The sequence below is a fragment of the Aegilops tauschii genome, chromosome 7, assembly GCF_002575655.3.
Source record: "Aegilops tauschii subsp. strangulata cultivar AL8/78 chromosome 7, Aet v6.0, whole genome shotgun sequence".
In the NCBI taxonomy this organism is placed as follows: domain Eukaryota; kingdom Viridiplantae; phylum Streptophyta; class Magnoliopsida; order Poales; family Poaceae; genus Aegilops; species Aegilops tauschii.
In genome coordinates this window covers 264905627-264977715 of record NC_053041.3, presented here as the reverse complement: position 1 = coordinate 264977715, position 72089 = coordinate 264905627, and the positions used below count along the sequence as shown (strand labels likewise).

At 43.1% G+C, this 72089-nt stretch overlaps 2 protein-coding genes across 2 annotated transcripts; one reads left to right on the top strand and one right to left on the bottom strand.

Moving 5' to 3' along the window:
• Positions 1-41551: 41551 nt before the first annotated feature.
• Positions 41552-42742, top strand: LOC109776000 (uncharacterized). The gene is made up of 4 exons (XM_020334697.1): positions 41552-41639; positions 41712-42172; positions 42275-42521; positions 42591-42742. Exons 1-4 carry the CDS (start codon positions 41552-41554, stop codon positions 42740-42742), a joined length of 948 nt encoding a protein of 315 aa, XP_020190286.1.
• Positions 42743-51152: 8410 nt separating this feature from the next.
• On the bottom strand, positions 51153-53522 carry LOC109776001 (uncharacterized). Its single transcript, XM_040395856.1, has 3 exons — positions 53133-53522; positions 51209-52926; positions 51153-51159 (listed from the first exon to the last, which is right to left on the bottom strand). The coding sequence occupies exons 1-3, from the start codon at positions 53520-53522 to the stop codon at positions 51153-51155; spliced, it is 2115 nt and encodes a 704-aa protein (XP_040251790.1).
• Between the last annotated feature and the right edge of the window lie 18567 nt (positions 53523-72089).

Here is a 72089-nt window from a genome sequence, read left to right as displayed (position 1 = left end):
GATTAGTGATGGCTCTTGCTTCCCTACGCACCTCCACTCCCTCAAGCTTCCCTTCTTCCTCGGCTTTAGAGGAAAAGGCACTACAAAAAAACACTCCCGCGATGATAAGTCTTTGTCACAGCAGGTCATGTTTTCTGTCATGCATGTACATCTATGACGATTTTATGACAGAATCAAGATAGTCATACATGTGTTGTCGTAGAAGTGTTCCGTGACAATACTGAAATTATCATCACTGAAAATAAAAAAATTCCGTTTTGTTGTGGGCAGATGAGCAGGGATCATATGGTGCGAAAGCCGAAATGGCCAAGAGTCTCTGAATGGCATTAGTGGCCGCAGATTCACCGAATTCAAGGTAATAAATCCCACTGATAAGAAATACATAGGCCTTACGCCCACTTACCACTTCAATGAGTGTCCAGTTCCATGACGATAAATGCCGCGTCATGGAAGTGTTTTTGTCAAGGGTAACCGACACGTGGAATCCACCGTAATGGGTCGCCATTAAGCTATCGGGTTCGATTTTGGATCCGATAACCTGCTAACAGCCTGGACCAATGGCGATTTTCCACGTGTAAATTTCTCATTCGCCGGAGGATCCACGTGTCAGCTCAGTGTTGGGACAGATGCCATCCCTAGAATGGATGGAATGCGCCTATGATACGTCGACACGTGGCAGGCCCAATAATGTCCCATTTAAGGTAAAAAGGGCAGCCCAGCCAAAGGCCCACAATATTTTACCAAACACTAGTGGGTCGGCCCGTTAACAGCCTGCCATGTTTTAGGTCAAATTACGGCCCATATCAGATCTAGCCCGTTCACAGCCTTTCGTGTTTTGGGCTAAATTACGGCCCATATCAGATCAGGCCCGTTAATAGGCCATTGTGCTTTTGGGCCCATTCTAAGCCGGGTTTGTATTTTGGCTTGTTAAAGGCTCGTTTAACAGTTTGGCCCGATAATTTTTTTGGCCTGTTAGCGGCCCTTGGGTCGTTGTCGGCCCGGTTTCACTTTAGGCCATTTAACGACCCGTGCTGCAACTGGGCTATTTCTTGTCCTAAGTGACTTTCGGCCTCTTAATGGCCCGTAGTCTTCATGGATAAATTTCAGCCCAACATGCCTATCGGCCTGTTAATGGCCCGTGACACAGTTGGGCCTAATTACGACCCGCTTTGAATCAGAGATATAATTCCGTCCATTTTACATTAGCAAATTCAGAGATATAATTTAAAATAGTATTAACATAATATGGCATTGTCCGTATCATCGGCAAAATCAATTAAGACGAAGCAGGAAATGAGATGATGCAGACGTGGGCAGCTTCACCACACCACAAGATTAGAGATCTAGAACACATGCATACATACAGGGCTAGAGAAAATAAACAGATTTGTTTTGATTAATGTGGATGGTATCAATAAGGGACATGTTTTTACAACTACAACTTGAAACTGGTAGTTGTTGCAAACATCCAATCGGATGCAAACACCAAAGTAAACAACAGTGGAGGAAATGATGCCTATCCAAGTCTATACTAGAACAAAGTTTGAAGGCTTGAGAAGGATGGACTTACGTTACATGTTAACACGGGCTACACAAAGCCCTTCTCCATGTAGATGGATAATTCAAGAAATTCCCTAAAGAAACTTCTTCATAGGCGTTGCCTTTATTCTACATTTTGTAAAGAGTAAATATAGATCTAATAATTTTGGAAGAAACAGAGGATAATGAAGCTTTTCAAAAGTTTAGCACTAAATATGGACTTGACTCAGAGATAGTGGCTTATTTTTGTGAATCATTTGCTACTCATGTTGATCTCACTAAGGAGAAGTGGTTTAAATATCACCCACCTATCAAGGAAGAAATTAAAGAACCGGTAATAGCCAAAGATGAAACTATTATTTATAATGTTGATCCAGTTGTACCTACTGCTTATATTGAAAACCCACCTTTTCCTGTTAGGATAAAGGAACATGCTAAGGTTTCAACCGTGGTCAATCAAAGCAATATTAGAGCACCTAAACCTGCTGAACAAATCAAAGTACAACCTGGTGTTGCTATGGTTAAAGATCTCTTGGTAGAAAATATTGATGGGCATGTTATTTACTTCTATGACGAAGCTGCTAGAATTGCTAAACCAGATGAAAAAGATAAACATAGACCTGTTGTTGGCATGCCTGTTGTCTCAGTCAAAATAGGAGATCACTGTTATCACGGTTTATGTGATTTAGGTGCTTACGTAAGTGCTATTCCTTTAACCTTATATCAAGAAATTATGAATGACATAGCACCCGCTGAAATATAAGACATAGATGTTACTATTAAGCTTGCTAATAGAGACACCATCACACCACTTGGGATCGTTAGAGATGTTGAAGTCTTGTGTTGGAAAATAAAATATCCTACTGGTTTTCTAGTTCTTGGTTCCCCACAAGATGACTTTTGTTCCATTATCTTTGGTAGACCTTTCTTGAACACCGTAAATGCTAAAATAGATTGGGAGAAACAAACAGTCAGTGTTAGTTTTGATGATGAATCTCATGAGTTTAATTTTTCTAAGTTCAGTAGAAAACATCATAAGAAAGAATTGCCTAGTAAGGATGAAATAATTGGTCTTGCTTCTATTGCCGTGCCTCCTATTGATCCACTAGAACAATATTTGCTAGACCATGAAAATGATATGCATATGCATGTAAGGAATGAAATAGATAAAATCTTCTTTGAACAACGACCTCTGCTTAAACACAATTTGCCTATTGAAACTCTAGGAGGTCCACCTCCACCTAAAGGTGATCCCATGTTTGAATTAAAACAATTGCCAGACACTTTGAAATATGCTTATCTTGATGAGAAAAAGATATATCATGTTATTATTAGTGCTAACCTTTCAGAACATGAAGAACAAAGATTATTGAAAATTCTGAAGAAGCACAGAGCAGCTATTGGATATACTCTTGATGACCTTAAGGGCATTAGTCCCACTCTCTGTCAGCACAAGATTAATATGGAACCTGATGCTAAACCCGTTGTTGATCATCAACGATGTTTGAATCCTAAGATGAAAGAAGTGGTAAGAACTGAAATATTAAAGCTTCTGGAAGCAGGTATAATCTATCCCATAGCTGATAGTAGATGGGTAAGTCCCGTTCATTGTGTCCCTAAGAAGGGAGGTATTATTGTTGTTCCTAATGATAAGAATGAACTCATTCCACAAATAATTTTTACTGGCTATAGAATGGTAATTGATTTTAGAAAATTAAATAAAGCAACTATAAAAGATCATTACCCTTTGCCTTTTATTTATCAAATGCTAGAAAGATTATCTAAGCACACACCTTTTTTTCTCGATGGATATTTTGTTTTTTCTCAAATACCTGTTTCACAACCTGATCAAGAGAAAACCACATTTACTTGCCCTTTCAGAACTTATGCTTATAGACGTATGCCTTTTGGTTTATGCAGTGCACCTGCTACCTTTCAACGATGTATGACTGCTATATTCTCTGATTTTTGTGAAAAGATTGTTGAGGTTTTCATGGATGACTTTTCTGTTTACGGAACTTCTTTTGATGATTGCTTAAGCAACCTTGATTGAGTTTCGAAGAGATGTGAGCAACCAACCTTGTATTGAATTTGGAGAAGTGCCACTTTATGGTTAATGAAGGTATTGTCTTGGGGCATAAAATTTCTGAACGAGGTATTGAGGTGGATAAAGCTAAAGTTGATGCAATTGAGAAAGTGCCATGTCCTAGAGATATTAAAGGTATTCGAAGTTGTCTCGGTCATGCTGGTTTCTATAGGAGATTTATTAAAGACTTCTCTAAAATTTCTGGGCCTCTTATAAATCTTTTACAAAAGGATGTTCCATTTGTTTTTTATGATGATTGTGTAGAAGCCTTTGAAACACTTAAGAAAACCTTAATTTCCGCACCTATTGTTCTACCACCTGATTGGAACTTGCCTTTTGAAATTATGTGTGATGCTAGTGATTACGATGTTGATGTTGTTTTAGGACAAAGAGTTGATAAGAAATTAAATTTCATTCATTATGCTAGCAAAACTCTAGACAGTGCCCAAAGAAATTATGCTAATACTGAAAAAGAATTTTTAGCGGTTGTGTTTGCTTGTGATAAATTCAAATCTTACATTGTTGATTCTAAAGTTACTGTTCACACCGATCATGCTGCTATTAAATATCTTATGAAAAAGACAGATGCTAAACCTAGAGTCATTAGGTGGGTTCTCTTGCTAGAAGAATTCGATTTACATATTACTGATAGGAAAGGAGCTGAGAACCCTGTAACTGATAACTTATCTAGGTTAGAGAATATTCTTGATGACCTACAACCTATTAATGATAGCTTTCCTGATGAGCAGTTAGCTGCAATAAATGCTTCCCATAACACTCCTTGGTATGCTGACTATGCTAATTATATTGTTGCTAAATGTATACCACCTAGCTTCACATACCAACAAAAGAAAAATTTCTTCTATGATTTAAGACATTACTTTTGGGATGTCCCACATCTTTATAAAGGAGTAGATGGTATTATTAGACGTTGTGCACCTGAGCATGATCAGGGACAAATCCTACGGAAATGTCACTCTGAAGCTTATGGAGGGCATCATGCGGGAGGTAGTACTGCTCACAAGGTATTGCAATCTGGTTTTTATTGGCCTACTCTCTTCAAGGATGCCCGTAAGTTTGTTTTATCTTGTGATGAATGCCAAATAATTGGTAATATTGGTAAGCGTCAATAAATGCCTATGAATTATTCACTTGCTTTTGAGCCATTTGATATTAGGGGTTTTGATTATATCGGACATTTTCCTTCCTCTAATGGGTATACACATATTTTGGTTGATGTTGATTATGTTACTAAGTGGGTAGAAGCTATTCCAACTAGTAGTGCTGATCACAACACTTCCATTAAAATGCTTAAGAAATTATTTTCCCAAGGTTTGGAGTCCCTAGATATTTAATGACTGATGGTGGTTCACACTTTATTCATGGTGCTTTCCGTAAAATACTTGCTAAGTATGATGTTAACAATAGAATTGCATCACCCTATCATCCTCAATCTAGTGGTCAAGTTGAACTTAGCAATAGAGAAATAAAGCTAATATTACAAAAAAACAGTTAATAGGTCCCGAAAGAATTGGTCTAAGAAATTGGATGATGCACTTTGGGCCTATAGAGCAGCATATAAAAATCCTATTGGTAAGTTTCCCTATTAAATGGTTTATGGAAAAGCTTGTCATTTGCCTCTTGAGTTAGAACATAAAGCATATCGGGCAATTAAAGAACTGAACTATGATTTCAAACTTGCTGGTGAAAAGAGGTTATTTGATATTAGCTCACTAGATGAATGGAGAACCCAAGCCTATGAAAATGCCAAGCTATTTAAAGAAAAAGTTAAAAGATGGCATGACAAAAGAATCCAAAAGCGAGAATTTAAAGTTGGAGAATATGTTCTTTTGTACAACTCTTGTTTCAGATTCTTTGCAGGAAAGCTTCTCTCTAAATGGGAAGGACCATATATCATCGAAGAGGTTTATCATTCAGGAGCCATCAAAATAAATAAATCTGAAGGTACTAACCCGAAGGTTGTCAACGGGCAAAGAATAAAACATTATATCTCAGGTACGCCCATTAATGTTGAAAGCAATATTATCCAAACTATGACACCGGAAGAACACATAAAAGAAACCTTCCGGAACACTCCAGAATAACCGAAAAAGAGGAGGTACGTGATACGGTAAGTAAACGGACTCCGAAAAATCTGTAAAAATATTTTCTGTCGGTTTTGGAATATATTAAAAATTAGGAAAATAAGAAACAACCATGAAGGTAACCCTGGTGGGCACAAGACACCAGGGCGCGCCTGGCCTGGCTTGCCAGGCGCGCCCAGGTGGGTTGTGCCCACCTCGGGTACCTTCCGGACTCCGTTTTCCCCGTTTACTTGTTTCCCAAGATAAAAAAATCTTTATATACCCCCAAACGCATTGAACACTGTATCACGGAGATCTATTCTTGTTTCTTGCTATTTTTCTGTCAGAGTTTTCAAGTCAGGCATCATGTCTTCTCCCTCCTCCAACAACATAAAAGAAGATGCTTGGTTGATGAAGATGGAACTAAAGAGAGAAGAACCAACGGAAGCCTCCAAGGAGGACAAGAGCAAGGAAACTGTCGGAGATCAAGTGCCTGCGGTAGAGCAGGCCTTGCCTGCTGAGGAGGAAGAAGATATCCTTAAACCTTACTATGATCATCTTACCCCCACTGAGATCGAAGCTTTTCGGATCATTGAAACGGTTCGTGTGCGAATAAATTTTATTGGAAATTGCAATTCATGGAAGAATTAATAAGGGAAGAGAAGATTCACATGCAAATACACTACCTTGGACATCTATTATAATTGTGAGCCCCCATCAATATATTATATGCCCAAATTGTTGACGTTGGACAAGGAAGACAACGTAATGATTTATGCTTGTTCATATTCACACAGAAGTTATATTGTCATAGATCCTTTAACATGTGATGCTTGCTCAATATCTTTGCTAGCCAAAAATTCCGCACTAAGTAGAGATACTACTTGTGCATCCAAAACCCTTAAAACCATATCTTGTTTTGAGAGTCCACCATACCTACCTATGGGTTGAGTAAGATCCTTCAAGTAAGTTGTCATCGGTGCAAAAAGGCAATAAAAATTGCTTCTAAATGTGTTAGATCATTTTGTGTAAGAGAAAATTGAGCGTTGTACGAACTTGTAATGGCAAAATAGTAAAGGCGACAAACTACATAATAAAGGTGGCTATCACAAGGGGCAATATAATGTGACGTTTTTTTGCACTAAGAGATTGAGAATACAACCAAAAAGCGCATGGCAACCTCTGCTTCCCTCTGCGAAGGGCCTATCTTTTACTTTTGTGTATTTACTTTTATGCAAGAGTCAAAGTATTCTTCCCTATTCCTTTTTATTTTCTCTTTTGCAAGCATCATGTGGTGAGGAAAGATCTAGGCACATATATCCAGTTGAATATGGGTGTGCATGAGGTATTATTGTTAACATCACCCTTGAGGTGAATACGTTGGGAGGTGAAACTATAAGCCCCTATCTTTCTATGTGTCCGGTTGAAACTTTTTGCTCATGTGTATGCGGTAAGTGTTAGCAATCATAGAAAACTATATGATGGTTGAGTATGTGGACTTGCCAAAAAGGCTCCGATACGTGACCCTTCCTGAAAAGATGATGGATTGTAGTTGCAGAGTTGACTGAGAACATAGTTTGTTGGTCTTCAATAGAGTTTATGCTTTATACTTCGATGTTGTGATGAATTGTTACTTGTTCATGAGAAGTTTATGATAAAAGTTATGTAATAGAAGTTCTATAATAAAGTTTGTTGCCATTATAATAATATACATGATGCTTCTATGTCCGTATTTTGTTTTTATCGACACCTCTCTCTCTAAGCATATGGACATGTTTTTCGATTTCGGTTTTCGCTTGAGGACAAGCGAGGTCTAAGCTTGGGGGAGTTGATACGTCCATTTTGCATCATGTTTTCCTACTGTTATTTATAATGTTTTTATGCATAATAAGGCTTTATGGAGTAATTCTAATGCCTTTTTATCTCATAATATGCAAGGTTCACACAAAGAGGGAGAACCGACAGCTGGAATTCTGGACCTGAAAAGGCTACGCCAGACTTACCTATTCTACACATCTCCAAATGAGCTTAGACTTCACGGAGATTTCTATGCAATAATTAAGAATTATTGGAGCAAATAACTACCAGAGGGTGCCCACCAGGTGGGCACAACCCACCTAGGCGTGCCCTTGTGGGTTGTGCCCTCCTCGGCCCACCTCCAGTGCCCATCTTCTGGTATATAAGTCATTTGGACCTAGAAAAAATGAGGAGAGGACTTTCGGGACGAAGCGCCGCCGTCTCGAGGCGGAACTTGGGCAGGAGCACTTTTGCCCTCCGGCGGAGCGATTCCGCCGGGGGAACTTCCCTCCCGGAGGGGGAAATCATCGTCATCATCATCACCAACAACTCTCCCATCTTTGGGAGGGCAATCTCTATCAACATCTTCAACAACACCATCTCCTCTCAAACCCTAGTTCATCTCTTGTGTTCAATCTTTGTACCGGAACCTTAGATTGGTACTTGTGGGTGACTAGTAGTGTTGCTTACATCTTGTAGTTGATTACTATATGGTTTATTTGGTGGAAGATTATATGTTCAGATCCATTATGCTATTTAATACCCCTTTGATCTTGAGCATGATTATCATTTGTGAGTAGTTACTTTTGTCCTTGAGGTCACGGGAGAAATCTTGTTGCAAGCAATCATGTGAACTTGATATGTGTTCGATATTTTGATAATATGTATGTTGTGATTCCCTTAGTGGTGTCATGTGAACATCGACTACATGGCACTTCAACTTATTAGGGTCTAAGGGAATGCATTGTGGAGTAGTTATTAGATGATGGGTTGCTAGAGTGACAGAAGCTTAAACCCTAGTTTATGCGCTACTTCATAAGGGACTGATTTTGATCCAAAAGTTTAATGCTATGGTTAGATTTTATCTTAATACTTTTCTCGTAGTTGCGGATGCTTGCGAGGGGGTTAATCATAAGTAGGAGGTTTGTTCAAGTAATAATAGCACCTAAGCACTGGTCCACCCACATATAAAATTATCAAAGTAGCGAATGCGAATCAAACCAATATGATGAAAGTGACTAGATGAAATTCCCGTGTACCCTCAAGAACACTTTTCTTATTATAAGAGACCGTTTTGGCCCGTACTTTGCCACAAAAGGATTGGGCGACCTTGCTACACTTCATTTACCATTACCGTTACTTGCTCATTACAGAAAGTGCAACTAATCCCTGGGTGGTTTTGGTAATTCTTAACAACATATAGCTCATTGAACTAATACTCTTTCAAGATGATCATTTAAGTAAGTTCAATGATTGTCATGCATGGACTAGAGATAGGGGTGGGCAAAAAAACCGAGGACCGAACACCGGAGCCGAAATAACCTAGACCGAAGCCGAAAAACCCGAGGACCGAACCAGCATTTAATCTCAGTGTTAGAATGGAGACATGCATTTTATCTGGTGCTGGTACAAAAGGAAAAGAACAAGGCTTCACATTTCCATTAGTTGTGGACAACAGTAGCACATTTGATCAGTTAAGGGCAACAATTGGTGCCAAATATCCTTGGGGATTATATGATGCTGTGGAGATAAGGTATTGGGATGCATCCAAAGTTGCTTGGGTTCCTATTCAGTCTGATAGTGAGTTAGGTGTCATGTTTGCTACCAATGCACAAACCATGTCATGCAATATGGAAATCAATGTTATTCATAGGCCTAGATCACAGAAAAATTCCAATCCCACTGGTTCAAGGCCCTCTAGTACTAAAGCATCTAGAAAACTGACTAAAACAAGGGCAACAAGAAGCAGCTGCAAGCCACCTACAACTCCTAGTGCAAATGTTCAGTCAGAGCATTCTTGCAGTAAAACCCAAGCTAAACCTAGCACAGCTGTTGATCCTGTTGTGGAGGAAGCAGAGCCTGATGCAGTACCTTTGTCTGATGAAGAGGATGAGAAACTTTACCCAGGATATACTGAGCACAACATGGAGGAAGATAAAGCAAATGAGTCCTACATTCCTGCTGAACTTTTAGATACAGATGAAGATGAGAAGCTAGAGGAAAAGGACAATGCAGAATTTGGAACTGAAGATGAGGACATACCTGTAATGATGTATGACAGAGAAAATCCCTCTATTGAGGAGGGGGTAGTTTTTCCTTCTCCAGTTGAGTGTAGAAATGCAGTTGCAACTTTCTCAATTAAGAGTGAAACAGAGTTCATTATTTTGAAAAGTGACCCAACAAGGTTTACTATCAAATGTGCCTCTGAGAGATGTAAGTGGAGACTACATGCCTCTTTAATGAGGAGAAGCACATTATTTCAGGTACTTATGCATTTTCTTCTTTCTGTAGTTTCTATAGTAATTGTGAAACAATTCTGTTGCATTTACTAACTGTTTGTTCTTCTTCTTTTTAGATTAAGGTCAACCCTTACCCTCACAATTGTCCAAGTGTTAATAGATCTCAGAGATTGAGGGCTGCAAAGAGAAGATGGATAGCAGATGCTTGTATGCAGTGGCTTAGAAATAATCCAGGCATGGGCCCAAAGGAAATTCAGCAGAGGTTGACTGAGAAATATGGAGTGGAGGTGCCATACAGTAGGTGTTATTTTGGTAAAGAGCTGGCACTAGACAAGATGTTTGGGAAGTACAGTGAGAGTTTCAGTCTTATTTATTCATTCAAAGCTGAAGTTGAGAGAACATCACCAGGCAGTGTAGTTGAAATCGACAAGCACACTGTGGAGTACACAGTGAGAGGAAAGAAAATGTACAAGGAGTGCTTCAGAAGAGTTTTTGTGTGTTTCAAGGCATGTCAAAAAGGTTTCTTGGAGGGGTGCAGGCCTTATCTTGCTGTGGATGCAACTGCACTGAATGGTAGGTATAGGGGTCAGCTTGTTTCTGCTTGTGCCCTTGATGCTCACAACTGGTTATTCCCTGTTGCCTATGGTGTCATAGAAGCAGAGTCAACTGAGAGCTGGACTTGGTTTTTTCAACAACTGAAGAAACTCATAGGGCATCCAGATGGTTTAGTCATACATACTGATGCTTGCAAAGGATTGGAGACAGCTGTTGATGATGTATTTGCTGGAGTAGAGCACAAGGAGTGCATGAGACATTTGGCTCAGAACTTCAGCAAGAAGTTCAAAGGCAAGTTCTATGATGACAATTTGTGGCCATGCTCACTTACATACAGCATAAAGAAGCACAACTACCATCTAAATCAGTTGCACAGCAGGCCCAAAGTTAAAGAATATTTAGAGGAGCACCACACAAAAATATGGGCTAGGGCACTCTTCAATGATACTTGCAAAGTGGACTATGTGAACAACAACCTAGCTGAAGCTTTCAACTCAAGGATCAAGAAATACAAGGTGCTTCACATAGTAGATTTGTGTGACAAGATCAGGCAGTATATTATGCAGAAATTTGATATCAGGAACAGGATTGCCATTGACCATTTTGAAGGCCACTTGATTGTTCCATCTGTAATGAAGGCCTTAATGGCAAAAACTAAAGGTTTAGAGATGACTTTGATTAGGAGAAGCCCAAAAGAGGCTGAAGTTACTGCTACTGAGAAAGAAAAAAGAGAATGGAGGTACCCAGTTGACTTGGAGAACTGGACTTGTAGTTGCAGACAGTGGCAAATAACTGGTAAGCCATGCATCCATGCTCTCTTCTTTATCACTGCTCTAAGAGGTGAAGCTAGTGCAATAGATCAGTATGTGCACAACTTTTACTCTGTTGAGAAATTCAGAGCTACATATGCTGATAACCTTCCAGCTTTGGTGTAACACACCGCATGTAACTTGCCATATTTGTAACTCCGACTCTTGCCATTTCCGGCTATGTGATATGTTTTTCCCTCCGTTGTTGGGTTTTGTCTTTCGTTTTGTTTTTTGTCATGTCATGCATTTTCATATCATATCATCATGTGCATTGCATTCGCATACGTGTTCGTCTCATGCATCCGAGCATTTTTCCCGTTGTCCGTTTTCCAATCCGGCGCTCCTATCTCCTCCGGTGCACCCCTCTAGTTTTCTTTCGTGTGCATGTGTCAAACTTTCTCGGAATGGACCGAGGCTTGTCAAGCGGCTTTATTATACCACCCGGAGACTACCGGTCAAGTTTCGTTCCATTCGGAGGTCGTTTGATACTCCAACGGTTAACCGGGCCTCCGCAATGTCCATTTGAGTGTCCAGCAAAAACCCCCTCCAAAACCAGCCCAAAACCCACCAAACTCTCTTCCATGCTCTAGGTCGTTCGATCACGATCGTGTGGGCGAAAACCGCACCTCATTTGGAGCCTCCTAGCTCCCTCTACCTATTTATATGTGGGCATCCCGAAAACGAAATCGCAGTCTCCCGTAACCCTAAATCGCCTCCCCGCGGGCGGACGTGTCCAGCCGCCGCCGGACAAAACGCGCCGCCGCTCCCGGCCAGTGGCATCGCGCCACGTCACCCCCGCCGCCGTCTCCACCGCGCCAGGCCCGCCGGGCCCGGATCGGGCCCGCGGGGCCCATCTCCGCCGCCGCGCGCCCGCGAGCGCGCCCTCGCCTCACCGCCGCCGCCCATAGCTCGCCGTGGCTCGCCGCCTCGCGCCGGCGCGCCCCCGCCCGCCGCCGGTCTTCCTCACCGCCGCCGCCGCCCTCGGGTGCTCCGCCACCGGCCGGCGCCGCCGCTCCCTTGCGCCCCCTCGTCCTCTCCCGTCGCCGGCCTCCTCCCTTCTCCTCCCGCCGGCAAGCCGCGCCGCCGCCTCGGCCGCGCCCGAGCCCGAGACGACGCCGGCCCCGATCCCATCTGGGTCAACGGAGGTTGACTCCCGAAACCCTAGTTTTTTTCGCCAAGTCCTCATTTATTCTCAGCAACTTGCTATGTTCCCGATGCCGTAACTTTGTGTATATAGCTCCGATTCGCGCGTATAATATGTCAAATTGTTCGCCTCGTGATGCTCTTCATTTTGTTAAATTGCATCATTTTCATTAGAGGTCATCTTGATGCCCAAATCTTCGTTGGAAGAGGGCTAGTTGCTGTTATTCTCTGGTTCTTATCAGAACTTGGAGATTTGTCTTTTTTGTATCATTTATTCTGTGCATCTTTTGAGCATGAGCTCTACATGTGTTTTGAAGTATGCCATGCCATCTTTCCAGTGGTATAGTCCATGTATTTTTGTGATCTATGTGGTGACTAGTACAAGCATGCAAATTAGGCCCCGTAATATTTCTGATTTCAGGGACTTAGTGATTTCTCTAAGTCCTTGTCTGCTGTAATTTTGTTGCCATGTAAACTTGATGCTACAGAGAGATCCATGCATGTTTTGGAGATGTTCAGTAAGGATGTTTTGTAGATATAGTTGTAATTGATCCATTCCTGCAATTGTTTGCAATTTTAGAGTACCATAGCATGACCCAATCTTGCTCTACTTTTGCTATAAAATATTTCTGGCAGATTCTTAACATGATATGCATTTTTGCCAAGATTATTGTAGTTTATCCATACATGATATGCAATTGTTCTTGCCATGGATAGCTTCATAAACATGCCATCTTGCTGTAGGTATGCTTGGTTTGTCATGCATTTCTCTGTAGTGAGTGCATCAAGCTCTCAAAGAGGCCTACATATTAATATTTCTGCCATGCTCTGTTTTCTGCTAAGTCTGAAACCTGATAACGAAACTTGCTATGTTTACATGCTTGCCATCATATCTTATGGTCCTTTTTGGCTTATGTTCAGTAAGGGACTTTTGTCATGTGTTTTAGTAGAACACTACCATGCCTTGTTTTGCTACGTTAAGTTCCTGTAGCATGTTGATTTCGTGCTCTGAACATTGCTACCTGATGCTGATTTCTGCCATGTCCAGTTTTTCACCAAGTCTGTGAACCTGTAATCTTTTGCACTTTTGCCATGCTTGTTTGAGCTTGATATGTTGTGAACTAGCCGTAGCTCAGTGTTCATCTTTTGTCAAGCATCTCCTGTAGATTACCGTCATATGCTTTGTTGCTATGTTGGGGTGCTGTAGCATTGTTACTTGTTGTATTTTAAATGCTATCTTGCTGTTTATCGCAGATTAGTGTCATTCTTGTTTTGCTTGCCATTTGCAAACCGTGCATCCGATTCCGGTGATCTTTATATCGATTTCGACCGAAATCATCTCATCTTTCCAGTGGCATGCTTGGTTTGCCAAGTTACTGCCATGTTCATCATTTTCCTTCCGGAGCACGCATATGCACCGCATATCATATCTTGCATATCACACATGTTTTGCATCATGTTGCTTGCGCATTTCTCGTTGTTGATTGTGGTTCCGTTTGTTTGTGTTCTTGTTTTGGGTATAGCCGGGAGACGAGTTCGTGAACGAGGAACCTGTCGAGTACGCTTACGAGGATCAAGCTTTCGACAACTCTGAGAACCTTGCAGGCAAGATGACCACCCCTCGAAATCACTTCTATCTTTGCTATGCTAGTTGTTCGCTCTATTGTCATGCCCGCTACCTATCACTTGCTATATCATGTCTCCTATTTCAGCCATGTCAGCCCCTAACCATCCTTTCCTAGCAAACCGTTGTTTGGCTATGTTACCGCTTTTGCTCAGCCCCTCTTATAGCGTTGCTAGCTGCAGGTGAAGTTGAAGTTTGTTCCATGTCGGAACATGGATATGTTGGGATATCACATTATCTCTTATTTATTTAATGCATCTATATATTTTGGTTAAGGGTGGAAGGCTCGGCCTTATGCCTGGTGTTTTGTTCCACTCTTGCCGCCCTAGTTACTGTTTAACCGGGATTATGTTCCTTGAGTTTGCATTCCTTACGCGGTCGGGTGATTTATGGGACCCCCTTGACAGTTCGCCTTGAATAAAACTCCTCCAGCAAGGCCCAACCTTGGTTTTACCATTTGCGACCTATACCTTTTTCCCCCGGGTTTTCTAGAGCCCGAGGGTCATCTTTATTTTAAACCCCCGGGCCAGTGCTCCTCTGAGTATTGGTCCAAACTGTCAGTCGCCGGTGGCCACCAGGGGCAACTCTGGTCTGGCCTATCGGAAGTTTGGACAATCCGGTGTGCCCTGAGAACGAGATATGTGCAGCTCCTATCGGGATTTGTCGGCACATTCGGGAGGCTTTGCTGGTCTTGTTTTACCATTGTCGAGATGTCTTGTAATCCGGGATTCCGAGACTGACCGGGTCTTTCCGGGAGAAGGTTTATCCTTCGTTGACCGTGAGAGCTTATGATGGGCTAAGTTGGGACACCCCTGCAGGGTATTATCTTTCGAAAGCCGTGCCCGCGGTTATGAGGCAGATGGGATTTTGTTAATGTCCGGTTGTAGATAACTTGTCACTTGACCCAATTAAAATACACCAAGTGCGTGTGTAGCCGTGATGGTCTCTTCTCGGCGGAGTCCGGGAAGTGAACACGGTCTGTGTTATGTATGACGTAAGTAGGTGTTCAGGACCTCTTCTTGGTCATTGCTAGATGACGCCCGTTCCATTGCTTCTCTTCTCGCTCTCATTTGCGCAAGTTAGCCACCATATATGCTTTTGCCGCTGCAGCTCCACCTCTTTGCACCTCTTTGTCCTATAAGCTGAAATAGTCTTGATCTCGCGGGTGTGAGATTGCTGAGTCCCCGTGACTCACAGATACTTCCAACACCAGTTGCAGGTGCCGACGATGCCAGTGCAGATGATGGTGTCGATCTCAAGTGGGAGTTCGACGAGGAACGTGGTCGTTACTATGTGTCTTTTCCTGATGATCAGTAGTGGAGCCCAGTTGGGACGATCGGGAATCTAGCATTTGGGGTTGTCTTATTTTCATCTGGATTTTGACCGTACTCGGTCTATATGATTGTATTTTGGATGATGTATGAATGATATTTATGTATTGTGTGAAGTGGCGATTGTAAGCCAACTCTTTATCCCATTCTTGTTCATTACATGGGATTGTGTGAAGATGACCCTTCTTGCGACAAAACCACTATGCGGTTATGCCTCTAAGTCGTGCCTCGACACGTGTGAGATATAGCCGCATCGTGGGCGTTACAAGTTGGTAATCAGAGCCATCCCCGACTTAGGAGCCCCCTGCTTGATCGAATCGCTGACGTTGTTGAGTCTAGAACAAAAGTTTTGAGTCTTAGGATTATATATATCGGAGAGTAGGATTCTTTTACTCCTGAGTCCCTTCGTCGCTCTGGTGAGGTCTCCTGACGTAGAAGTTTTGACTATTCTCTCCTCAAATTTCACTAAAAAATTTTTTAGGATCACGCGGGTATCTTGGAATCGTTCCGATCGATTTGTGACGAGAACATTGTTCTTGGTGCCTCCTGTCATTTAGGGGTTGTGGCAGTGTCCCGGGGAGTTGAGCTCCGAGGTGTTGTCGTCACAATTTTATCGTTGCAGTTCTGGAATACCTGAGTTTCGCCGACATCGAAATCTCTTTTATGCAGTTGTTGATGAGATCACCTCGACGCCACCCAGTACTGGGGCGGGAGTTCGGGAGTATTGCCATAACTTGTATAACGGATGTTTTTCGAAGGTTGAGGTAAACAATTTCCGAAGGTTTCTTGGTTATGTGTTGACGGATGGATACAGCTGGATCTAGGGATTGCTAGTTTGGGTGATATATATTTGTGTCCCCTGTATCCCCTACACCAGATTGCATAACCAGAAAGTTTCGGGAGTTCATAAGTGGGAATTCTAGTAGCCTTAGGATATCTTTCCGACAGATGCATGATATGAGATTGGGGTTCGACGTCTAGTGGTCCGCCTGTATACGGTTGATTTTACAGTGGTCTCGTTGTGTCTTAAAGAGTCCATGGCTTTGCCGACTCGGGGACGCTTCGTATGTCATGTGCACAGCCTTGTACATGATGGTGCTGTACGATTGAGCCCGTGTGGGCCCCACCACGAAAACTTCGGACGAAATATCTATCATATGTTTGTTCCGGCTTATTTTGCAAGCCAATACTTTGTTTTATTTTGTTTTGTGGTATTCGAGTTGCTTCGAATTCATATGTTCATTCCATATCTTTTCAAATGGCTTCTCAACTTATGGAAGTGTGATGACTTACTACGGAATTCATTCGTTCATCTTTGTTCGAATGTTTATTGTGAAGACTATATGTTGCAATTTCTGTTCGTTGATTCTACTTATCTTTTGTCTATCAAGATGCTAACGGATGTCACCCTCTTCAGGATGGCTCCGCCAACGCGTCAGAATCCGGATCGCAATGAAGGGAGTCAAGCGAACCCTCCGCCACCACCTCCACCTCCGGAGGCATGGCAATCAATCATGGCAGCCACCAACGCCAATGCTCAGATGATTCTGCAACTCTTGCAAGAACGTACTCAAGGGCAAGGCAATCAAGGCAATCAAGGTCAAGGCAACAATCAGTTTCACTTTGCCACTCTCAACCAGTTTCTCGCAAATCAGCCCAAGTCTTTCAGCTATTGTGCCGAGGCCACGGATGCCGATGATTGGCTCGTGGACATCAACAAGCATTTTGAATGTAGCAATGTCAGGCCTGAGGACTTTGTCAAGTTCGCTTCTTTCCAGCTCAAGGACCAAGCTGCTAATTGGTTTCAACAATACAAAGATTCCAGAGGAGGTCGTGTGATTACTTGGACTGACTTCTGTCGGGACTTCAAAGCGCACCACATTCCACAAAGTGTTGTTGAGAGCAAGCGTGAGGAGTTCCGCAATCTCAAGCAAGGAAACATGTCTGTGTATCAATACAACATTCAGTTTCAGAAACTTGCTCGCTTCGCTAAACAAGACGTTCCTGATGAGAAGAGCATGATCTATCACTTCAGAGGTGGCCTTAAAGAGGATCTGCAGTTAGCTCTCGTTCTTGTTGAGCCTACGCAGTTTGATCAATTCTACAATATGGCACTGAAGCAAGAGGCTGCTCAGCTCAAGTGTGAGGCTTCTAAGAAGAGAGTCAGGGACGCAGTTCAGTCTTCTTCTTCCTCACTTGTGACAGCTAAGCAACAGAAGTTCTGGTTGCCTCCTCCTCCTCCGTTTCGTCAGCCTTACCAGCAGAAGAACAAAGGTGGCCATGGTTCTTCAAACTCTTCCAACTCTGGCTATCAGAACAAGTCTCAGAATCAAGCTCCCAAGTCCAATGCTCCTTATCACCGTCCACTCTCAGAGGTGACTTGCAACAAATGTCAGCAGAAAGGTCACTATGCTAACAAGTGCTTCAACCAGAGGCGTCTTCCTCCTCCTCCTCCTGTCAGATCTTCCAGCAATGCAGTGGTCAAGCATAATCCAAAGTTTGCAAAGGTGAACATGTTGAATGCAGCTCAAGCGGAGGAATCTACTGATGTGATAATGGGTAATCTTCCTGTTAATGATATTCCTGCAAAAGTTCTTTTTGATACTGGTGCATCTCTTTCTTTCATTTCAAGACCTTTTGCATCCAAGCATGAATTGCATTTCCAAGGATTGCCTAGGCCGTTAGCAGTTGTCTCTCCAGGCAAATGCATGAATGCAAGTTCCATGGTTCCGAATGTTACCATCAAGATGGGCGATTATGCATTTCAGTCTTCTCCAATTGTTCTTGGTGACTCGGATATTGATCTTATTCTCGGGATGGACTGGCTTTCTAAGCACAAGGCTCAACTTGATTGTGCTGCCAGAGAAATTCAATTGACACACTCGTCTGAGGATGTGATTGTTTTTGCCGCTCGTAATGAAACCATTCGGTTTTTCTCTCTCAATGAGAAGGGCGAATTGGATGCCATCTCTCAAATTCCAGTCGTTTGCGAGTATCAAGATGTCTTTCCAGAAGAGCTTCCGGGTATGCCTCCGCACCGGCCAGTTGAGTTCGTTATCGAACTAGAGCCTGGTACTGTACCCGTTTGCAAGCGTCCATACAAGCTTGGACCTAACGAGCTGAAGGAATTGAAGAAGCAGCTCGATGAACAAGAACGTCTGGGTTTGATCAGACCGAGTTCTTCTCCATGGGGTTGTGGTGTTCTTTTTGTCAACAAGAAGGATGGCACGGACCGACTTTGTGTCGACTACCGTCCATTGAACAAGAAGACAATCAAGAACAAGTATCCACTTCCCAACATCAATGAGCTATTTGAGCAACTCAAAGGCGCTAAAGTATTCTCGAAGCTTGACCTTCATATGGGTTATCATCAGATTCGCATTCGTGAAGAAGATATTCCCAAGACAGCATTCAGAACGAGCTTTGGTTCTTATGAATATACTGTCGTGTCTTTCGGCCTTGTCAATGCTCCTCCGGTGTTCTCTCGGATGATGAATTTCATCTTCAACCCCTATACCAATGAATTTGTTCTGGTGTATCTCGACGATATCTTGGTCTTCTCCAAGAATAAGCAGGATCATGCCAAACATTTGCGATTGGTGCTCGACAAGCTCAGAGAGTATCAATTCTATGCGAAGTTCTCCAAATGTGAGTTTTGGCTCGATGAAGTTCTTTTCCTTGGTCACATCATCTCTGCCAAAGGCATCGCTGTTAACCCCGAGAAGGTGTCCGCAGTTCTGGATTGGGAACCTCCTCAAAATGTCAAGCAGCTCCGCAGTTTTCTGGGTCTTGCAAGCTATTGCCGAAGATTCGTTGAGAATTTTTCCAAGATTGCAAAGCCTCTTTCCAACCTCCTACAGAAGCATGTGAAATATGTCTGGTCTCCTGAGTGTGAAGTTGCTTTCAACACTCTCAAACAGAAACTAGTCACAGCTCCTGTCTTGACTCCTCCTGATGAATCCAAGCCGTATGAAGTCTTCTGTGATGCTTCTCTCCAAGGTCTCGGTGCTGTGTTAATGCAAGAGAAGAAAGTTGCGGCTTATACCTCTCGGCAGTTGAAGCCCAACGAGAAGAACTACCCCACTCACGATCTTGAGTTGGCGGCAGTTGTCCATGCATTGATTACGTGGAGACATCTCTTGTTGGGAAGACAAGTGGACATTTTCACTGATCACAAGAGTCTCAAGTATATCTTCACGCAGCCCAATCTCAACCTCAGGCAGACTCGATGGGTCGAAATGATTCAAGAGTACAATCCGAGTATCGAATATACTCCAGGCAAGGCTAATGTCATTGCAGATGCGTTAAGCAGGAAAGCTTATTGCAACAGCTTATTTCTCAAGCCTTTCCAACCGGATCTTTGTGAAGCTTTCCGCAAGCTGAATCTCCAAGTTGTTCCTCAAGGCGTTCTTGCCAACCTCATAGTATCTCCTACTTTGGAAGATCAAATTCGTGAGGCACAACTACTTGATGCCATGGTGAAGAAGGTGAAACGTGGTATCGACAAGGGTCTTTCCAAATACAAGTGCTATCGCATTGATGACAGAGACACTTTGTTCTTCGAGGACCGGTTTGTGGTTCCGAAAGGTGATCTAAGGAAAGTCATAATGAACGAGGCGCACAATTCTCTCCTTTCCATTCATCCTGGAAGTACGAAGATGTATCATGACCTCAAGCAGTCGTATTGGTGGACTCGAATGAAGCGAGAAATTGCGCAATTCGTGAATGAATGTGATGTCTGCCGAAGAGTGAAAGCAGAACACCAACGACCAGCTGGTCTCCTCCAACCTCTTGCTATTCCGGAATGGAAGTTTGATCATATCGAAATGGACTTCGTGACTGGATTTCCAAAGTCCAAGCGCGGAAATGACGCTATCTTTGTTGTCATCGACAAGCTCTCTAAAGTGGCTCATTTCCTTCCTATCAAAGAATCCATCACAGCAGCTCAGCTGGCAGAGCTCTACACCTCCAGAATTGTCTCCTTGCACGGCATACCACAATTTATTTCTTCAGATCGTGGAAGCATCTTCACCTCTAAGTTCTGGGACTCCTTCCAGAAGGCCATGGGCACAAACATTCGCTTCAGCACAGCTTTCCACCCTCAAACTAGTGGCCAAGTCGAGCGAGTCAATCAAATTCTTGAAGATATGCTCAGGGCTTGTGTCATTTCCTTTGGCATGAAATGGGAAGATTGTCTTCCTTATGCTGAATTCTCCTACAACAACAGCTTCCAAGCGAGTTCGGGCAAAGCCCCATTCGAGATTCTCTATGGCAGAAAGTGCCGTACTCCTCTCAATTGGTCAGAGACTGGTGAACGCCAACTTCTTGGCAATGACTTAATCGCTGAAGCTGAAGAAATGTGTAAAGTCATCCGTGATAATCTCAAAGCCGCGCAATCGCGCCAGAAGAGCTATTATGATAGTAAGCATCGTGATTTGGCTTTCGAGATCGGAGACCATGTCTACCTCCGCGTCTCTCCAATGAAAGGCACTCGTCGCTTCGGTATCAAAGGGAAGCTTGCCCCTAGATACGTGGGTCCTTTCAAGATCATTGGCAAAAGAGGCGACCTTGCCTATCAACTTGAGCTTCCTTCCAACTTCGCGAACGTGCACGATGTGTTCCACGTGTCACAGCTCCGCAAGTGCTTCAAGACGCCTGAGCGCACTATCGACTTCGAAGAGATTGACCTCCAAGAAGATTTGTCTTATCATGAGCACCCAGTTGCTATTCTTGAAGAAACTGAGCGCAAGACTCGCAACAAGTCAATCAAATTCCTCAAAGTGAAGTGGTCGCACCATTCCGACCGGGAAGCCACCTGGGAACGCGAGGACCATCTCCGTTCCGAATATCCGGAGTTCTTTCAGTCCTAGATCTCGGGACGAGATCCTCTCGTAGTGGTGGAGTGTTGTAACACACCGCATGTAACTTGCCATATTTGTAACTCCGACTCTTGCCATTTCCGGCTATGTGATATGTTTTTCCCTCCGTTGTTGGGTTTTGTCTTTCGTTTTGTTTTTTGTCATGTCATGCATTTTCATATCATATCATCATGTGCATTGCATTTGCATACGTGTTCGTCTCATGCATCCGAGCATTTTTCCCGTTGTCCGTTTTCCAATCCGGCGCTCCTATCTCCTCCGGTGCACCCCTCTAGTTTTCTTTCGTGTGCGTGTGTCAAACTTTCTCGGAATGGACCAAGGCTTGTCAAGCGGCTTTATTATACCACCCGGAGACTACCGGTCAAGTTTCGTTCCATTCGGAGGTCGTTTGGTACTCCAACGGTTAACCGGGCCTCCGCAATGTCCATTTGAGTGTCCAGAAAAAACCCCCTCCAAAACCAGCCCAAAACCCACCAAACTCTCTTCCATGCTCTAGGTCGTTCGATCACGATCGTGTGGGCGAAAACCGCACCTCATTTGGAGCCTCCTAGCTCCCTCTACCTATTTATATGTGGGCATCCCGAAAACGAAATCGCAGTCTCCCGTAACCCTAAATCGCCTCTCCGCGGGCGGACGTGTCCAGCCGCCGCCGGACAAAACGCGCCGCCGCTCCCGGCCAGTGGCATCGCGCCACGTCACCCCCGCCGCCGTCTCCACCGCGCCAGGCCCGCCGGGCCCGGATCGGGCCCGCGGGGCCCATCTCCGCCGCCGCGCGCCCGCGAGCGCGCCCTCGCCTCACCGCCGCCGCCCATAGCTCGCCGTGGCTCGCCGCCTCGCGCCGGCGCGCCCCCGCCCGCCGCCGGTCTTCCTCACCGCCGCCGCCGCCCTCGGGTGCTCCGCCACCGGCCGGCGCCGCCGCTCCCCTGCGCCCCCTCGTCCTCTCCCGTCGCCGGCCTCCTCCCTTCTCCTCCCGCCGGCAAGCCGCGCCGCCGCCTCGGCCGCGCCCGAGCCCGAGACGACGCCGGCCCCGATCCCATCTGGGTCAACGGAGGTTGACTCCCGAAACCCTAGTTTTTTTCGCCAAGTCCTCATTTATTCTCAGCAACTTGCTATGTTCCCGATGCCGTAACTTTGTGTATATAGCTCCGATTCGCGCGTATAATATGTCAAATTGTTCGCCTCGTGATGCTCTTCATTTTGTTAAATTGCATCATTTTCATTAGAGGTCATCTTGATGCCCAAATCTTCGTTGGAAGAGGGCTAGTTGCTGTTATTCTCTGGTTCTTATCAGAACTTGGAGATTTGTCTTTTTTGTATCATTTATTCTGTGCATCTTTTGAGCATGAGCTCTACATGTGTTTTGAAGTATGCCATGCCATCTTTCCAGTGGTATAGTCCATGTATTTTTGTGATCTATGTGGTGACTAGTACAAGCATGCAAATTAGGCCCCGTAATATTTCTGATTTCAGGGACTTAGTGATTTCTCTAAGTCCTTGTCTGCTGTAATTTTGTTGCCATGTAAACTTGATGCTACAGAGAGATCCATGCATGTTTTGGAGATGTTCAGTAAGGATGTTTTGTAGATATAGTTGTAATTGATCCATTCCTGCAATTGTTTGCAATTTTAGAGTACCATAGCATGACCCAATCTTGCTCTACTTTTGCTATAAAATATTTCTGGCAGATTCTTAACATGATATGCATTTTTGCCAAGATTATTGTAGTTTATCCATACATGATATGCAATTGTTCTTGCCATGGATAGCTTCATAAACATGCCATCTTGCTGTAGGTATGCTTGGTTTGTCATGCATTTCTCTGTAGTGAGTGCATCAAGCTCTCAAAGAGGCCTACATATTAATATTTCTGCCATGCTCTGTTTTCTGCTAAGTCTGAAACCTGATAACGAAACTTGCTATGTTTACATGCTTGCCATCATATCTTATGGTCCTTTTTGGCTTATGTTCAGTAAGGGACTTTTGTCATGTGTTTTAGTAGAACACTACCATGCCTTGTTTTGCTACGTTAAGTTCCTGTAGCATGTTGATTTCGTGCTCTGAACATTGCTACCTGATGCTGATTTCTGCCATGTCCAGTTTTTCACCAAGTCTGTGAACCTGTAATCTTTTGCACTTTTTCCATGCTTGTTTGAGCTTGATATGTTGTGAACTAGCCGTAGCTCAGTGTTCATCTTTTGTCAAGCATCTCCTGTAGATTACCGTCATATGCTTTGTTGCTATGTTGGGGTGCTGTAGCATTGTTACTTGTTGTATTTTAAATGCTATCTTGCTGTTTATCGCAGATTAGTGTCATTCTTGTTTTGCTTGCCATTTGCAAACCGTGCATCCGATTCCGGTGATCTTTATATCGATTTCGACCGAAATCATCTCATCTTTCCAGTGGCATGCTTGGTTTGCCAAGTTACTGCCATGTTCATCATTTTCCTTCCGGAGCACGCATATGCACCGCATATCATATCTTGCATATCACACATGTTTTGCATCATGTTGCTTGCGCATTTCTCGTTGTTGATTGTGGTTCCGTTTGTTTGTGTTCTTGTTTTGGGTATAGCCGGGAGACGAGTTCGTGAACGAGGAACCTGTCGAGTACGCTTACGAGGATCAAGCTTTCGACAACTCTGAGAACCTTGCAGGCAAGATGACCACCCCTCGAAATCACTTCTATCTTTGCTATGCTAGTTGTTCGCTCTATTGTCATGCCCGCTACCTATCACTTGCTATATCATGTCTCCTATTTCAGCCATGTCAGCCCCTAACCATCCTTTCCTAGCAAACCGTTGTTTGGCTATGTTACCGCTTTTGCTCAGCCCCTCTTATAGCGTTGCTAGCTGCAGGTGAAGTTGAAGTTTGTTCCATGTCGGAACATGGATATGTTGGGATATCACATTATCTCTTATTTATTTAATGCATCTATATATTTTGGTTAAGGGTGGAAGGCTCGGCCTTATGCCTGGTGTTTTGTTCCACTCTTGCCGCCCTAGTTACTGTTTAACCGGGATTATGTTCCTTGAGTTTGCATTCCTTACGCGGTCGGGTGATTTATGGGACCCCCTTGACAGTTCGCCTTGAATAAAACTCCTCCAGCAAGGCCCAACCTTGGTTTTACCATTTGCGACCTATACCTTTTTCCCCCGGGTTTTCTAGAGCCCGAGGGTCATCTTTATTTTAAACCCCCGGGCCAGTGCTCCTCTGAGTATTGGTCCAAACTGTCAGTCGCCGGTGGCCACCAGGGGCAACTCTGGTCTGGCCTATCGGAAGTTTGGACAATCCGGTGTGCCCTGAGAACGAGATATGTGCAGCTCCTATCGGGATTTGTCGGCACATTCGGGAGGCTTTGCTGGTCTTGTTTTACCATTGTCGAGATGTCTTGTAATCCGGGATTCCGAGACTGACCGGGTCTTTCCGGGAGAAGGTTTATCCTTCGTTGACCGTGAGAGCTTATGATGGGCTAAGTTGGGACACCCCTGCAGGGTATTATCTTTCAAAAGCCGTGCCCGCGGTTATGAGGCAGATGGGATTTTGTTAATGTCCGGTTGTAGATAACTTGTCACTTGACCCAATTAAAATACACCAAGTGCGTGTGTAGCCGTGATGGTCTCTTCTCGGCGGAGTCCGGGAAGTGAACACGGTCTGTGTTATGTATGACGTAAGTAGGTGTTCAGGACCTCTTCTTGGTCATTGCTAGATGACGCCCGTTCCATTGCTTCTCTTCTCGCTCTCATTTGCGCAAGTTAGCCACCATATATGCTTTTGCCGCTGCAGCTCCACCTCTTTGCACCTCTTTGTCCTATAAGCTGAAATAGTCTTGATCTCGCGGGTGTGAGATTGCTGAGTCCCCGTGACTCACAGATACTTCCAACACCAGTTGCAGGTGCCGACGATGCCAGTGCAGATGATGGCGTCGATCTCAAGTGGGAGTTCGACGAGGAACGTGGTCGTTACTATGTGTCTTTTCCTGATGATCAGTAGTGGAGCCCAGTTGGGACGATCGGGAATCTAGCATTTGGGGTTGTCTTATTTTCATCTGGATTTTGACCGTACTCGGTCTATATGATTGTATTTTGGATGATGTATGAATGATATTTATGTATTGTGTGAAGTGGCGATTGTAAGCCAACTCTTTATCCCATTCTTGTTCATTACATGGGATTGTGTGAAGATGACCCTTCTTGCGACAAAACCACTATGCGGTTATGCCTCTAAGTCGTGCCTCGACACGTGTGAGATATAGCCGCATCGTGGGCGTTACATTTGGAAGGAAAACAACAGTGGGAAATTGTGAATCCAGGATTTAAACTCTGTGCTCCAGTTCAAAACAGAGCACCAGGCAGGCCTAGGAAAAGTAGGATAAGGTCTAGCAGTGAAGGAAAGGGACTTGGTCCCAGGAAGTACAAGTGTGACAGGTGTGCTAGGCCACCATGCAAACAAGTGCAAAAATTCAGTTGATGCAGCATTTGGTGAAGATGAACATTGGGGAGCAGAGAATGCAGAAGAGCCAGCAGTGAAAGAGCTAGCAGATCCACTAGAAGTAGTTGATGGAACAGATGGAGAGGAAGGATATCCACCAGCAGATCCACTAGAAGTAGTTGATGGAACAGATGGAGAGGAAGTACATCCACCAGCAGATCCACTCCAAGAGACAGCTAGAGAGCCAACACCATCATCTACAAATGCTAGTGTAGTCAGGTACATCTGTGTTTGTGTGTATGTTTGTTTATGTTTGTTATCATGCACAAAGGATGAAATGTAATATGTTTGCACTTGTGACAGCCCCAGGAAGAATTACAAGAGGGCAGCAGCTAGAGGAGCTTCTCCAGTTAAGAAGCAGACAACAACACCTCAAGTTCCTGTTGTACTAGCCCCCAACCCAGCAAAGAACACCAAAAGCAGAAGTAGGCTAGCCCCAAATCCAGCTGAGAACACCAGGAGCAAGAAACTGAAGTTCTAGTTCTTGTTGTGCCCCAATATCATTCTGTGTGTCCTATTGAACTGCTTGGTGATGAAGTATTGTGTGTCCTGTTGAACTACTAGGTGATGACCTTGTTTGAAGTTGTTGAACTACTGTGTGTTTTAAGTTGTTGAACTACTGTGTGTTTTAAGTTGTTGAACTACTGTGTGTTTGAAGTTGATGAAGTACTGTGTGTTTTAAGTTGTTGAACTACTGTGTGTTTGAAGCTGATGAAGTTGTTTCAAGTTGTGGAATTTGATGCTTGTTCCCTTAATGATATGTGATGCTTGTTCCCTTAATGATAATTCATGTAACAATATGAACCAAATTGTCGTTGTCGACAACAATTTGGTCATGTACACAAGTAATGCAACAAAATGAACCAAATTGTCGTCATCGACGACAATTTGGTCATGTACCTAAGTCATCTAACAGAATGAACCAAATTGTCATCGTCGACGACAATTTGGTCATGTACCTAAGTCATCTAACAATATGAACCAAATTGCTTTCATCATCCAACAACAAACTGCATTACATTAAGTTTGGTACATTAATACAAGGGATCCCTTACAACAAACATACTTGATTCACTCACTGCCTTGAACATGCAACAAGTACAACACATACAATAATTCCAGCAAACAACACTACCCAAACATTGAGCATCTCATCTCTCTCCTTCAGTTTCTTCTTCAAAGCACGGTTCTTCTTTGTCAGCTCCATATTTTCCCTCTGCAATTTGTGAGACTTGATCCAGCTGCGTTCAACCTCTGCATGTAGATCTTCAAATGCAAGAGCCACACGTAGTGGAGGAGGAAGGTCAACCCAAACCACCCACTTGCACTCATCTGGTAACTAGTTACATCAGAAAAGAACAATAGATTTAGAAATTTCACATTAGCAGCAACCAAATCGGAAACAAATTGGCAATATTAGTTGATTACATCAAGTGAGCATCCTAAAAAACGCCGGCCAGTGCTAGCCCCTCCCCAAGCCACCCGACGAGCAGGAACTAGCCCATGACCAGGGCATCGATGCTTCGACCTCGATTCCAAGCCGCAAAATGATTCGTCTGGGTGATGGTACTCTGAGACAAACTCCACAATCCCAATCCCATCGATCTAAATTGAAAAAGAGCAAAAAAACCAAATGAGAGAAACCCTAGAATGATATTGGGGTCGAATCCTAATGGAGTGCTTCACTTACCTCTGCTTCCAAACCAACCGCGGTCGATGAGCTCGAGGACCCGAAGCTCGTCGTCCGCATCTTCTCCTCCCTTCAGTCCTCTCCCGCGCCTCTGGATCTGTTCTTCACCAACGCCTCTATCTGATTCCCCAAGTGAGCTCGAGGAGGACGAAGCGGTAAGGGGGCAATGGCCACAGGGGAAAAATTGTCCAAAACGGAGCGCCGTATACGGTCAAACGGCGCTGACCAAGCGGAACCGTGACGGAAGGGCAAAAATGAAAGAATCCCAAAGTGGCTTGGACAGAACAGGTGAGTTTCTGAAACTAGGGGTAAAACAGACGAGTGGGACACAACTAGGGGCACAAAATTAATTATCCCAAATTCAAAAACGGAATTACTTCGGTGCATTTGGTCATGACCAGGTTGACCGAATTCCCGAACTGACCAAAGTATTGTACGAAGCCCATCATAACAAAGCCCAATAGCCCAATCCATATGCAGCTTTTCTAGCCTTTTTCTCAACCCAAGCAACGCAACGCCACACGCCCACACCTTATCCCCAAACGAGCTTTAATCTTCACGCAGCACCGCCGCATCCATTTGCTTGCTCTGCCCATGGCTCCCACTCGACGGCGGCGACTGGCGGCAGCGGCCATGTTCCCACACAGCGGCAGCCGAAGATGCACATGCCTCCCACTTGGCGCGGGGCGGCCGTGGGCCATGGCTCCCACGAGACGGCGGCGCGGCGCCCCTGGCTCCCACGAGACGACGGCGGCCGTGCGCATGGCTCCCATACGACGGCGGCGCGTCGCCCCTGGCTCCCAAGCGATGGCGGCCGACGACGTCATGGCTTCAACCATCACAGCCAGCGGTTATACCTAAGGATTCCAACCACAATGTCCGGTTGTTGCTCGCTCTTTTTCTGACTCCCGATTTATTTTTCTTTTCTGATGGATTGAATCCCGATTTGTGCTTCATAACCAATGCTTATCCTGATTTCAGTGCTCTTCGGTTATAACCGAATACTGAACCGAATTGTCAATGCACCGTAGTCTCGGTTACTGCTTTTTTTAAGGACCGAACGGTTAGTAAATCTAGGAAACCGAATTTAAGGACAAACCGAAGCACCGAACCATTCGGTTCGGTCTAACCGAATGCCCAGTCCTAACTAGAGACGTGGACCCCTCAAAATGCTAAGGACACATACTGGCAAAAGCTCAAGACTCTACATTTTCCTTTTAGTGATCCAAGATCACATTGAGTCTATAGGAAAAGCCAATACTACTAAAAGGGGATGAGGTGTTTCTTAATGGCTTGCTTGCTCAAAATGTTTAGTGATATGCTCCAAAAGCCCTCAACCACTTTCTCAATTCCATATATGTCCTAAACCTAAAGTCAAACTCGGCCCCATCGATTTGATCTATCCGGCGCCACCGAGTTCTTTTGACATAGCCATAGCCAGAAACCCTAATCAATTCGGGCTCACCGATAGGGATCTCTGTTTCCCTTCGTAATGTTTCGGTCTAACCGAAATGAGCGATAGCTCCCACCGAATTCGCAATGCAAACTCTCTGCTTCCTTTTCGTAACGTTTCGGTCTCACCAAAATGAGCGATCGGTCCCACCGAGTTTGCCTGACCAACTCTCTGTTTGCCTATTACTGAAATCGGTCTTACCAAGTTCATGTGATCGGTCTCATCGAGATCAAGTTATGCCCTAACCCTAGCGCATCGGTCCCACCGAGTTGATCATGTCGGTCCCATCGAAAAGCCTAACATTCACATTTTGAACTGAATCGGTCTAACTGAGTTTCACTATTCAGTCCCACCGAGTTTGGTAAATTGTGTGTAACGGTTAGATTTTGTGTGGAGGCAATATATACCCCTCCCCCTTCCTCCATTCGTGGGGAGAGCTATCAGAACTTGCCTACACTTCTAGCATTCATTTTCTGAGAGAGAACCACCTACTCATGTGTTGAGACCAAGATATTCCAATCCAACCACAAGAATCTTGATCTCTAGCCTTCCCCAAGTTGCTTTCCACTCAAATCATCTTTCCATCATATCCAAATCTGTGAGAGAGAGTTGAGTGTTGGGGAGACTATCATTTGAAGCACAAGAGCAAGGAGTTCATCATCAACACACCATCTATTACCTTTTGGAGAGTGGTGTCTCCTAGATTGGTTAGGTGTTACTTGGGAGCCTCCGTCAAGATTGTGGAGTTGAACCAAGGAGTTTGTACGGGCAAGGAGATCGCCTACTTCGTGAAGATCTACCCTAGTGAGGCAAGTCCTTCATGGGCGATGGCCATGGTGGCATAGACAAGGTTGCTTCTTCGTGGACCCTTCGTGGGTGGAGCCCTCTATGGACTCGCGCAACTGTTACCCTTCATGGGTTGAAGTCTCCATCAATGTGGATGTACGATAGCGCCACCTATCGGAACCACGCCAAAAATCTCTGTGTCTACATTGCGTTTGCTCCCTCCAAACTCCCCCCTTTACCTTCATATGCAATGATTTACATTCCGCTGCTATACTCTTATAATTGCATGTGTAAGTTGATTGCCTGACTTGTGATAAGTTGCTAAAATCTGCCAAGACTTAAAATTGGGAAAAGGCTAGATTTTTATTTGGTCAAGTAGTCTAATCACCCCCATCTAGACATACTTTCGATCCTACAAGTGGTATCAGAGCTTTGGTCTCCATTTTCCTTGATTTCCACAGCTTTGGTGATCATAGCCTCGGTTTCACAACCTAGGAGAGTATGGCGTCTAGCGAGGGAAATTACCACCGTAGATGTCCTTACTTTGATGGTACTAATTTTGCTAGTTGGAAGCATAAGATGAAAATGCATATTCTTGGACATAACCCTGCTGTTTGGGCTATTGTGTGTATTGGCTTGCAAGGTGAATTCTTCGATGGGAGAGAACCTAATCGTGAAGCTACCGCGAAAGAATAGAAGATGTTGCATGATACGTCTCCAACGTATCTATAATTAATGAAGTATTCATGCTATTATATTATCCTTCTATGATGCTTTATATGCATTTATATGCTATTTTATATGATTTTTGGGACTAACCTATTAACCTAGAGCCCAGTGCCAGTTTTTATTTTTTCCTTGTTTTTCAGTTTTACAGAAAAGGAATACCAAACGGAGTCCAATTGACGTGCCAATTTTTGATGATTTTTTATGGACCAAAAGAAGCCCCCGGAGTAAAAGAGTCGGGCCAGGAGAGTCCCGGGCTGCCCACGAGGGTGGGGGCGCGCCCACCCCCTGGGCGTGGGCCCCTGCCTCGTGGACAACCCAGAGACCCCCCTGACGTGAGACCTACGCCAAAAAATCCTATAAATACTGAAACCTCCAGGGAACAGAATAGATCGGGAGTTCCGCCGCCGCAAGCCTCTGTAGCCACCAAAAACCAATCGAGACCCTGTTCTGGCACCCTGCCGGAGGGGGGATCCCTCACCGGTGGCCATCTTCATCATCCCGACGCTCTCCATGACGAGGAGGGAGTAGTTCACCCTCGGGGCTGAGGGTATGTACCAGTAGCTATGTGTTTGATCTCTCTCTCTCTCGTGTTCTTGAGGTGATACGATCTTGATGTATCGCGAGCTTTGCTATTATAGTTGGATCTTATGATGTTTCTCCCCCTCTACTCTCTTGTAATGGATTGAGTTTTCCATTTGAAGTTATCTTATCGGATTGGGTCTTTAAGGATTTGAGAACACTTGATGTATGTCTTGCATGTGCTTATCTGTGGTGACAATGGGATATCACGTGATCCACTTGATGTATGTTTTGGTGATAAACTCGCGGGTTCCGTGACCTCGTGAACTTATGCATAGGGGTTGGCACACGTTTTCGTCTAGACTCTCCGGTAGAAACTTTGGGGCACTCTTTGAAGTTCTTTGTGTTGGTTTGAATAGATGAATCTGAGATTGTGGTGATGCATATCGTATAATCATACCCACGGATACTTGTGGTGACATTGGAGTATCTAGGTGACATTAGGGTTTTGGTTGATATGTGTCTTAAGGTGTTATTCTAGTATGAACTCTTGAATAGATCGATCCGAAAGAATAACTTTGAGGTGGTTTCGTACCCTACCATAATCTCTTCGTTTGTTCTCCGCTATTAGTGACTTTGGAGTGACTCTTTGTTGCATGTTGAGGGATAGTTATATGATCCAATTATGTTATTATTGTTGAGAGAACTTGCACTAGTGAAAGTATGAGCCCTAGGCCTTGTTTCCTAGCATTGCAATATCGTTTGTGCTCACTTTTATCATTAGTTACCTTGCTGTTTTTATATTTTCATATTACAAAAACCTATATCTACCATCCATATTGCACTTGTATCACCATCTCTTCGCGAACTAGTGCACCTATACAATTCACCATTGTATTGGGTGTGTTGGGGACATAAGAGACTCTTTGTTATTTGGTTGCAGGGTTTCTTGAGAGAGACCATCTTCATCCTACGCCTCCCACAGATTGATAAACCTTAGGTCATCCACTTGAGGGAAATTTGCTAATGTCCTACAAACCTCTGCACTTGGAGGCCCAACAACGTCTACAAGAAGAAGGTTGTGAAGTAGACATCAAGCTCTTTTCTGGCGCCGTTGCCGGGGAGGTTAGTGCTTGAAGGTATATCTTTAGATCTTGCAATCGAATCTTTTAGTTTCTTGTTTTGTCACTAGTTTAGTCTATAAAATAAAACTACAAAAAAATGGAATTAAGGTTGCCTCATATGCTTCATCTTTTTAATGTCTTTCGTGAAAATAAGGATTCCGATAATTGTGCCAAAGTGTTAGAAGAAGAATGTATTAAAATGTTTGGCACTAAATCCTTGGATGATGAGCATGATTGCAATGTTGTTAGTATGAATTCTTTGAATACCCATGATGCTAATGATATACAAAGCCACAAGCTTGGGGAAGCTATGTTTGATGAAGATGATATTTTTTGTCCCCCAAGTTTTGATGAGAAAATTTATTATGATGAAAACATGCCTCCTATTTATGTTGATTATATTGATGAAAGTGGATTTGGAGAGGTCATGACTTTATTTAGTGATGAATCCACTATTTTGGAAGAGGTTCCAATTGATTATGAGAATAAAGTTGATATCTATGATGATTATTGTGATGACTTGTATGCTATAAAGAATAAAGATAACCATGAAACTTGTCATCATGATTTTAATTTGCAATTGGATTATGCTTCACATGATATTTATTATTTTGTTGAGTTTGCTCCCACTATTATTGATGATAATACATTTGCTTATGTGGAGAGTAGTAAAATTTCTATGCAAGTAGATCATGAAAAGAATGCTTTATGTGCTGGTTATATGGTTGAATTCATTCATGATGCTACTGAAAATTATTATGAGAGAGGATCATATGCTTCTACATATTGCAATAATATCAAGTTTCCTCTCTATGTGCTTAAAGTTTTGAAGTTATGCTTGTTTTGCCTTCCTATGCTAGTTGATTATTGTTCCCATTTGTTTGCTCACAAAATCCCTATGCATAGGAAGTGGGTTAGACTTAAATGTGCTATTCATATTCTTCATGATGCTCTCTTTATGTTTCAATTCTTATCTTTTAGGTGAGCATCATTGAAATCATCATGCCTAGCTAGGGGCGTTAAACGTTAGCGCTTGTTGGGAGGCAACCCAATTTTATTTTTGTTCCATGATTTTTGTTCTTGTTTAGTAATAAATAAATCATCTAGCCTCTGGTTAGATGTGGTTTTATGTTTTAATTAGTGTTTGTGCCAAGTAAGACCTATAGGATCTTCTTGGATGATAATTATTTGATCTTGCTGAAAAAGACAGAAACTTTCTGCTCACGAAAACAATTGTTAAAAATCACCAGAAAGTGATAAAATACTTATTCCAATTGCATTAGATCAATAATCAAATTATCTAGGTCTTCCTATTTTTTCAGATTTTTCTGAGTTCCATAAGTTTGCGTTTGATGCAGATTACTACAGACTGTTCTGTTTTGACAGATTCTGTTTTCTATGTGTTGTTTGCTTATTTTGATGAATCTATGAGTAGTATCGAAGGGTATGAACCATAGATAAGTTGGAATACAGTAGATATTACACCAATATGAATTTAGAATGAGTTCACAACAGTACCTAAGTGGTGATTTATTTTCTTATACTAACGGAGCTTACGAGTTTTCTGTTGAGTTTTGCGTTGTGAAGTTTTCAAGTTTTGGGTAAAGATTCGATGGACTATGGAATAAGGAGTGGCAAGAGACTAAGCTTGGGGATGCCCAAGGCACCCCAAGGTAATATTCAAGGACAACCAAGAGCCTAAGCTTGGGGATGCCCCGGATGGCATCCCCTCTTTCGTCTTCGTTCATCGGTAACTTTACTTGGAGCTATATTTTTATTCACCACATGATATGTGTTTTGCTTGGAGTGTCATTTTATTTTGTTAGTATTTTCTTGCTGTTATTTAGAATAATGTTTTGCATCTCTATTTTCAATAAAAACGTCAAGGATAGCCTTTACCATGCTTATTCTGAAAGTATACATGTTGCTGTTTCAAAACAGAAAGTTTATCGCAGTTGCAAAAATTCCCTAGAAAAGCCAGAATATGATAAAATGTTGAAACTTTTTGCATGATAAGCTCTGATAAATTTTCTACAGTTTGGTAGAATTGCATAATGTTTGGAGTTAGGGAACTATTGATACTCTTGCATTCTTTACAGACTGTACTGTTTTGGCAGATTGTTGTTGTGTTTGCATTGCTTGCATATGTTTGCTTGTTTAATGATTCTATTTGAGGATAGGAGTATTAAATATGCAGAGACATTTAGTATGCAATGTTGAATAATAATTTTAGTGATTTGTTACAATAGAAAATGATAAGGTTTTTGCATTGGTTTATACTAACTTATCTCACGAGTTCTTGTTGAGTTTGGTGTGGATGAAGCTTTCGAGATTTAGGAAACCCTGATATGAGAGGAATTAAGGAGACACAAAAGATCAAGCTTGGGGATGCCCAAGGCATCCCAAGATAATATTTCAAGAAGTCTCAAGCGTCTAAGCTTGGGGATGCCCTGGTTGGCATCCCACCTTTCTTTTTCGACAACTATCGGTTAGTATCGGTTGATCCTAAGTTTTTGCTTCTTCACGTGATGTTTGCTATTCATAGAATGTAATTTTATTTTGTTTTGCTTGCTGTTTGAGTAAAATATCAAGTTCTAAAATTCTTAAATGAGAGAGAGTCTTCACATAGCTACATAATTATTTAACTACTCATTGATCTCCACTTATATCTTTTTGGAGTAGTTTGTCATTTACTCGTGTACTTCACTTATGTCCTGTGAGTAAATAGTTGAATGAGCGAATATCATAAATCTGAAATTATATATGTTTCATATGCTTATCCCATGGGGAGTAACGACTTCACATATAAGTGGAGGTGGTAAATTTATTGAAGGTCAGCAAACATTGTATTGGTCACTTGAACAATTCATGAAAGAATATTGAGGGAAGAGAGATTTCACATATAAATATACTATCTTGGACATCTTTTATGATTGTGAGAACTCATTAAAATATGACATGCTAAAAGGTTGATGTTGGACAAGGAAGACAACGTAATGGGTTATGTTTTCTTATATCCGAAATAAAGTATATTGTCATGTATCATTCAACATGCTGAGCTTGCCTTTCCCCCTCATGCTAGCCAAATTCTTTGCACCAAGTAGATATACTACTTGTGCTTCCGAATATCCCTTAAACTAGTTTTGCCATGAGAGTCCACCATAACTACCTATGGATTGAGTAAGATCCTTCAAGTAAGTTGTCATCGGTGCATGCAACAAAAATTGCTCTCTAAATATGTATGATCTATTAGTGTGGAGAAAATAAGCTTTATACGATCTTGTGATGTGGAAGCAATAAAAGCAACGGACTGCATAATAAAGGTCTGTATCACAAGTGGCAATATAAAGTGATGTTCTTTCGCATTAAGATTTTGTGCATCCAACTATAAAAGCGCATGACAACCTCTGCTTCCCTCTTCGAAGGGCCTATCTTTTATTCTTGTCTTATACCTTATGCAAGAGTCATGGTGATCTTCACCTTTTCTTTTTACATTTTATCCTTTGGCAAGCACATTGTGTTGGAAAGATCCTGATATATATATCCGATTGGATGTAAGGCATCATGAACTATTATTGTTGACATTACCCTTGAGGTAAAAGGTTGGGAGGTGAATCTATAAGCCCCTATCTTTCTCTGTGTCTGATTAAAACTTTGAACCCATAAATATCGCGTGAGTGTTAGCAATTGTGAAAGACTAAATGATAGTTGAGTATGTGAAGTTTGCTGAATCAAAGCTCTGACATAGACCCTTCCTGAAAATAAGATGAATTGTAATTGTTTGATGACTAATATCACGGTTTGTTAGTTTTCAAGAAAGTTTATGATCTATACTTTAACATGTGAATAGTTTGTTACTTGATCATGAGAAGTTTTATGAGTTGAGCTACTGTTATGATATATAATGATGCTAGAAAAGGTGATTGAAATTATCATTGATCAAACTTGTGCACCCGCTAGCATTCACACTTCATAAATTATCTCTTTTATCATTTACCTACTCGAGGACGAGCAGGAATTAAGCTTGGGATGCTGATACGTCTCCAACGTATCCATAATTAATGAAGTACTCATGCTATTTATTATCCTTCTACGATGTTTTATATGCATTTATATGCTATTTTATATGATTTTTGGGACTAACCTATTAACCTAGAGCCCAGTGCCAGTTTCTGTTTTTTCCTTGTTTTTCAGTTTTACAGAAAAGGAATACCAAAAAGTCCAATTGACGTGCCAATTTTTGACGATTTTTTATGGACCAAAAGAAGCCCCCGGAGTAAAAGAGTTGGGCCAGGAGAGTCCCGGGCTGCCCACGAGGGTGGGGGGCGCACCCACCCCCCTGGGCGCGGGCCCCTGCCTCGTGGACAACCCGGAGACCCTCCTGACGTGAGACATATGCCAAAAAATCCTATAAATACTGAAACCTTCAGGGAACAGAATAGATCGGGAGTTTCGCCGCCGCAAGCCTCTGTAGCCACCAAAAACCAATCAGGACCCTGTTCCGGCACCCTGCCGGAGGGGGGATCCCTCACCGGTGGCCATCTTCATCATCCCGGCGCTCTCCATGACGAGGAGGGAGTAGTTCACCCTCGGGGCTGAGGGTATGTACCAGTAGCTATGTGTTTGATCTCTCTCTCTCTCTCTCTCTCTCTCTCTCTCTCTCTCGTGTTCTTGAGGTGATACGATCTTGATGTATCGCGAGCTTTGCTATTATAGTTGGATCTTATGATGTTTCTCCCCCTCTACTCTCTTGTAATGGATTGAGTTTTCCCTTTGAAGTTATCTTATCGGATTGAGTCTTTAAGGATTTGAGAACACTTGCTGTATGTCTTGCATGTGCTTATCTGTGGTGACAATGGGCTATCACGTGATCCACTTGATGTATGTTTTGGTGATCAACTTGCGGGTTCCGTGACCTCGTGAACTTATGCATAGGGGTTGGCACACGTTTTCGTCTTGACTCTCCAGTAGAAACTTTGGGGCACTCTTTGAAGTTCTTTGTGTTGGTTTGAATAGATGAATCTGAGATTGTGGTGATGCATATCGTATAATCATACCCACGGATACTTGTGGTGACATTGGAGTATCTAGGTGACATTAGGGTTTTGGTTGATATGTGTCTTAAGGTGTTATTCTAGTATGAACTCTTGAATAGATCGATCCGAAAGAATAACTTTGAGGTGGTTTCGTACCCTACCATAATCTCTTCGTTTGTTCTCCGCTATTAGTGACTTTGGAGTGACTCTTTGTTGCATGTTGAGGGATAGTTATATGATCCAATTATGTTATTATTGTTGAGAGAACATGCACTAGTGAAAGTATGAGCCCTAGGCCTTGTTTCCTAGCATTGCAATATCGTTTGTGCTCACTTTTATCATTAGTTACCTTGCTGTTTTTATATTTTCATATTACAAAAACCTATATCTACCATCCATATTGCACTTGTATCACCATCTCTTCGCGAACTAGTGCACCTATACAATTTACCATTGTATTGGGTGTGTTGGGGACACAAGAGACTCTTTGTTATTTGGTTGCAGGGTTGCTTGAGAGAGACCATCTTCATCCTACGCCTCCCACGGATTGATAAACCTTAGGTCATCCACTTGAGGGAAATTTGCTACTATCCTACAAACCTCTGCACTTGGAGGCCCAATAACGTCTACAAGAAGAAGGTTGTGAAGTAGACATCATTGCAATACAATGCTCAAGCTTGCGATATCCTCTTCAACGGATTGTGCCCCGAAGAATTCAACAAAATCAGCCGTCTTGAGAATGCAAAGGAAATTTGGAATACTTTGATTGATATGCACGAAGTTACCGACTCCGTCAAGGAATCCAAATTGGATGTGCTTCAAAGTCAGCTTGACAAGTTCAAAATGAAGGAAGGTGAAGGTGTCGCTGAAATGTACTCTAGGCTTGCTCTTATCACAAATGAGATTAACGGCTTAGGGAGTGAAGAGATGATCGACAGATTCATCATCAAGAAGATCCTAAGATCCTTGGATGGAAAATATGATACCGTGTGTACTTTGATCCAAATGATGCCCAATTACAAAGATCTCAAGCCAACCGAAGTCATTGGAAGAATTGTTGCTCATGAGATGTCACTCAAGGATAAAGAAGAGCTTCACAACAAGTCTAGTGGTGCTTACAAAGCCTCATGTGATGCTCCTACATCATCAAGTGAGAAACAAGCCTTCAATGAAGAATTGAGCCTAATGGTGAAGAACTTCAACAAGTTCTACAAGAGTAGAAGCAAAGAAAGAAGTTCCAAGTCAAGGTCCTACAATGACAAAAGATCTTCTAGTCGTGAGCGTAATTGCTACAATTGTGGAAGACCCAGACACTATTCCAATGAGTGTACGGCTCCCTACAAAAGAAGATAAGAATCACCTAAAAGGAGAAGCAAGGATCACCTAAAAGGAGAAGCAAAAGAAAAGAATCACCTCCAAGGGAGAGAAGGAGTAGAGATGATCATTATGAACGAAGAACCTCTCGCAAAAGCAAGGATTCGGAAAGGAAGGACAAGTCATCAAGGAGCTATACAAAACGAAGACATCAAGCTCATGTTGGTGAATGGGTATCCAGCTCCGACTCCGATCACCACTCCAAGAGAAGTCATCACTCCAACTCCGAATATACTCAAGATGAAGGTGTTGCCGGTCTAGCACTTGTGTCAACCAACTCCTATGACATTTTTGATTCAAAAATGAAGGAATTGGAAGATGCTTCATGGCTAAAGGCCCAAAGGTATCACACCCCGAGTATGTTGATTTCAATAGTGATGAATATGATTTGCTAGGTGATGATGATTTACTTGTTGATAACTCTAGTGATGAAAACTATGATGAACTTGCTATTAATCATGCTAATCAAGATAAAACGAATGACGATGATAAGAAGGAGATTGAGCGTCTAACTAAAGAACTAAACACCCTTAAGTTAGCTCATGAAACTACCTTAGAATATCATCGAGAACTTTTAAAGACTCATGAGAAGCTACACTTTGAAAAGCTCAACCTAGAGCAAGAGCATGGGTTCTTAAAAGCAATGAATGATGATCTTCGTAAGAAAAGTTCTTCTTACATTGCCAAGCGTTTACTCTTGTCTACTTACATGCCACAAGTAAAATCTAGTAACAAGAACAAGAAAGATTCTTCATCTAGTAGTAACAATAATCATGCTAAATCCAATATTGTTGCTTCTAGTAGTTATCTTGATTCCACTAATGATTCTCTTAGCCAAGTTACACTTGAGCAATAAAATAGCTTATTGAAGGGAATTATAGAGAAAGGTGTTTACAAGAGCCTTGCCGGAAGTAAGAAATTTGAGGAAATTGTACGCAAGCAAGGAAGGCACCGGAAGAATCAAGGTGTTGGTTTTGAACAAAAGTTCAATGCCAATGGAGTTGAGTGGGAAGAAGATCAATACCCCAAGAAGAAGTTTGTTCCTCAACAAGAGAAGTATGATCCTACTTCCTTCAAGGGTACACAAGCTCAAGATGATCTTCCACCACAAGACCACAAGCAAAAAGGCAAGGACAAGCTTCAAGAGGAGATTGATGCATTTGAAGAAGCTCCCAAGGCCTTGGTCAAGTGGGTTCCCAAGACTACATCAAGTTCTACTTCATCAAGTACGACTACAACTCCAAGGATTCCCATCAAGTTGATGTGGATCCCTAAGAAGAAGAACTAGAGAGTTCTTGAGGGTGACCCCGCCAACACACTTCACTCATATATATTTTGGCAAGGACAAGTGCAAACAACTTCCACATCTTGCACTAGTTCAAGGAGTCACAAACCCTCTTGTTGGTAAGACAAGGGGCACGGTAATCTAATGCTTTCATGGACATCATCTTGTGTGTACTTTACTCTATGTCTATGGATATCCTTGTTTGTTCCTTGTGGGACTAACCCATGTAGGTATTGAATGTGCAACCCACTCCAATGGATTGCTCCAAATGATCTACATCAACATTGAGCATCCACATCTTCAACATCTACATGAAGTCATCATCGGCAAAACCCAAGGTTAGTTCATCCCTCTTAGGGGGGGTATCACATCTAGGGGGAGCTTTACTCTAAGAATTGAGCTAAAGCAACTCTAATGGTGTGAACACAACAATGCTTTATGTAAAAGCGGTAACCCCACTTGTGCTTAAACAATGAGTATGATCTACGATCAAATGTTCTCATTTGACTCCTCACTCAATATACTCATATATAGATGACCTAGTCATCGCCAATTGCTTGATAAATGCTAGAGTGTTTGTGCATGCTTTGGCACATATTTCATTTGCCATCTTATTGTGTGAGCATGTTGATTGCATATGTTTCTTATTCAAGGACATCCATTTGTTGCTTTGATTGTTTGGCTCTTTTTCTTTTGCCAAATGGATGGACAAGAATGCCTAAGAACTTCCTCTAGCTATCTATGTTTTTCTCTTCTCAAACTCTATTCATGCTACATCACAAAGTTTGATCAAGTCAGATTCGAACCCTCTGGGTGAGGAGCACTCAGAGTCACCGATTCGTCATAGACTTAAACTTCCAAAACCTCTCTGTGTATTTCGGTCTAACCGATTCATTCCTTTCGGTCATACCGAGTTCACCGAATTGATCTAGGTTTTCAATCTCGGTGCAACCGATTAGAACAGGTCGGTGACACCGAGTTGCAGTAACCGCTTGTGATTCTGCATCTCGGTGCCACCGAGTCATTCCACTCGGTCACACCGACAGGGTCAGGATATAAATACCCATGGGTCAAATTTTGGAAATTTCTCTGAAACCCTTCGCCTGCGCATATCCTGCTCTGCCGACTCAGGTCTCCGGATCGTCCCCTCATCGCCAGTGACCTCCTGCCACTGGTCTCCGTCACCGACAACAGGAATCTTCACCGCCATTGCCGCCGTAGTGAGCTCATCGCCAAGTTAGGGTATGAGTTCGATCCTTTGTGCTTTCTCACTCCGATTCTTAGCACAAAGTCAATGTCATGGTTCTTACTACGTTTGAGATACTTCTATCCAGCAAAAACTTCCTTTAGATTAGTTTTGATTCGAAAAATTAGGGTTAGGTTTCCGCTGAACTCATCTCGGACCGACCAAGTTGTAGAAATCAGTCTGACCGATTTGGCTTAGGCCATTGCACTTGCAACTTTCGATCTGACCGAAACTTGCAAATCTGTGTGACCGAGTTCAACTCTCAGTGAAACCCTAGCAATCTCGGAGTCACCAAACCGTGTCTCGATCTGATCGATCTCACTAGTTCAGACTCTAACATTGCTTCGGTGTCACCGAGTTTAACAAATCGGTAGCTCCGAAATGCTTTCTGTGGAAAACTAAAACTAAGTTTTTGACTCAATTGTTTTGCAAAATCTCTGCACTTTGTGATGCTCATCCACTCTACCTCAACTACATCTATTCACAGGGTCAGCTTTCAGTTTGCAGTGTCAGACATGTCAGATCAAAGTGATAGCCAGAACAATTCTGATGAACAAGTTAACCTGAGTGAGGGCACCAGTCCCTCTGGCAGCTATGATGAGGGTAGCAGAAGCACCCCAAGCAACTTGCCCAAGGTAGCAACAAGGACAAGGTGAAAGAGAAACTCTGATTCAGAGGATGAAGACTATGTTGCTGCTGAGGAAGAAGTTAGCTCCAAGAAGGAAGTTGTCAAGAAGGAATTTGGCACAACAGCTTCAACCAAGCCTGGTCTGAACAAGAAGGCTCCTGCCAAGAGAGTGCCCATGTCCAAAGCCAGAGCCTCAACTCTTGAAGCCTCCAAATCAACTGTTGGAGAGGTTGCTGGTGAGGGCAAGAAAAAGAAGGAAAGGAAGAGAGGGAGATGGTGCAAGCGAGTTGATCCCATGGCAGAATTTGAGAGGCACTCATCTGATGAAGAAGAAGAAGAGGAGGATGCACCAGCACCTAAAGCTCAGAAGCTGACGGGGGATGCCATCAAGTCTGGGGCTGATCCTTTAAAGCCCAAGACTGCCCCCAAAGCTACTGCTCAAGCCACCAAGTCTGCAACAAAGAGAAACACCAGAAACATTCCTGCTGCAGAAAAGAACAAGGCCCCAGTGCCTGAAATAGAAGAAGAAGAGGAAGCCCAAGTGCTTAGAAAGTTGAAGCCCAAGATCCCAGATCATGATGATACACATCTAGTGGCTGAAAACATGAAGATAAGAAAGGATGCAGGTCTCAGACTGTGGAGACAGCCAGATCCCTATGCTGCCAGAAGGAGAACTGCTGTAGACTACAAGTTCCACACTAAGAAACAGCAGGACTTCTATGAGACTGTGCTCCTAGATAAGAAGCCCATAGTTAGTGATATGAAATGGGTTGATTGGGAATATATTGATGAAAATGAAGATCACTTTCCTGGAGTTCATGAGAGCTTCAGAATGAATGGAGTTGATGCCTTTGTGGGTCAGAAATTGACCAAGTGGAATGATGAGCTTATCATGCAATTTTACTCCACAGCTCACTTCTATCCAGATGGAAGGATTGCCTGGATGACTGAAGGTACAAGGTACCAGTCTACTATTGCTGAGTGGGCCAAGCTAATCAATGCCCCTGAAGAGCATGAGGATGATACATATGTGTATGCAAAGCCTAGGAAAGGACACAACTCCATGGCACATATGTAGAAAGAGATTCCAGATGCAGCCTTGGAACATCACAAGTTTGGTTTGTCTATTATCTCCTGTCAGGACTGCCCACAATCAACACTATGAGGCACACATTGTTGCCCAAGTCTGGTGATGACAGGATGATAAGGGGACATTCCATCAATTTGCTGCATATGTTTGATGTGCCAGAAAAGTTCAAGGTGACGACACTAATTGTAGAGACAATCAAGAGGACAATTGCTGATCAGAAGAGATCATGTGGGTATGCTCCACACATCCAGATTCTCATCAACTCCAAGATGGGCACAGGCACATACCTGTTGGATAAAGAGCACCTTCCCTTGAGGCCTGACTTTGAGGACAACACAATTGTCATGGATGCTACAGAACCTACATCAGTAGAGGCTCAAGAGAAGAGAGCAAAGGCAAAAGCAGAGAAGCACAGGTACGCGTCGGTGTTATACGAACGGTTTTTAACCCCTTTCCGCGACGACATTTGGGACTGTCGCCAAGTGAGTGTGTGCGATAGGGTGTCCTTCCCACACGACCCAGAAACCGTCAGGGATATGGAGCAGTGATCCAGAGGCCTTCCAAAATGTAATCGTGTGCGATGCAGCACACACTAAATTCTTTCGCACGTGTGGTATCGGTGATTAAGCGTTTCTAATGACGTAGTGAAACCATACGGTATGTCATAACGAACTGTTTGGAAAACAGTATGTAAGGCACACGGGCCAACATATGAACTGTGTGCGATTTGTGCCCCATCGCACACGAGTTTTCTGCGTAACCCGTCTGCCATGCTAGACTCCATCGCACACGGTTGCCAACAATTACCGTCTGCGATAATGTTCTATCACAAACGGTCCAGGAGCCCCTTCGCACAAATACAAGTGCTGCAGACCATTTGTGATTTGTTGGGTATCACCGACGGTTGCCGCAAGAGTGACGTGTGCTTTTCGTTTGGGATCCCACACGTTTCCTGAAAAAATTACGACCTGGATTGTATTTTGCATTGGGCACGGTTTACTCCCAGTTCTCGTGTGCGATAAAGCGATATCACAAACGGTTCCGGAGACCGTACGCACACGTAGTAGCGCTGCAAATCATTTGTGATCTGCCGTGTATCACCGACGGTTCCGCTATGATTGACGTATGCTTTCTGATGTGGATCGCACACACTCATTTAGTTGAACCGTGTGCGGAGCAATTGCCAGGTTAAAACAAAAATATTCCATTTTGAATCAGCACGCAAAAAGCAAATTCGCCACAATATTCAATTGAACAAATAAACAAAAATATCCCATTTTGAATCAGCACGCAAAAAGCAAATTTGCCATAATATTCAATTGAACAAATAGTGTCCACAGGAAGAACATTCGTCAAATTTCGCAACAATTGCAATTGAACATATGGTAGCTAAATTCCAATGATTTGTCCACACATATATGCATTACATGTAGCGACCCGACCCGAATGGATCGAAGTCTCTGTGCTTAAGTGTCATCCCTGGATCGGTATGCTGACACACACAGTACTCGAGGATTTATAACAAAGATAAATCACATATATAAAGTAACGTAAATACTATTACCTCAGTCCATATAGCGGAAGTAACAACAAGGTTGTGGAGTCCCAACAACACCAACGGCAAAGTTGAGTGTAGACATCGTAACCCTAACATATCACTTACTCGTCGTAAGAATCCTGCAACATGAGACGTTGCAGCCCTGTAGGTCAGTACATTGAATGTACTGGCAAATTCACACCATAGGATAATGATGAATAATATCTACCACTACATGCATATTTGGCTGGTGGAGGCTTCTAAGTTTAATTTTGCATAAAGCTAATTTTTTCCTACAACAAAGGAATACATTTTATTTTACTACCAAGTTAAATTACACATATTGAGAAGGTAACCCCAACTCAATTCCAAAATTACCAAGTAATAATAACCCAACAATTTCATTAAATAGAGTGATGAGATCAAACCAATAATTCAAGTACCAGATATTCAAGATGTCCATAACCGGGGACACGGCTAATCATGATTAGTTTGTACACTCTGCAGTGGCTTGCGCACTTTTCCCCACAAGACTCGATCTCCTCCGTTGGATTTCTCGCACTACATGATGTTTGAGAAACGGATGATCAATACACAATCTTTATGAAGAGGTCCCCTTAACCGATAGATAGGCCGGTACACCTACAATTCCCCTACATCTGCTAGCCCATCATGGAAAGGATTCCCACAACTTACTCAACTATGCCAGAGCCCATAATGGCATGTGGCTACACACGGAAGTTTCTAGCATTAATGATCTTATGATCCCTTTGAGCCTGGGTGGCATTCCATAGGATGATCACACGGGTACCCCGGGATCTCCTAGGACAACACTGGATTCCCCAGGTGCCCGGGCAAGCCACTGGTATCCCCAGAGTGCCCCAACCATTCCACCCAGATGTGTATTAAAGTAGCGACCTTAGGTTTCCCTTAGTTATTATCTCTCACAACTTGCATGATTCTCACATACCAATCCACGTCTATGAGCATGGCTAAGCAATATGAGCATAACGTATATCCCCGGGGTGAATCAAAAAGGTAATAGGTTCCTGCCTCATCAACTACATAGCAATAACCACATGTTCCCAATCCTACTCATGCAATATTTGAGGATGTATGTAATGCAAGTAAAAATGGGTATAGGAAGAATATGATCAAAGTGTGAACTTGCCTTGTACTGTTGATGAAGATGCTTCACACTCATAATTCCTGATAGTTCCACTTGTCACACTCCGTTCAATCTATCGTGAGCAAGCAATTATAACCATACATAAGCAATCACTCAAAGACCCAAAAGAAAATGCAAAGGAAGATTGCGAAAACTCCAAAAGAACCAAATCACATTATTTTGCAAGATCATATCCTAATTTCGATGAAAGTGTGGTGATGGCTCAAGATGTTAGATTACACCTAGGGATTCAATTTGAAAAAGGAATCAATTAAAAATGCGCTACAATTTACAAGATATGATCAAATGAATGTTCGATTAGTTTGAAAGGTTCAAAAGTTGAAACTAATGATGCTGTAGGGAGTCAATAGGAACATGTAGGAAGAAGAATTACTAGATTGGAAATAATGGATCAAAAGATACAAGTAATTCGACATAGCATTAAATCTGCTTAGAATTTTGTGTGATAACTCTTTGTGGACTATGATCAAAATTATATGTTGAAAAGATAACACTAATTATATGAACGGAAAGATTTCTTGGATACAAATCCAACGCAATTGGATTCATCGCAAACGAAGTTACAGATAAAAAGATATGATCAAAAGAAGTTTGAATTTGAATATGAACAAATATTCGAAATTTGAAATTTTCAAAAAGTTGATGGGATAGGTTCACTGGATAGGTGGAATCAAGACAAAACTGTAGGCGTCGGTTTGATCTAATTTGGATGAACGAGTAAAAAGTTATGGCTATTTGAAAAATCAGGGTCAAACTGTTTTATGGAAGAAAAATAGCTATTGCTAAAAGATTTCTACACCTAAAGTATAAATACAGAGACTAATTGATAATCTAATTATTCTATCGTACTAGTCTAGAAATAATAAGCTATGGGGGTATCTAAAAAATGGGATTTTTACATCTGTGCCCCTAGTTCCTTAGCCATACTCAGTCATCCCCACGCTCTTAACTTTTGCTCACTTTTCCCCACTCCCTTGCCCGAAACCCTCAGAACTAGTCACAAACGGTGGATGCCGTCGGGTCAGTGCTTTGACCGTTAACTCTGACGAGTGGGGCCACGCTGACTGTGTCGCCCGTTGGACCTGATGAGTGGGGTCGCGGCAGACGGTGCCGCGGTTAGCCCGTTGCGCCGTGGTTAGACTTGGGCCGTGCGCGCGCTGCAACGACAGAAGCCTGTTATGCATGCACGACATGTCCAGCTAGCCTGCATGCATGCACGTAGCTAGCCTACCTGCATGCGCCACCGCCCGCCGCCACGATGCGCTGACCGGCCTCTTTTTCATGCGAGCCGCCACGGACGCTGACCGGCCTCATTTTCACGCGAGCCACCACGGACGTAGGGACGGTTGCTGCCGCTGGTTCGTATCATCTCCCACGCGTGTCTCCTCGATGTAGAGCATTGTTTCACCCTTTTCGATCCACTCGCATCTATTCAACGTGGCAATTAAAGTGGCATATCGATCGACGCGGCTCGTTTGAACGTAGCAAATCCAAAGCGCGGCCGGTGCCACTCCCCTTCCCTTACCCTTTCCCTATTTAAACCACCACCCCTCCACCTATTCTCCACACATCCATTTGCGCCGCCCCCTTCTCTTCTTCACCCAAACCAAGAGCACTCTCAAAGCGAGGCAAGGATGCAGTACAATGGCCCCACCTTCGAGCTCCCACCGACCGTGCCGGAGAGAGGGTATCCGGCCGACGTCGTCATGGAGAGGACGCTCCGCGTGTGGGCGTTCTCACGCTGGAGGGGTGCAAGGGGGTTTGCCGAGTGGTTCCTCCATGCGGGCTTCGCCCACCTCCCGGCGGGCTCGCCGGTGATGTTCCGACTGGAGGAAGTGCGTCCAAACTCTAGGACTCCGCCGATAGGGCTCGCCATCACCTTCACCTACAGATTTGATGCGTACTACCTCCTCGGCAAGGTGTTTTGGTGTGGATGCGAATTCATCGCATTCACAACCCACAACATCTTCAAAAACTTCGACTGCATCTTCCCCACCCGCGATGGTATGCACAGCCTCCCCTACTACATCAGCCAGGACGGCATGGAGAGGGAGCGGTGAAGAGAAGGCGCCGTGAAGATGGTGGTGAAGTCCCGGTCTCGATCGTGAGCTTGTCTTGCCCTAGGGTGTTAGGGCTTTTTATCTTTTATATATTTCTATCTTAATTATGTCGTTGATTGTACCGTGAACTTTTAATCTTTGTCGTGTTATCCCCTAAGAACTTTGTTATGCTTGCTACCCTTATTTGATATGTCGTTGGTTATCAGTGTTTCTGCTTGCTATTTCTATCTTATTTGACATGAGATAAATCGCTAGATGGATATGGTGCCGTACACGAGCCCTTCTGCTAAATCAATCAATGATTGAGTATTCCTCAATGAAAACCGGCAAGTTTTCGCCCATTTAGAGTAGGGTCAAGTTTTCGCACGTGCGGATAATGGAGTAGTTGAAGTGTCAAAAAGGAAACTAAAGCTAGAAAAATGAGCCATGTTGATGTTGAAAAGAAGAAGAAAAGCTATTTTTTTTGAATTGTTGGTGGCCCTATTCCATATATTGTATGAACAAAAACAAGCTAATTTTTGAATAGTTTGTGGACTATGCTATGGTTTAGGGTACCCTATGTTTTATGTAAGAAGTATGCCATGGTTGCTACTTTTTATGTTATGGATGTATGCTTGCTACGTGAGATATCGGTCGATGGATATGGTGCCGTAGCCGAGCCGTAGACAAGCTCTCTAGATGGATATGATGCCATAGCCGAGCCTAGACACGCTCTCTAGATGGATATGCTGGCTAATGGTGCCACCGGACTTTATTTTGTGTTAGGGGATCCCTTATTTTAGACGTGGTTTCAGATGGATATCATGATCTACATAATTAAGTCTGACATGTTCTTAATAAAAAAACAAAAACAAAAAATCATGTATACAATATTTTTCTTGCTACAAAAACTTGTTTATAATACCTGCATGTCAAAAAATGAAAGTTTTGTGCCGTAGGCTATATACAGAAGGAAATTGCCATGATATGTACAAATAAATTTGACATGTGCAAGTCCAACAATAAATCGATTTACCATCATGCACTATTTTTGTTCGGCATGGCAATAAATGGATTTACTATGGCAATAATCAAGGGAAAAAACATAGCCAGCGTGTGGGCCTTCAACACTCAACGCAATGAGACGGCCCAACCAGAGCTTAGTTTCAATTTGGGCCCTAGAACTACGTTTTTTCTTCTTCTGCGGTCGGTGTTGTCTGACGAAACTGAAAGTGTACAAAACTGATAAAACTGACATGATCCACAAATTAAGCAAAACAGAGCATAGAGCACATCATCCACAAATTTAAGCAAATCGTAGAGCACATGATCCACAAATTTAACCAAATCTAGAGCACATGACACCACACTAATAACATCTCTAACGAGTGATGACCAGCAAGTAAGCAAATCCTAGAGCAACTACACAAAAATAAAAGGGATAAAATCCTAAAGCTATCAGATTCGCCTGCTTGTTCAATTGAATCATCTGCTTCAAGTTCTTGTTCATCTTCTTTATTTCCCCCTTCAGATCTGCATCCCCAACTGTCAGAGCAGCACTTTCAGAGACCAAATTCGTTGTTGCTGACGGCAAATTGAGCTCCCGGGTTGGGGCCCCATTGAATTGAATCCGCTTAACGTAGTCATCCAGCCATTCAAAATGTGTGCATTTCTTCACGATCTGAATCGAAAAAATGAACCCTAAATCCCAGATCGAAAAAGAATTAAAAGCAAATAGAAAAAGAAATTAGAGAAAAATCATGAGATCTAACCTGCCCCTCTGGCTTGCTCTCGCATTTCATGAACTCACACCCATAGTTGCCATTCTCGACCTCCTTCGAAGTCAACCGTATCAGTGTGGTGCTGCATGGGCAGTCAGGACATCGCTCCATGGGAAGTGGACCATACTGGGTCCACGAGGGGCGGAAGGCTGAAGTGGAGCTCGACATATCGCCCAAAGTCGCCGAAGAAGAAGAAGCAGAGGAGTGGCTCTTCTCGTCGCCGGAGAAGAAGTAGCAGAGGAGTGGCTCCTCTCATCGCTGCAGAATAAGCACCAGAATAAAGGGGGTACCCGAAGAAAGGGGAGGCACAACCAACAAGTCTCGCGGATCGCCCCACGATCCAACGATGCGGAGCCGTCCATGTGATCCAACGGCGCGGAGCCTGGTCGCAGCCTGCCCTTGGAATTACTTCTAGAAGACCACATCTCAGGGTTGTCGCTTAGCGCTAGGGTATGATCGGATGGCTGACGTTCGGAGCTAGGGTTAGGCAAAACCCCGCGGGGTTTAGAGGGGTTTTGAGCTGGTCAACGGGGTTTCAAAGGCTTTGACTAAGCATAAATAATTTAAAAAAATCAAAAAAAATTAAACCTTCGCCGTTCGTCGTTTTATAGGACACACTAACGAGGAAAAATACTAAACTTGGTATACGTACATTTAGAGAAAAAAACCTAGCTAGGACGATCGAGGTAAAATGAGCACCATTAATTAAAAAAATAAAAAAATATAAAACCTGCGCACAATGTTGTCTTGTGTGACATGTTACCAACCAAAAATCATAAACTTTGTCTATGGACATTTTCATGAAAAAACCTTCACACATATGAGCTATCATGTACAACGTTTCATAGAGAAAAAGGAGAGGAGGTAGGGTTTCCCTTCGGTTTTTGAATTTTTTAAAAAAAATTCAAAAAATCACCAAAGCTTGATTTCAAAGTGAATAAGAAGGATCTGAACTTAGTTTTCCATTTTCATATGGTAAACGTGTTTTTAATGGTTTTTCTATTAAAGTATATTTTTTTGAATAAAAGTGAAAAATAGAAAGATTAATTCAATAAATAGTGATTCTTCGAATCTACACTATATAGATTGATTTGGTGTTAATAAAAAATATTTGGCTCATTTGGAGTAGGTCCAAAAAAACTTGATTACAAATGGGGCTGTTTACCCTAGCTTGGGAGCTCATTTGGAGCACATTTCTCATGACTACAAGTTTTGTAGACGCAAAAGAGATCGGATTGATCAGCCTAATTATAATAGTTCAGCAAACTGTGCAACTCACACCATAGGGGAATGGACTGAAGTGTTGGTTCAAATTCAAAGTTTGCCTAAAATTCCAAGTTTGCCTGAGTAGTTCAAATTCAAAGTTTACATATAGAATTATTACACCTTACAAGTTTTCACAGTACTTCAAATTGATGACAGAATCCTTATTAAAAATCTTTAAAGTTCAAAGTTTATGACTTTCATTCAAGTTCAAATTCAAATCTTTGCCTTGCTCCTTGTGTTCCGGGATGGGTTAACCATCTTGCTTCTGGTTTCCCTGGCTGGGATACTTTGTGCATTTGAAAGCTTTGTTTTGTTGCTTCTGATCTTCACTTCTGGTGGTGGCGGTTTTGTTAAGCTTTGACTGATCGAGCAAGTGATGACCAGTTGACGGTCATCTATGGGCTCACTAATCTTTAAAGGAACTTCAGACAAAATAACTTCCTCCTCTCTTATAGCTTCAAAACCTTCGTAAGCCATGGTTTCAAATTCCGCATCGGATGATGGTTCAACCGAAGTTTCTTCCTCTCTAGGTCTTTTCTTTCTTGTGCCTCTAATTATCCTAGAGCTGGGTCAAACAGAAATAAGCTTAGCCACTGATAAAAAAAAGAACAAATGCAAAAAATGGAAAGATTGCACACATACCAAGCTGCTACTTCAGTTGCTTCATTCTCTAAGCTTGTTGCATTCTCCTCTGCTGCTGCATTATCCTCTAAACTTGCTGCATTCTCCTCTGCTGCTGCATTCTCCTCTGCATTTGCTGCTGCCCATTGTTCCTCTTCTCCAAATGATGCATCAACTGGATTGGTACAACGTCTAGCAATATGCCCTAAGATACCACATCTTTTGCACTTACGCTGTTTTTTTACACGACCCTCTTCACCAGCTCTTATCCTGTTTTTCCTTGGTCTTCCTGGTGGTCTAGTTAGTACAGGAGAATGGAGTTTGAACCCTAGGTCTACTATGTTCCATTGGTCTTTTCCCAAGAGTGCAGGCACATTTTCAGCATAAGCAGCCCTAAATTTGGCAACAGAGAAATATTCAGAGCAATACTGATCAACTTCACCATCTTCACCTCCAATAACAGTCATGAGATGTAGGGCATGTATGCACGGCTTCCCGCGGATCTGCCATTGCCTACAGCTACATTCATTGGTTGCAAGGTTCACTGGATATCTCCATTCCCTATTTTTACTATCAGTGTATGTCACCTCAGCCTCGTATGTCGACGGTCGAATGCATTTCATTCTTAGTCCTCTTGCCTTGGCATGCAATGCCTTAATCAAAGATGGGAGCATAAGATGGCCAACATATTGTGTTTCTGCAATTCTTTTACGAAGAGCCATCTTTACCATGATCATCTGCCTGATCTTATCAAATGCTTGCCACAACAAAAGCCCTTTCACTGACTTGAACTTTGCATTGAAACACTCAGCGAGGTTATTGTTCACATAGTCTACTTTGCAGATTTCATTGAATTTTCTTCTTGACCACAGCTTCCCACGATGTTCATCCATGTACTCCTTCACCAAAGGATTATGAGCATACAACACTCTCAAATGGTGCTCATGCTTCCTCAAGCTGCATGTGTATGATGCTGGCCATAGATTCTCATCATAAACTTTTCCTTTGAATTTCTTTTTAAAATTCTGCGATAGGTGTCGCATACATTCCCTATGTTCCACTCCAGGGAATACAATTTCTATTGCAGTTTCTAAACCCATGCAAGCATCTGTGTGTATAACTAAACCTGAGGGTGTACCTATAATGTTGCGCAACTGCTGCAGAAACCAAACCCAACTCTCCTCACTCTCTACCTCCAACACACCAAATGCAACTGGGAATAGCCAGTTGTGTCCATCAATTGCAGAAGCTGCTGCTAGCTGGCCTCTCCATCTTCCATTCAAAGCAGTTGCATCGATAGCCAAATAGGGCCTACAACCATTCAAAAACCCCTTCCAGCAAGCCTTGAAACAAACAAAAGCCCTCCTGAAGCACTCCTTCTCTATTGCCTTCCCTTTTAATTTGTACTTAACTGTATGCTTGTCAATCTCTACAACACTCCCTGGACTAGCCGTCTCCACTTCAGCTTTGAAGGTGTAAAGCAACTGAAAACTCTCATTCCATGGACCACTAATCCTATCAAGAGCCCTTTCCTTAGCATAGAAAATCTTCATGTATTGTACATTAATCTTGTACTTCTCAAATAGCTTCCCATGGAGTGCTGTTGGACCAATTGTTGGTGTTTCCCTCACCCAATCCAAGATTGCATCTGCCACCCACCTAGTCTTTGCAAGCTTAGATCTGTCCTTCCCCCCCCCCCCTCCAGGTGGGCAAGTGTGCCTGTGTGGGTTGCTTTTTATCTGAAACAAAATGAAAAATGATGTCAAATACAATTAAGAAACAGTACACATGATCTGAATATAGAATGGATAAATAATCTGATAACAATATTCAGTTGTAATACCTGAATCAATTTGCTCTTTCACATAGTGGATGCATGCAACCTCCACCTACACCTATCATAAGGGCAATGAACAGTGAATCTTCCTGGCTCGCTCCTATCAACCTCATAAGAGTTTTCAGTGAGAATGCAATATGTAGTCACTGCATTACGACAATCCACCATCGATTCGAATATGGTTCCTGGAGTAAGGTCAGGATTCTCCCTATTCCACTCAATTGTTGGCATGTCCTCACCATCATTTTCTTGTAAAAATAAGGAGTCAATGTTCTCCTCCCTCTCTTCATCATCAATGTCATCAAATCTAGCACGGCTGCTAGGCTCCTCTGCATATTCATCTTCCATTGCCTGTTGACTGACTCTATCTACTAGTTCAGGGAATAGAATCTCATCCTCATCATCATGTCGAGGCACTTCCTCGTCAGGCTCTACATCTACTTCTACATCAGGTGCAGAAGGGAGAGGAGAAGTGGCAGAATTAGCGGCAGCCGACATGTTGTGGCTTTCAGAACCACTAGGTTTACTTGGTCTCGACCTACAAGGAGTGCGAGGACGCTCGCTATTAGCAGAGACAGATGATGTCTGAACACCCTTCGGGATACGTTGTTTGCGTGCCTGAAGCACACCGATATGGATTTTACCGAAACGGCTGTCAGCATTCAAACTAAATAGCAATCCCAGATGCTCATCACAAGTTAATGGGAGAAATCTCTGCTCGGTACTGTCGAAATATCTCAGTTCAACAGCATCGGCAGGGCTCCACGGATACTCACAACAGAGTGCCTCACGGAAATCTCTGAATGAAACGGTGGTTTCTACCACTTTAGGATAGAAAAATCCAGAAATCACACACGGTTTAGTTCCACGCAGCTCGCTAGTTTCCATTCTAACCGCCAGCCGAAAAGCAAGTGCAGGATCAACCCTATTCGATTGAAATAAGATAAAGGGCGCAGTTAGGCCGAAAATTTTCAGATAAATTGCACTAATTCACGCCAACAGTGGTCAAATACAGCCTAATTTACGGATCTCCTAATCAATTTGAGAGGAAAACGATGCTTACCCAGGTGGAATCCATGAATTATCAGCTTCTGATTCGACCCAATCATCTCCACGGTCGATGGGCCAGACAGGGTGCCCCCCCAACATCGCTTCCTAATCCTAGATGGGGAGAGAGGGTAGATGCGGCGGAGGCGGCAAGAGTGCAGTGGAGGCGGCACGACAGCAGCAGAGGCGGCACGACAGCGGTGGAGGGGGCGGCGCGGAAGCGACCGGATCAGATTCAGGTTACCGTGAGTGTCAGTTTCGCGGCCCCACTGGTTATCACGTAATGGTCAAAATGTGGACTCCGCCCTACGCGGCCCCACTAGTCAGAGTTAACGGTCAAGCCATTGACCCGACGACAACATCCGCTGTGACCAGTTCTGATGGTTTCAGGCAAGGGAGTGTGGAAAAGTGAGCAAAAGTTAAGAGTGTGGGGATGAATGAGTAGAACTAACAAACCAGGGGCATAGAAATAAAAATCCCTAAAAAATACAAAGAAAAATACCTTTATAAGGTAGAGAAAAGACGAATTCGGAGAGAGGAGACAACTTCCAGAAGTCCCGCCGGAGAGAATAAATATATATTTTTCTTTAGTGAATCTAGTCAAACCAAAATATTGATTTATCCCGAATCAGATGATTTTTGAAGGCTCTATAGATCTATATTTATATGTGGAAAAGAGGTTTAGGGGTCAAAGGCTAGACAATGTGGGACTAAACATATACGTACGCAGATGAAATTTGAAAAGATCATACGCATGGGCTAAAAGTTCGGCTCGGCCGCGCGCTGTAGGTTTTTTTTGATTCGGTTAACTGAAAAAAAACATTTGTGAAAAAGAAAATCTGAGGAAATAATATGGCCGGTTGGGTCTAGCCCATATAGGAGAGAAGAAAAATAAAATGATGGGGCGCTCGATGCCACTATGCAGCGCACGTGGGCGACTGTTAGTTCCAGGCGCATGCGCAGTTTAAAAAAAATAGAAACAGACAAGGAAAAACTGAATAACGAAAATAAAATAAAATTTTATATAGGCATATTATATATCAAAATTTTCATACGAAGATTTCCTAAAACATGAACTATTTTTCAAGGGCAAATAAGTTCAACAAAAAAATAAATAAAGCAAACAGTGCAACTAGCTCATTTAAAAACCAAATAAAAATATTTTAAAATACCAAAATGATTTCAAACCCATTTTTCTCCAATTTTCTAATGTAGGGAATCATTTTACCCTATTTTCCATATATTTTATTTTTGGAGAAAAATAATTTGAATAAAAACCAGATAACTCCAAATTAAAAATGGTTTTCAAAATACCTTCAAAGGGACTTTAAATTTGATTCTTTTAAACTTCCAACTCATATTTCATATGATTTGAAGAAGTCATTATATCTTCTCTCTTGAAAATCATTGGGTTGCGTAAAGTTTCTGAATTTGAAATATTTCCAAATGAAATTCCAATATTTTCAAAACCCTTTTAATTTTAAATAGAAGAAGTCATGTCATCTTCTCTCTAGGGTTTTGTGTTTGAAAAGAATTTGAATTCATGGAGATCAGAAAGCAAAGTGAAAGTTTGGGAAAGTCCTTTTATTCCCTCTCATTTAACTTTCAAAAAGTTTCAAATTTCACTCAATTTCACACAAGCAACCACACCATAATCAAGCAAACAGTCAAAACTATTTATTTAATATAACATTCCAAAATTTAGAATTTTGGGATGTTACATTACATAATTAATCAAAGTGTACGAAATACGAAGACCTCATCAGATGGAAAACAATGGATCCATGCGTTATATGTTTAGCGGCTAACGCTTACTCAATGTTTTAGGAGAACGCATGCTAAAATCTTCATTATCACCAATGGGATTGATGTAGTGATCCAGGAAGAAGTCACTGATAAATCTCCGAACCATCAGCAATTCAGCGGCCGAGAGCGGTTCAGGGGTCCTCGGTTTTAAGATGAGCTGTAGTATTTTTAAGATCAGAATGTGCCATATGAGTGGAGTAGAAGATATTAATTAAGATAGACTTACTGGTACTAACTCGCAGGATCGTCAGAACTATCAGCAGATTTGCAGATGGAGATCATGTGTCTACAGACATAGTATGCACAAAGGTTGGTCCCTGCTTCTTGCTGAGGACACTGAATTTTTTTGTACAAAATTAGTCATGTATTTGTCCTGTTAGGAACAACCTAACCGGTGTTAGATGTATTACTTTTTCTTTGGACAAAATAGAAAGAGTTTATTTAGAAGCTTGAACATTTGACTAGCATAAGGAAAGGTATTTGCAGACTGTTGGATAAATTTTCCGAAAATAACGGATATCGGTGTGTTACCGGAGAAACGATCTCGTGCTTCAGAGGTTGTTCCATCTTGAACAGGTTCCCTGGTTTAGTTTTCCACAATGCGAGCACACTACAAATGATGATGAATTTTGACAACATCAATTATTGAACCAGATATGAATGCAAATTAATTTCAATGTCATAGAATTCAATACCTATCCAAGAATTCCTGAACATGCATCAGATCCTGAGTGTTTTTTGACTCTCTGAGAGAATCGATGTAGTAAAATGTGTTCTTGTTTGGAACAATGAATACCAATATCCAGTGATTGCTACATATTAAGAAAGCCATGAACTTACGAATGATGTCGAAATCTGAAAGACAATTAGCGTGTGCATGGTTGTTTACTTGACTTACCGTTCATGATATGGCCAGAGAAATGATTCTGCATGGGACGTGTTTTCGAAGATACGAACGACTGTGTTAATGGCCCAGTCCCGTCGGTCCTTACCATCTAATGCTGTGCCATTTGCTAATGCAGGATCTATGAAATAGACACTCTCCCTTTTTCTTCTTTGCGTGTTCAATCCCTTGAGAGGAATAAAATGCAGTTAGCTGTTTATCATTTACAACCTTGTATGGAGAAGTTGATCAGAGTTTGTTAAGTACTTACAAAATCAGGCATCTAACAAGAGTGGCATCGAGCACGTTGAAGTTGAAGAAGAGATGTAAGTCCTCGAAACTCACATTGATGGAACCAATATCGTGTCGGAAATGATCTCTATTGTAGTGGACTAGCAAAGCATGATGTCCTGCTGACATTTGATCCATGCAATATTCATGTAACTTGCGGCAACTGGAGCTGCACTCATCAAAGTATTTGCCAACAAGAAATGGCTGGCCATGGACGTAATTGCGTGCTTCAAGTATGTCTGCTTTACTTTTAGCAAGCAACAATTCTACTTCATCATCCATGGCATCAGAAATAATATTACACCCTGATTCAAACAAGCTGCTGTTAATATGGTTCTGGGTGATGAGTACTTTAAGTAAGAGGCAATCATTCTCTTTCCTCTTCACTCTCCCGCTGCGCTTCCTCGTGGTCGTGGGTGTAGCCTTTTTGGCCACTTCCTTCTTGGTACTTTAAGCATTTCTGGTAGAACGTCTGGTTGGCTGCAAGGTAGACTGCCGAGCAGACGGTGAAGCTTGGACGGACTGCTTAGCAGACGGTTTATCTATGCCGGACCGCTAAGCTGGTTGTGATGCCGTGACGAACTGTTGGGCTGTAGGAGCAGAGGCATCAGACTGCTGACCATGCGTTGAAGCTATGTCAGGTTTCTCGCAGGTGGTGCCAACTTGTCGGTGTGCTAAGGAGGTCGTGCCAATGCGTTGGTTTGCTGAGCAGGAAGTGCTGACGCATGTATGCTTATCACGCGCCTGCGGACCGACGGACTGATGCGCAGTCGGTTCTGGACCTACAGACTGCTTAGCAGGCGGTTTTGAAGCATCAGACTGCTTAGCAGTCTGTTCCACCAGGTTGGTCTGTTGAGCATGTGTGCAGCTGGGTCTGCCCCCGCTGCTTCAGCGGCCGGCATCTGAACCGGTGGTGCGTCATCAACAGTTGTAGGCCTTGCCACTAGCTGCTTTGGGAAGAAGGATGACATGGCATGTACGCCACAAAGTCGGGCTGGCTGATCACAGGTTGATGCATCAGCCCGCGAGAGCTGCTGTGGCAAGGAGAGCGTCACCGGTTGAGGGGCGACAGTGGTTGCTCTTGGCGGGGCTTCAGGAAGCTCATCGATGAACACTGTTTCCTTTCGTGGCCACTGGATGTGATGTAAAAATGTTTCTCCCAAGGTCCTTTGCTCATAGAAGTCTCCTAGGACATTCTTCAGGGCAAATTCATTGAATCCAGGCTTTACTTCAGTCACGTAGCACTTCACACAACCCGACTTCAATGGCACATTGTCCAAAAAGAGGCCATCTTCCAAGAAGGGTGGGCAAACCCAGGCTGTTGCACATTTTAATGTACCTTCATAATGTGTAAGCACGCCCTTCAGTCTGTCTTTCATTCCAGATAGATCAGATATAGCATCATCACGAGAAGCTGCAGTCTCAGTGTCACTGGGGTCAGTTGATGCACATCTACTCTTGTGCAGTGTTGTCGCGCAATAAGTAGCATCCTCCATGCCCGCCTCCCCTTCCATCTGCTGGCTATCTGTCAGTGTTAGAGTCTACTACATCGTCATTGACTCCTCAACATCCTTTTGAACATCCGGATAAATCTCCTTCTTCAACCTTTCATAGAATGCATTCTGCTTCATTTCACTCCTCGCTTTTTTCATGCTGAGCCTCTCTTCTTTGCTGAGTGTGAAAGCCCTCTTGTGCGGGACATTAACACCTATACCCCTTGCACGACCAGGGGCTCTTTTGTGTCCAGAGCAATGGACAGAATTTCACATGGCCCCGAGTTCCTGTAGAACCTTCCAGGGATCTTGGAAGCCTCTAACATCACTTCATACAGTTTGGCGTCACGTGCGTTTTCAAAGTAATAAGTTCCGTCATCACATCTCTTTGCACGTGCCCGCAAGTAGTCTCTGGTGCGTTCACCCCTGATTTCACTAAAGGCTGGATTCTCACCCGTCGCTACCGCTTCTTTGTCCTCATGTTCCCATATCAGTTTCATGCCGTAGTATCCGGCCACACCCATACGGTGGGGGTGTATGTTCTTCTTGTGAAGTTCTGATTGCTTCAAACTCTTCTCAGCAAACTCTTTAGTTGCCCTGACCCTTTTGAATTCTACCCAGTCTTCCTTTGTAATTTGGGGGTATGCGGGGATTGGGTCCTTGCCTTCACTCAAGTACTTCTTGTATAGCACGTGCTTCCAGTTTCTCCAAGCATCCCTAGCCTTCTTCAGTGCAGCGTGTTCCACCTGCATTCTCCACTGCTCTGGAACGTTGAAGTGATCCATGATCTCCCGGACTATCCTTCGCCGTGTTTCTGTGTCAGCCTTCCGAAACCCCGGCAGATTAATGTTGAGCCTTGCCTTGCCAACAAATCCACACACACTCCTGAACCTCATGTGTGCTTTATCTGGTTTAGTTGGAGCCCAAGACTTTAAATCAATCTCGGTTACTTCATATACACCTTTAGGCTGGTGTGTGGGCTTCCTTGGAGCGTTCCTCCGTGTACTGACCGGAAGGGTAATTGCTGCAGCTCTATCCCGTTCAAGACTACTTGATCCCTCACAATCTGCTGAAGACCTAGGGTTGTCCGAATCAGATGAAGATACATGGCCTGAATGAGTGCTATCGCTGCTACTCGGCATCTATAGAGAACACATGCAAAACTCAGGAAAGGAGGATAAGCATAACACTAACAACTTTGTATCAAGCTTTCTAAACATGCCATGGAATAATTTAGAAAATGTACGGCTAATTTGTTAAGTTTGTGTGACTTGGGCGCCCGCGATATGTAAATAGGCAGTAACTTATTGGAACAAATACAACTTATATGTAGTAAGGAAGGTAGATAATGAACATATATACAATCTCCGTTATTTTATAGCCAATTTGGGAACATACGGAACCAAATTGGAAGAGGGATTGTGAGGAAATATGCCTCACCGCGATGGAGAGCAGTAACTAACAGGCTTCTTAATGCAAACCCAGCCGGACCACAGGAGAGGCGAGGGTTACTGCATCGATATGCTCGAGGGTGGCTGGCGAGCAAACGAAGACGGCGAGGCATGGGCCGCCGCGTGTTGGGGACGACAGTGGAGGTAGGCTTGACGCCGAAGAGCGGGCACACGACCGAGGTGAGCACGGCGGCGTCGGAGAGGGTTCTGCTGTGGATCTGGGGGAGGGAGGAGCTGGCGGAGGAGATTTGGTGGACTAGTTGAGTGAAACGCGGGCGGACGGTGGGGGGGTGTTGGGGACTCCGGGTGTTAGCGGCCTAGGTGAAAAGGGTGAAAAATATCCCCGGTCGCTGCGCGCGCGGAAAGGCCTATACAAACGGTTGCCTCTAAGCGCTCGTGTGCACAGACAGAATAATTTCGTTTGAAATGAAGACGTACTAATTTTGAAATGAAGACGTAAGTTCATCGTTTCGCCTCTAAATTTTTCCCACGTAAACCAATCACAATTTTACCACGGGTTTGATTTGCTGGCGCATTTCAGGTCTCGTGTGCTATATGTAAGACATTTTTTGGCATTTACCGTGCATGTTGGCATATAAATCAATTCCTAGTCAGACTGCATTTCCTGTCAAAAGGGATGAGGATTGCCGTTTGATCTGGGAGCATCCAACGGTGCAGACGTACGATCCGTGGGGTTTGGGTTCTGGCCAATCAGAACACACGACTCAGATCGCGCACGCAGCAAGGGGGGCATCGGCCACGGTTTGGTAGGCACACGGCTTTCGTGTGTGAACCGTGTGCTATTTGAAAACATTTTTTGGGAGGGGCTATTTGAAAACATGTACATGTGTTGTGGAAAGGGTTGAGGATCGCCGTTCGATCAAGGAGAATCCAACGGTGCAGACGTACGATCCGTGGGGTTTGGGTTCCGGCCAATCAGAACGCACGACTCAGATCGCGCGCATGGCAGAGGGGGGGGGGGTGCATTGACCACGGTTTAGTGGACACACGGCTTTCGTGAGTGAACCGTGTGCTCTTTGAAAACATTTACATTACCTAACATCATATTTTTGTTCGAATGAAAACATGAGTTCATCGTTTCGCCTCCATTTTTTTCACGGTAAGAAATCACAATTATAGTGGAGAGTGTCATATACTAGTATCATATAGTGTATGATACTACCTTTAATTAATTATAGCGCATAGTATAATACATAGAGTATAGTATCATATATAGATCATATGTATTGCCATGCATGACACAAATTAGCATCGCATTTAACATGATACAGTATCTATCTATATGTTACTCCAACCCTCTTTATATATTTAATTCTTTGCCACATCAACATACTTGCTATTTCCGAGTGCATGACATCGTCGGCTATGATACCACCACTATGGCCAGCCTTATATAGTGGGGAGTATCATGTACTATATATATAGTATCATGCATATGATACTAGTGTATGATACTACGTACGTACCTTCATAGTGCATATATAGTATCATAGAGTAGTATATATATATTGTAGATGACCGTATTTATGGCCATGCATGACACAAAGTAGTATAACATTTATTATAAATATATATATTTACGGTATCTACCTATGTTACTGCTTCTTTGCCACATCATCATATTTTCTATTCCCGAGTGCATGATACTGGCTATGATACCCCCACTATGGCCACCCTAATAAGGCTGGTCGTAATATGGGAGTATCAAGCGGTATGATGCATGCCAACTAGACTTTTTGGATGATGTGGCACACAATTAAATGAGGAAAGAGAGGGTGTGGTATCATATCATGACACCATATCATATTAAATATTGTACTACTTTGTGTTATGCATGGCAATTAATAAGGAACCTAAGATACTAACTTATGATACTATGCATGCGCACATTACGGAGGTATTGCCGATCATATACTAGTATCATGCATATATACTCCCTCCTTTCTGGTTTATAGGTTATCTCAAAATTTTAGTTTTTCCATTTTATAAGGCTCAATTTGGTTGTTCCCCATCACATGTCCAGATTCCAAGGTGCATTAAATCATTGCATGCAAGTATTAAGAGAAAGTTGACCAATGCATGTACTTTATATATGCATGCATGTATTGCAATTAATACATTGGAAAACATAATTTTTTGAGGAAAACAAAAGCATTAATTGGGTGTTTTTGCAAACTACAAAAAGTATTCCACCACTCACCATCTACCTTGGTTGGTGAGATTTTTGAATTTAGCCCTATAAGGCTGGTTGTAATGGGGAGTATCATATACTAGTATCATGCATATGATAGTGTATGATACTACTTCTGTAATGCATAGTATCATAAGTTAGTATCTTAGGTTGCCTTATTAATTGTCATGCATCACACAAAGTAGTAGTACAACATTTAATATGACACGATATCATGATATGATACCACATCCTCTCTTTCCTCATTTAATTGTGTGCCACATCATCCAGAAAGTCTAGTTGGCATGCATCATACCGCTTATGATACTACCATTACAACCAGCCTAAACCGGAAAGGAGGGAGTATGAGACTAGCCACAATGGAGAGTAATATACACTAGTAACTGATGGTAGCTGCAACTACGTCGGTATTTCCCCGGAGAGGGAGGGATGATGTAGCACAGCGACGATAGGTATTTGCCTCAGTTAGGAAACCAAGGTATCGAACCAGTAGGAAGACCAAGCAACACAACGTAAACAACGCCTGCACACAAACAACAACACCTCACAACCCGACGAGTTAAAGGGGTTGTCAATCCCTTCCGGGGTACGGCGCCTCAAGATAGGCAAGCGGACGTGAGGTAAATTGTAGTAGATTGATAGAAAATTGTAGTAAATTGTAGTAGATTGATAGGCAAGCGGATGCCAAAATAAATAAATAAAGATAAAACACAGCAAGGTATTTTTGTGTTTTTTGGTTTAATAGATCTGAATAAAAATGCAAAGAAAAATAGATCGCAAGGCAAAGATATGAGGAAGAAGACCTGGGGGCCGTAGGTTTCACTAGTGGCTTCTCTCGAGAAAAATAGCAAACGGTGAGTAAACAAATTACTGTTGGGCAATTGATAGAACTTCAAATAATTATGACGATATCCAGGCAATGATCATTACATAGGCATCACGTCCAAGATTAGTAGACCGACTCCTGCCTGCATCTACTACTATTACTCCACACATCGACCGCTATCCAGCATGCATCTAGTGTATTAAGTTCATGGAAAACAGAGTAATGCAATAAGAACGATGACATGATATAGACAAGATCCGTTTATCCATATGTCGGTAGATATAGATCTCGTCTTTTTATCCTTAGTAGCAACAATACATCCGTGTCAGTTCCCTTTCTGTCACTGGGATCGAGCACCGTAGGATCGAACCCACTACCGGGCACCTCTTCCCATTGCAAGATAAATAGATCAATTGGCCAAACAAAACCCAAATATTGGAGAAGAAATACGAGGCTATAAGAGATCATGCATATAAGAGATCAAAGAAACTCAAATAACTTTCGTGGATATAAAAAGATATGACTGATCATAAACTCGAAGTTCATCAGATCCCAACAAACACACCACAAAAGAGTTACATCATATGGATCTCCAAGAGACCATTGTATTGAGAATTCAGCGAGAGGGAGAAAGCCATCTAGCTACTAACTACGGACCCGAAGGTCTACAAAGGACTACTCACGCATCATCGGAGAGGCACCAATGGAAGTGGTGAACCCCTCCGTGATGGTGTCTAGATTGGATCTGGTGGTTCTAGACTCTGCGGCGGCTGGATGAATATTTCGTCGACGTCTCTAGGGTTATGGTATTTTTGGGGTATTTATAGAGCAAAGAGGCGGTCCGGGGGGCACGCCCTGGTGGGTTGTGCCCCCCTCGGGGCAACCCCCAGGTGCAACCAGGGCCCATTGCCTTCCTTCTGGCCCATAAAAAATCATCGTGAAGTTTTGTGGCATTTGGACTCCATTTGATATTGATTTCCTGTGATGTACAAAACATGGAAAAAACAGCAACGGGCACCTGGCACTATGTCAATAGGTTAGTGCCAAAAAATGATATAAAATGACTATAAAATGATTATAAAACATCCGAGATTGATAATAAAATAGCATGGAACAATAAAAGATTATAGATACGTGGGAGACGTATCAGTAACATACACATATCCCTAGACTATGTTACTACCTTCATAGTGGGTAGTAACATAAGTATAGTGTCATGCAAAGCTTCATTTATTAGGTTATAGACTCGTATTGCATTGGGACATGTGATGTTACAGTAACTAGCTAAGTTACTGAAATTATCTCTCTCCTCATTAACTTATTGCCACATAAGCAAGTTTGCTGAGTTGGAGTCGATGTTACTGCTGAAGTTACCCCCACTGTGGCTAGTCTGATACTAGCTAGTCGTCTATGATATACTAGCTACCTCACTAAGAGCATGGTTAATAATACAGCCAAGGGTCGGCTATAAGAAGTTGCCATGTCATATACAGCCAACCTCTTAGCGGGAATGTACAATAATAAGTTTTAAATACGTACTAGTTTATCAATAGTTGGCCCACCTTACATCCTCACAAAGTGTCTTGGGTCTCGTGTTGCAGCTGGCTCTACTAACCAAGATCCCACTCCTATTCTCTTTCCTCCAACTAATAAGCACATATATATTATTCTATTCCTTATAGCCTGCTTAGACTACCCACAGTGGGAGTAACATAGGTAGTAACATCACACGTATCTAGATAAAATAGATGACGTGGCAAGCAATAAATGAAGAAAGAGAGGAAAGTGGTAACATAGCTAGTTAGACTAGCCACAATGGGTAGTAACATATATAGACTAGTAACATGCACATGTTACTAGTCTATGTTACTACCTCTATAGTAGGGAGTGACATATGTGTGGTAACATGCAACACTTCATTTATTAGGCTATAGACTCATTTTGCCTTGATATGTGTGATGTTACTCATACTACTATTAACTAGCTATGTTACCACTTTCCTCCATTTCTTCATTTATTGCTTGCACATCATCTATTTTATCTAGATATGTGTGATGTTACTACCTATGTTACGCCCACTGTGGGTAGTCTTACTAGCAGTATGAGTAACATGACACATCTCAAGGCAAGATGAGTCTATAGCCTAATAAATGAAGTGTTGCATGTTACTACACATATGTTACTCCCCACTATAGAGGTAGTAACATAGACTAGTAACATTCTATATTACTACCCATTGTGGCTAGTCTTATGTCACTCTATTGTGTACTTGCTCTAATGCATAGTATCATAGAGTAGCTAGTATCATATGTAGTACTTTATTTATATTGTCATGCATGACACATAATAGCATAGCATTTATTATGATACAGTTTCATGATATGATACTTAACCCTCTCTTTCTTCATTTAATTAATTCTATGACAGCTCATCAAAATTGCCTAGTTGGCATGCATGATACTAGCTATGATTCCCCCTTACTATCAGCCTAGCAAAGGTGTACAGATCATTTGTGCGTCGCTTTGTGAGTTTTCATCCGTTTGTTCGAGAAGCGGGGAGAAGTTTCAAACATTTCGGCCGCGAGGTGTGGCCACTAGCGTAGGCCTAGTTGGTATTTTAATTACAGGAAATTCAGATGGAGTTCGGACATCATCAAAATCGATGTGTGCCTGTGGCGTGCTCTCACAACCCCGTGGAAAAAAATTGGTAAAGTTTGACACAAGTTTTGATGAAAGCTCCTTCCAAACCGGAGCATCTCACATGAAGGATCGTGGCTTTCCAAAAGGAGATGTGTCAATTCAAACTCCTGTGGCCGGTGACTTCATCGTTTGGCCTCATAAAAATTTCCACGTTACGAATCACCATTATACCACGGGTTTGATTTTCTGGCGCATTTCAGGTATCGTTAGCTATATTTAAGACATTTTTTGAGATTAACGTGCATTTTGTGCATAAAAATAAAATTACAACCGGAACTGCATGTGCTGTCGAAAGGGATGAGGATCGCCGTTCGATCTGGGAGCATCCAACGGTGCAGACATATGATCCGTCGGGTTTGGGTTTTGGCCAATCAGAAAGCACGACTCACATCGTGGGCGGGGTGGCGGGGTTTGGTCGGCACACGGCTTTCATCAATGAACCGTGTGCTATTCGCAAACCAGATAGCATATTTTTGTTCACATATACTGTAGTGAGATCAATTGAGTGTGCTACCTCTATGATATAATAATAATAATAACAAAAAACAGTTCGTATTCATTGCCTGAGCTGACAGCATATCAAGGTCAACATATTAACGGTTCTTACATCAACAGAAAACCGGGCATAACTCACAAATTCAGTACACGCGACAATTCTAAATTGAAGAATTAAGTTGCCGGGTAGGCATAAAGACTAGTCTTACGGCTTAATTCCCATGTACATGGGGGAACTGGGATCATTAAGTTGACCCCGAATGAACTTGGGTTTTTTGATGATTTTACGCTGCTCTGTTACACGGGTGCGTGATCCCTTGGCTGGCAACTCATCAAATTCATCGTACTCGTCCTCATTGGCAACATCGTCGACACCTAGTACCCTTCTCTTCCCATGCATCGCTAAATGGCCGTTCTTATGCAAGGGGTCTTCCACAAAGAAAATCTGGGTAGCATCGCTGGTAAGAATTAATGGGTCCGCGTGATATGCCATCGTTGTCCTGTTAACACAGGTCTTCCTGTACTCATCAATCCTTACCTGACCAAGAGGGATCCATGCGCACCTGAATAATGCCACCTTAACTTTCACATAGTCAAGCTCCCAAATCTCTTTGACGGTTCCATAGTATACCCTTTTATCAGCTTCATTTACAGTCATGCATTCAATTCAAACAGAGCTGTTCTGATACAAGGTCTTCTGATCACGTTCCTCAGTGTAGAACGTGTGTCCATTTATGTCATATGCTTGGTACGTCAACACCGTAGGCTTTTGTGCCAACCACATAGCAATGTCATCGATGGATCCTTGTGCCAAACGATTCTTTAGCCATTCGGCGTAGTTCTTAGTGTGCTCCTTCATCTCCACATCTGATGAAGGCACCATTGGTAAGAAGCTTTGGCATATCTCCGCCAAGTGTTCTTCGGTATAAGCGATGAGAACTGGGCTGTTAAGTAGTACCGTCAAATGGGCTTTCTCTGCCAATTCTTCGGGTGCAGCCATTTGCGTGCCAGCAAGGACCGGCTTACCTTTTCACCTCGTGGCGAGAGAGGGGCAAACCTATAGGTATTTGTTTCATGTATTCAGTGCAAAACTCAACCACCTCCTCCGCGGTATAACCTTGTAGGATGCTTGCCTCTGGATGGTTTCGGTTCCGACAAAAGCGCTTCAGTATTCCCATGAACCGCTTGAAGGGATACATGTTGTGAAGAAACACAGGACCACAATACTTTATCTCGTCGATAAGGTGCACAGTGAGATGGACCATGACATCAAAGAATGACGGTGGGAAAAACATCTCTAGGTTGGACAATATTCTTGCAATATCATCTTGCATATGATCCAACTCTTCAGGATTTACAACTTTCTGTCATAGTTGGTTGAAGAAATCACAGAGGTCAATGAGTGTGTTTCTTATATCTTTGTCCATCAGATTCCTGATGGCCACCGGGGGAATTTGTGTCAACATTACGTGGCAATCATGTGACTTCATGTGTCCCAACTTCATTTTACCTGAGCTCACATCCACGATACTTCTGATGTTTGCGCAGTAGGAAGAGGGTGTCTTAACTGACAACAAATAGGTGAAGAACCGTGTTGCTTCTTTTGTGCTGAAATTGTAACTCTGGCGAGCTTTGATGAATTTGTCATCATCTTCTGCTTCACTCTTGCGTTTTGATTGACCAACAAGCATATCGAGCCGTGAACCGTCACCATCCTTTCTTTTACCTTTAATCTTGAGCAGAGTACCAAGGATGCTTTCACATACGTTCTTCTCTACGTGCATGACATCGATGCAGTGATGTACACGTAGAATATCCCAGTAAGGTAATTTCCAGAACACCGATTTCTTCTTAAACACTTGACCATTGGGTGTTTGTTTCACTGTCAAAGGGTGGTTCTTGCCAAGCACAACATTAATTTTTGTAGCCATGTTGTGGACCACCTCCCCGTCATAGGATCTTGGCCCGCACCTGCCTCTGCCGTACCATCAAATTCAGCTTTCATCTTTCGGTATGGGTGTTTTTTTCCGGAAGAACCTACGATGACGCAAATACACTGTTTTGCGCGAGTTGGGAAGTCTTCTGCTAGCTGTCCTATCCATGCATGTGACACACCCTACATCTCCCTTTGTTTTCTGCCCCGATGTGTTGCCTAATGCCGACATATCTTGAATGGTGTGCACCAGCATCGCATGTAGATCAAAAATCTCCTTTCTGTAAGCATCATAACATTTTACAGCAAGCGCATCTATCCACACTGTCAATAGTTCTTCTACCAGTAGCTGAAAGTAAATGTTGATGTCATTTCCAGGTTGCTTCAGGCCTTGGATAATCATTGACATCATAATGTATTTTTTCTTCATACACAACCAAGGAGCTAGGTTATATATGCACAGAAGCACCGGCCATGTGCTGTGATTGGTGCTCATATCGCCAAAAGGATCCATCCCGTCAGTACACTCCCTGAGCCTTATAATTCTAGGATCCTTGCCAAATTTGTCAAACTTGTTATCGATTAATTCCCACTGAGCCCCATATTTTGGGTGCCTCATAAACCTATCAGCAATTCGCTCATCAGGTTGCCAGCGCAACCTCTTTGCCTCTCTAGGGTTTGCAAACAAATGCCTCAACCTTGGAATTAAAGGCAATTACCAAACAACCTTGAACGAGATTCCTGTCTTGATCTCGTCGTCCAATTTGTACTTGTCCTTTGCTCTCCTGCGCTTGTATCGTGCATGCTTGCATGTGGGACATGCACGCAAATCTTTGTACTCACCACGGTACAATATATAAAATCATTCACACAAGCATGTATCTTCTATACTTCAAGTTCCAATGGAACAATTTTCTTCGCTTCATTCGTGCTTCGAGGGAGTACATTATCTTCTGGGAGAATTTCTTTGAAAATACCTAACATCTCTGTGAAGCCCTTGTTTGATAGACCATTTGCTGCTTTAAATCTGAGAAGCGCCAGGGTGGCACTCAACCTGGAATATTTCTTTTTGCAACCTGGATACAATTCTTTCTTGGAGTCTGCATCAATGGTTGGCAGATCCTTGTACCCAGTCATATCCTTTTTTGGGCCCTCGAAATCTGCAATCATAGCAGCAAAATCGGGCATATCAAGATCTTCGTCATCTGCGTCGACATCTTGGTTTTCCAGTGGGCGTTTCGGCTTTCCGGTGTTCCATTGGTAGCTTGACGCCTCTACCCCGATGTTAGATTCAACATCCATGTGAAACTGATCGGGGTTTGGTATCTCGTTGCCCTGGGTATCTTCATCCATGACCTCCTCTTCACCGTGTCTGGTCCAACGTGTATATCCATCCATGAATCCCCTAGAGACTAAGTGCATCTGGACATCTGCAACTCCATGTGACTCTGTATTGGCACAATCAGTACATGGACACAGGACGTAATCCGCATCACCAATTCTCCTCTTTGTACTTTCAGCCAAATTCATGAACTCTATCACACCACTGATAAAATCTGCGGTTTTCCGATTCTTCATCCATCGAGATCGTCCCATCTGCAGCACACGAATGGTAATTAAATACAAAACAACAACATTAATACATGGATTAACTGCTGCCCAAAGATGCGTGTATAAATCACAAGGTTTTTTTTAATAATTACTAAGGGCACTCCATGTTGTTATCCAGATGTGCAATGGCAAAAATTAATGGCCAGTCAATTTACACGCAGAGTACTAGTACAACACTACCTTAGGAATTGAATACCTTAGTTAAGCCACTCATGAAATAAATACCTTAAATACCTTAATTAATTAGCCGTGCGGCGACCTCCACCCAGCAGACAGACAAGCGCGATGCGGCGGCACGCCGAGACAACAGGGTCAAGGAGCAAAGCTTAGTGCGGCTGCCGCCTGAAGTTCGACCTCCACTATCCCGCCATCGACCGCGATGGATGTGCTCGAATCACGCCGTCGCCGACCTCGATGGTTGAGCTCCTCCTATCTCCCGCCGCAGACCGAGGATTGACCTCCTATGACGCCACCACCGCCCATCGACCAAGGATTGACCTCTTCTCCGGTAGCCGCTGCCTAGGCCTCCGCCGCCATTTCTATACGCAGAGCGGGTATTTTTTACGGATATCCGCGGAGCGGCTATTTACATAGTATCTCACCGTAACTCAATTATATGGATAGGGTAGTACATCACATACGCTTATGTAACGGCAACTGTGTCTAACTTACGTTGTCTTCTCACACGGTTTGGTGCAGAAATCGTGTGTGACGTTGCAATACCTAACACACAAACGACATGTATAAACAGTGTGTCGTGTACAACATATAGTGCCATAAGTAGTTCCTGACTGTTAGCTTATCTCCATAGTTTCCCCATTTCCCCCAAATCCCTACATAGCCTCCAAATTCCCTCGTGTGGCGCTGACATTGGGGGAATGCGAACGAGTGGTGCCGATGGTTTCGATGCGGCTGCTCCTGCTCGTATCGCCGCCATGACGGCGGTCGCCGCCGAGCACTTGCCTAACATCATCAGAAGGCAGGTGTACTACGGATCCGAATCGTCATGTCAGGTTCCAATCTATCCTGATCTATTTTAGCATGTCCAAAGTATAGCTCCTTGCTGAATCCGTCCTGAATGAACCCCCCCCCCCCCAGGAAAGCGATCTGCCGCCGGATCCGGAGCATGACTCCAGACTCCCGCAACACGAGTTCGACTCCGAGTTTGGCGCCACCGAGAAGTACCAAAAGGTGAGTTGTGTGCACGGGCACACTCCCGCTCGACGTGTATGCACAGAGGGATTTGACATTGGCAGGAGGTTTCTTAGTTGGCCCTTAGAGGTTAGTGCTAATTAAGTTCATCATTTTACTTCAGTTAATGCCACCGCTCATCCAGAATACTATTTAACATTGGTAGGGATATGAGGCTTGTGCCTTTGTTAACTGGCTGGATGAAGAATGGCATGGCAGGGCTCGGAGTGTTATCACCAAGCTCGCAGAAGATAATGTAAAGCTGAAGAAGAAACTGGCTGATCTGGAATGTACAATCAGTACGATGAAGCAAGAAAGAATCAATCACAGGCAACAGATGAAAGAAAGAGACAAGAAGGAACTAGCATGTGTAGTTGTGGTTGTCACATTAGCCATGTTCTATGCATTGTTTGCAATGATGATTAGGGGTTTTGTTTGACAGTATTGCTAAAGCACATCTAGATGTGCTCTAAGTAATGCACATCTAGGTCCTATGCCATTGATGTTACGTGAAGATTCGTGCAGATATTTTACTTTGTCTTTTTTCTTTTCCTTTCTAGTTTGATTATTACTGGCTTTATCAATAAGAAGAGCTCAATGTATTGCTTGCCAACTGTCCTACTCTGTTCGCACCGGTAGTGGTGCATAATCCCAAAACTCGTTCCTTGTTTTTGTCCTGAAAAAGGAAACCAGCCAAATAGCCAATAGGAGTCCTGCGCAACCCCGGGAATTTGGAGCGACTAGGCACAAATAATTGCGGTTGATTATATCAACGGTTAGATAATAAGTCAACCACCGCTTCAATTGGCAGTTCCTCTTCTCTGCGTACCTCGCTTAAGTTTCCACCATCTTCATTGTCCCCGGCAGGCCGCGCTACACACTGGCACACACTCTGCAGCCATGTTGAGCGACATCGAGGACGACAGTTTGGCCAACAGTCTGGCGCCCGATGATAGGTCAACATCGGAATCATCCCGCTCGTCTTCCATGAGTCCGACGTCGAGCCCAGACCTCGATTATATCCGGTTCATGGAAGGGACGCCGCCTCCGGAGTCGTCAGACGACAACCAGACGGACGAGGAGCCGTCAGTGGACGAAGAAGAGGACGACAATGATGATGAGGAGGA

Coding starts and splice junctions, on each gene's coding strand:
- LOC109776000 (XM_020334697.1), top strand. CDS start 41,552: ATGTCAGATCAAAGTGATAGCCAGAACAATTCTGATGAACAAGTTAAC. Junction 41,640..41,711: donor CTCTGGCAGCTATGATGAGG/GTAGCAGAAGCA, acceptor ACTCTGATTCAG/AGGATGAAGACTATGTTGCT. Junction 42,173..42,274: donor CAGAAAAGAACAAGGCCCCA/GTGCCTGAAATA, acceptor GAAAACATGAAG/ATAAGAAAGGATGCAGGTCT.
- LOC109776001 (XM_040395856.1), bottom strand. CDS start 53,522: ATGTCGGCTGCCGCTAATTCTGCCACTTCTCCTCTCCCTTCTGCACCT. Junction 52,927..53,132: donor TCACTGAAAACTCTTATGAG/GTTGATAGGAGC, acceptor ATTTTGTTTCAG/ATAAAAAGCAACCCACACAG.